Source organism: Conger conger, chromosome 12 (genome assembly GCF_963514075.1).
Source record: "Conger conger chromosome 12, fConCon1.1, whole genome shotgun sequence".
NCBI lineage: Eukaryota > Metazoa > Chordata > Actinopteri > Anguilliformes > Congridae > Conger > Conger conger.
The window spans coordinates 32,724,912-32,797,000 of NC_083771.1; the positions used below are offsets into that span (position 1 = coordinate 32,724,912).

A 72,089-nucleotide genomic window follows, 5' to 3' on the forward strand; every position below is an offset into this window, starting at 1 on the left:
TGGACATACAGTAGATCTACCATTTAATCCTCCACTGTTTTAATCTTCACTTTTAACAGGTGTGGTGAAACAGCCTAGCCTTCACATGACAAAGATGAAAATGAGGACCACTCATGCAAAAGTAATCATTTTCGAAGTAATTACACTCATATTGGGAATTATAACATATTTATGTATAACTTGTTTGTTATACTGACGTGAAATAAACAGAAAATTGCACCTTGCATAGCATCCAGCTAACGTGCTATTTTGAAGGCCAGTGGAGTGCAGTATTACTATTTCAAATAGTATTACTATTTCAAATAATCTGAAAGTATGAATCTGTCCTCCATGTACAATTCATGCTAGTCTGTCCATGTTCTTCACTTTAGCATTTTGTAGGAAGGAAACATCTTGCACTGGGAAAATAAAGGTACATGACACAATAAAAGTTGACTTTTTGATCAGAGAATTTTCATCCGAAGAAATAATAAAAACCTTGCAATGTCACCAAGCTGTGCCATCATGCTTCTAGATGTTTCAATCCCAGAATCGTTTTCTGTTTCTTGAGAGAAGTCACCAGGAAGGGAGACCGTAGCACAGTCACGGTCTCCCTGATAATGTATTGCGTGTCACAGAGGAATCCACAAACAGGCAAAGCATCTCAGTAAACAAGAAAAGATACAGCAGATGAGGGTGGGGGTAAGCCACTGTGGCAGCACTGTGCGATGGTCAAAACAGCAAGGAACATCATTATCTGCAGATTTCGGAGTCTGTGGAAGGGAGCCTTCGCTCCAGCTGCCAGGAAAGGGTCCCTACTTTGAACTAGAGCACAGCAGTGACAGGGTGAGCTTTTCCAAATTGCGGTGACTGAAATTCTCACGGTCATCCACAGCCCAGAGTGGTGCTGCCTTCAAAATACTCAGCCAACAGAGATGCCGGAAATGCACATCGCCAAACTCCGGTCCTGTCACTTTCATACAGGCAGAATATGGTGCTGTGTAACTGAGGAGCTCAATGCAGACACCCAGAATGCTTTGCGCAGCAGATTACCCACTCGGGGATATTTGGCAAGATAATGGACAATCTGGGATCCAAGTTCACAGGTGAAACATGTGAAAGTGTTAATCTCCTCTATACCCATTCTACCATTCCAACAGTAATGAGAAACGGTTTTAACTATAATAAAGACTTTTTCCAGCTCAAGATATTCCACTGATATGAGCTAGTAAAGTTTCCTTTCAACAGATGTAATACAAAAATCGTACATATGTATGTACATACCGTATGTATGGATATATGTATGCAATGTACATCTATATACACATACTGTATACTCTGAGAAATAAAGTGACAGTGGAGGTACATTTTTGTTCTTCAAGGATCAAATTTCCCAAATGTACCCTGAAAGTACAATAATGTTCTCGTTGGGTACAAATGAGTACGTTTTCCAAGCAAAAAAGGTATAAATTAATTGTATATTGCTGGCAATATTATGTAATTTTAGGATACTGCCAATCTTTTTAGGCACCTTTCCTACCTATATTTTTCGGAGCCTGTATGTACTGTATGTATCGATGTAGCTATAGATAACTATAATTAAAAATATATATATGTTTGCTCATATCTTGTCATGCAGGGCATTTCACATCATTACTTCAGAAAGGCCACAGAGTTCTCTGGTTGTCTTCATTATGGAAGGCGAGACTGATGGGCTTCTCAGACAAGCAGCACGGGTTGAGAAGCTGAGTCAGGGCACGCCCGTTTGCCTCTCAGCAGGAGCAGGCAGCGCAACTCTCATGTTCTTGATCTTGGAGCGAGGCCCTGCAACAACATAAAGAGCCTAGTGAAGGCTGAGGGAAGACATGAATGGGTGACTGTGTGGGGGTAGGGGATAGCGAGTAAATAGCGGATGAATCCCAACGCAGAAGGTCTGAGGCCTTGGCAAACGACCTCTCACCAAAGAGGAGCACGTGGGTGCCACCTGCAGCGCTTCTGACTAGAAGACTGTTTGGTTTGGATTCAGTGGTGTTGTGAACAGTGTCACTGCAGCCAGAGCTCAGATAACTAGCACTGTGTACCAGAAAGGACAGAAATGATCTTGAAATTGTGTAATAACCTCTGCAGGTGCGACGGGTTATTTCTTTAGATCGATCTAGCAATATGGCAATGTAAGCACAATATGTAACTATTGCCATTGGATTTCCCTCTTAAAAAGAATACGAAATGATAACATTTCATTTTCACCTAGGCTTTTTATGCTGCAGGGCAAACAAAGACTTACATTAGACTTAGGTGCCAGGCATTTCTATTTGTCTATGGTGAATAAAATATCTACCTTTAATCTTCCCTATAACATGTTATAACTCCAAATATTACTAAAACAAAGTTACAGATGGTCAAACACAGTGGAAGTGGAAGCTTTTTTTCTCAGTGAAAAGATTTTCTGTTTTCTGACTGGATACATATTGTAGCTGTGGCTGGTGCACTTAGAAACACAATGGAGCCAAGTCACAACACTGGACAAATGCCCTTTCAAATTTGAGGACAATATCACCAGAAATTAGAATTCAACATCTATATCTAGTCAGTTTTCCAAAAAGGACATAAGCGGCTTGGAGAAGGTGTGTCGTTTTCAGGATCACCTGATCCGTCCGAGCCACCAAGGGACAGGGTGTAGGCAGTGTATCCCTGGCTAACATATGAGCAATTGGAATAGATACAATTGGCTGCTAAATTGAGAAAAAAACTGGAAAAAATCACAAACAAAAAAAGTTAAGAAAATTGCACCCTGAAAAAAGGAATGAATGCAAAAAGCCCCCACCAGACTAGCGTTTTTTTTTTTTTTGCATACATTTTCTATTCATTCCTTGAGACTTTGACTTTGGGGTTAATTTGTTCATTGTATTTGTCAAGCATTTAGTTTTCTTTTATTTCCAGTTTTGATGTTTTCATCTGCAGCATGGCATTTAATTTCTGCCTGCCGATAAGGAAATGTATCACCCAAAAAACAAATTCAAGTCTCTTGTGCTCCCTCTCCAAAACCACAAAACAGGCCCTGCCTCAAAAGCATTATTCACGGTGTTCAGGGAACCTCACTTTTTCCTCAGCAATTCTACTGAAGGTAGAAGACTGATGAATATGCCTGAAACACACTGTGCCAAGTCATTCTGTTGGAAGCTGTCCCCGCTCAGATGATAAATAACAGCAGAAAGGCTTTGATGGTAAAGGCAGTAAAGCATTTCCTGCTTGCAAAACAGTGGGCCCTGTCCTTGGGTCACATGGGGACGTTACTGAGAGAAGTTCAGCTCTATCCCACTGCATTCAATTAGCATGTCATCGTGTGTTAGTTCATTACTGTACAGCATTGGTACTTTTTATATATTTAAATATTGAATTTTAGACTGAATTGCATTACATTACCTTTTATACCCAGGGGTTGCTATGTAGAATATTTTAACACATCATAAGGTACACATCATGGAGAAGTTTTGTTAAAGAAAAACATAAAATCAGTCATTAAATATGGATTTTGTTGTAATCCATCTGAAGTTGGCATAGCTGTATGATTGGATTTCAGACAATCCGTCTTGAGTCAAGGCTACGATAGAAAATGATGTTAAATTCGTTTTTCTCTAATCTCACTCTGTCTGTACAAAGGTCAATGAACAGTATTTTGAAATTAATTACTAAACCACTGACATTTAAATAATTTCAGATTCTGATGCGTTTTTCATTTGACAACGTCAACAAAAACGTTCTCTTTTGCTTCTATAAAAGCACCAGAAAACCAAATGAAAAAATAATTGTTATTTAAAACACATTTTTCATGTATTTTTGCATGGGTTTATTATAAACACGAGTGCCTATCTATTTCAGTCAAAAAATGTATTTTTTCATTTTCTACTGAAAAACATTTTGATAGACACTATTACTTTGCTAGCAACTTTTCTTTAATTTTTTTAATGAAATGTATCTGTATTTATGTTACTGAACTAGCTAGTTTGCTAAACCCATCGTGATTAGTTTACTGTGGCCTTCCAGACTTCACTGAGGGAGTATGCATTGGGCTGGAGGAAGGCATTGGTAAATGCCTGCAATACCTATAGCTACGTTTTCCCTGTCCTTGCAGAGAGCCAGAAGGAGGTGTCACAAGCTTCAAACATATGTGATTAGCAATTAAGCTTAATGCTGCGTTCATGTCATATTAGAAGGCTCGAATTAGCTCCTGCCGACTGGGAAAAAAGGTTCACATCAACTTTTGACATTAAACGCGAGGCAAAAAGCAAAAAAAATCAGCCACATGTCATGCCACTTCTGTAGCCTACCATGATGTTTGCATGTGAAACTTGAACTTGAACTCACCGTTATAGTTTGTTGTTTCGTAGGCATAGTAGACTACACCATGCCCCATATGTGTCTAATGGAATTTATATTCAACTCCACTTAAGCATTAATTAATCAGGATTACCGGAATGAAACATCACCCATGTTGAATCCTGTTGCGTTTTTATATGATATGAATAATTATAATATCCAATAAGCATATTGAAATAATTTAGCCACTCTAACTAAAATACATATTATATATATATATATATATATATATATATATTCATAAAATATGAATTAATGGAATAATAAAATAACAAAACATGCTTTACAACTGTGCTCTTTTATTTCTGCACACAATACGAACGGCTGAGATCACTCGTGAAGTTTGTTTTGGCTCCTACGAAAGATTTGACCTCCGAAAACTTTGATGAATCCCACATTGGGAATCCATAGGTGGAAATGCATTTCCGATGGATTTCCGGTGAATTTCGTTCGGCTCACGTTTGAGAAATGAGGCCCACTGTGTGGTGACTTTTTTTTATTTTACATTTTAGCATGAAGTGTAAATACACAGTCCTTCAGAGCTCTTTCATTGCAGAACGGAGTCATAAAAAGAGCATTTGAAATATTGATTTCATTCCACCTGAGTGAGAAAAGTGCTTGAGAGTGCTTGGTTGGTCTTCATCATGCAGGTGTTCATAGGCATGCTTAGCAATTCTATCTCTGTATCAGCACTGCCTGCCAATATAAAATATGAATGTACAGCAGAATGGAATGAACTGTAGAGCCTTTCAATGATTTCATGCAGAAGTGTGTCATATTCCACTGTCTTTGTCTACACAACAAAGCACTAAAATACTGTGGCCACTAAAATACTGGATGTCACTCCAGTAATGTAGGGTTAGTCCAATAATGACCCAGATTATGAAATACTCTTTGAACTGTACTGTCTGTTTTAGCTCACCAGAACAAATGACTATTTTAGGTGGAGCAAACAAAACAAAACCAAGAACACAACAGAAACCAAACCAGAATAAAGGCACCTTGAATTGCAGAAAAGTTAACGTCATGCTCTGTGTTTATTTACTATATTTGAGGCAAATAAATACAATTAAAATTTAATTTAAATGAAATGGAAGAATGAGGCCAGTATGTGCTATCATTTCTGGCAGATGGTTCCCACACAGATGCCAAATATTGTCCTGCAGTCAATAGACAGTCAAAATTACACTTTAGCCATTTCACAAATATTTTTTACAATGACCTACAAGAAGTGTGTTTAGCATGGTTGTAAATTGTTATACAATTGTCATGATGGCCTGAATTTTCTTTAACTTTGACTCATATTTTCACATTTATCTAATATCACCACTACATTTATTGGTAATTAATTTTTCCTTTTTTCTAGGCGTGAGGTTTAAACATATCTTGTTGCAGTGTGAGATAATTAACAGCTGAGAATTCATGTGAGGTCATATGGGTGTCCATGGTGTTGGATTCTGGGAAATGAGGTCAGTGAGAACTGCTTCCTCACAGAGCATGGAACACAGAAGCACAATAGGAAATCTTCAGTTCATAAATCATCTCTCCTCACCACACAACTAAGCCCTCCAGCTGAATAGAGCTCCCTTAGTCTCACAAAGCTTTTCAGTTGATCAGGTGTTAAGGAACAGAGTGCAAAACAGAATGACACAGTAATCCACGCATCAGAGTAAGCGGCTGATATATGCAGTCTGAGATCAAGATAAATCCTTGTCACACCTGGCTGCACACAAATTGGCAATCACTTTTTCTCAGCAATTTGCTGTTGGCAAGGGTGACTCTTGAGGTGCCTCTATGGCACGCACATACCAGGAGCACTGCAGCTGAGAGAGCACACTTCTCCAATGTACTTATAATTTTTGAAGAGTATGAGTATGTACAGGTATGTTTGATCATGAAATATACACTCAGTGAGCAATTTATTAGGTCGACCTGTACACCAGCTTGTTAATGCAAATATTGAATCAGCCAATCATGTGGCAGAAATTAAATGCATAAAAGCATGCAGACATGGTCAAGAGGTTCAGCTGTTGTTCTGACCAAACATCAGAATAGGGAAGATATGTGATCCGAGTGACTTTGACAGTGGAATCATTGGTGCCAGACAGGGTGGTTTGAGTATCTCAGAAACTTCTGATCTCCTGTGATTTTCACACACAACAGTCTCTAGAGTTTTCAGAGAATGGCGAATTATCCATGTTGTTTATTATATGCAGGCTTTTTTCTCCATTTTTGTTAAGGGTGCCAACAATTCTGGAGCCCACTGTATGTGCCATGTTAATTGTACAACAAATGCAATTTAACAGACTTGGTTCCCAGACCTGAGCAATCAAATGTACCTCTTTCAGTTTTTTAAGTGGTTGTACATTGCTCTTTGTTTTGTTTGTTCTTTGTGGAGTGTGAAAAAATGAAACCCTGAGCCACCTGGCACGGAACAGGGAGAGTGTTCCCAGTTTGTATTGCATGCACATATTTGTGTACATGCGTAAAATGTAGTCACAGAGATACCTAGAGTATCCATGTAACAGCTGAGCCCAGCTGGTACAGATCCAGCTCAAACATCGAGGCAACATTCTCACACATTTATTTTTACATTTAAATGTATTGAGGTTTATCATGTCACAATCAGATTATTTTCATTTGAAGCGAAATTCTATTAAAAAAAACTCAATAATTTGGAAGTGTTACCTAAACAAATTATTATCTCCAGACCTGCAAATGCAACATTTTGGTCCCCCATGTAAAGCATAAGCACCCAGCCACTTTAAACATCACAAAGCATTTTCTCTAAATGTCTCTGACATTTTCATGGCAGAGTGCGAGGAATACAAGGGTGACACTTACCCACTGCAGGAGTTCCACTGCTGGAAATTTAAAAGCAATGCTTACATCAAGAGGAGTGTACAGGATTTACGGCTATGATGTGACATGTACGTATATGCAATGTGTTACACTGCCATCTGGTGTCACTCAAACACAATCAAATCACATTTTTTCAGGAAATATTTTTGACTTGTAGTTATCATATTTCTTGTAATTGAAATGAAAACATTTGTAACATCATCCTAGTGTGAACAGACAGAGCCATAACTTTATTTTCTACAGAGTAGGTCATTGTAGGCAAGGTAGATAGAAGTCATCACTGCCATTCCTCTGTCTTTAACTCATTATTAACTCATTTCAGAGCAGAAGACATTAATGCTTGTGTAGCTGTGGAAAAAGACTAAAAAAGGCTGGTGGAAGGGCACAGAACTACTCTGCCTTTAAGGGCATTACCTACCCAGTGCAACAACAGCGTCTTGTTCATATGATTGATTGAAGTTCAGCAGGACTGTAACAGCATGCTACTCTTCTGCTGTGTAACCCTAACATTGTTCTGTACCATCTACAGAAGCATGGGTATATAGTAATATAGTAATAGCCAAATATTTCTAAATGGGGTTGGCCACACTTTGTATTTTCAGCCATGTACAGTACTGTATATTTACCAGCATATACATATGTACTGTACATTGCATGTAGTAACAGCCAAATATTTGCCACAATTGATATTTTCAGTAATATACTGTATATTCATATCTACATGCATAGTAATTGTTTGGTATTTTTGTAAGTTTACACAACACAATTCTGAAGAGATGATTGTTTTTTGATGCATTTCCATTGCTAGTCAGGGAGTTGCTGAGGTGGACAGTGGCTAAAAGCCGGCCATTGTCACTGCAGCTTTTGCATTTGTGGAATGAATGTAAGCACATACATGAATACATTAATTTAAATGTACAGGAAATAACCAAAAGGACATCAACTCTCTAATTTGTGACACCTGAATGCAGTGCTCAGTCTTCAAACTGAAAAAGGGGTTGACTATTCCAGGTTAATGAAAGCTGGCTGCATAATAGATCAAAATCAGATTAAATAAATGATAAATAGTTGATTTTAGCTATTTCTCAGTTCAGGTGTTGGGTATATATGATCTGTATTTGCAGTCCCCAGTGAACCTCATGTCTAAGCTGTTCAACTTTAATAGGATGCTCTATCCTGTTGATAAAATGCTGTTCTTTCCTTGCCTAGTAATATTTCTTATGAGTAACAATTTACAGTCTAGAAGCAGCGGTGTCGTATTGTGGTTAGGGAACAGGGCTTGCAACTCAAAAGTTGTAGATTTGTTTTCCAGGTGGGGCGCTGCTGTCGTGCCCTTGAGCAAGGCACTTAACCTGAATTACTTCAGTAAATATATAGCTGAATAAAATGGATGACATTTGTCTTTTTTACATCTGTTTCACTTAGTGCGACAGAAGGTTAGAAGCAGGCTTGGCTTGCAACATGTGCTGATTAATGACCACGATGCCTTGATGTCACACAGTGACCTATGGTTCTGTACAAAGCTCGAGCTCTGGAAAATCTTATACAATTTACCTGCAATCAATTCTGGGTGCATATAATCATTATACACAGCTTCATTACACATATAAAAAATGAGCATTATGATTTGTATAATGTGGCTAATTTGTCTTTTTGAGCTATCCTAATGACACTAATCATACCTCACAAACTGTACAGGAACATCTTTCAGGATTAGTTCAAACCACATAAATCAGTCCGTTAGAAATGTGCTTTTCTGGATATATTTTGGATGCAGCAAGTCAATAGTATAATCAATAGTGTGTGTATAAATGTTGTCAGGCATATTATTTATAACACAATTTCCCAACCATGAGCAGGCTCACCTGCATTGGTAGATATCTGGATAATAATATGCGAGCCATTGCCATCATAAACTTGTTGCAGATGTGTCCATGGTGTTTACAGTGGCAGCCACATCATTGTAAGACTGCAATAAAAGGCCCTCTGTTTAGCCATCACAAAAAGCATCCATTTCAAACATTTGAAGTTAAAGGGAAAATCTAAACTTGCACTAATCCAACAGAAAAAGAAAGTAAAATCCTGAACGTTTTGATTCAGCGAAATTCATCAGCAGACATTTGTATGTGAACAGTGAGGTAAAGTCCTTTAGTGTCCCGGGAAAGGACAGGGTGGAACTGAGGGACACTGGGGGCTTGGGGGACACTCAGACACCACTGTCTCATTCCATGCCATAGTTTTCAGCGCTGTAATTAAACCAATGAATCAAACGTGAAGTGCAACTCAACACAATGCAGCACCATTACAATGTGACCTGCTTTTTTACTGCCAGCTAGTGCTCTATATCTCTTTCCCACTTTATCAGCAGCTTGGCGGGGGGTGCAGTGTCCACAGATTATTACTGTAAGCATAGGCCCTGTTGTCTTTCAGTGTGGCAGCAGGACGTTTCTGGAAATGGCGGAATATCACCTGGAAAGAGGGGAGGAGGGATTGTGATTTGTACATGAACCTTGGAATCAGTGTAATCACATTCTCATAGTCATTGTGATGATTTTAAATAAGGTTTTTGATTATTATGATATAGTGCATAAAAAGCAAACATTGTGATATTTAACTGTATTTTTTTCAATATAATACTTCGCAAGAAAAAGGTAATTTAAAGTGTACTAAACTATATCAACTAAATAGCATTATGACATTTTTAATAAATGATAAAATAAGCTATTATTTCCACCGAACAACCTCTACTCAACCTCAACCTCTAAATAATGAGTTGTGCCAACAAAAGAAGGGATTACACTTATTTTGGGATTACTCTAAGGAATTTTGAACTCTGTTGTGTCAGTTTTGTAGTCCATTTGTAACCCAGAGGTTTTCCTCTGTCTCTGTGCTAATGGCGCCATCTATTGGAGTTGAAGAAAATCATCCAGTTGTCCTCACATTTGGAGTAAGCAATACAGGCCTACTTGCCACTAAATGAATGTGATTTGTTGAAGGCAAATCAATAGATTCATATTTCTTCATGAGCCATGTTTAAAGCATGATATTTTTGTTCCACGGCATAACCAGTCAAACCAATGAAAACGGAATAACATGTTCAAAAAAGGACTGTATACAATTACAAAATGCCTTCTATTTAATGCATTATTCATTATTCTGGTTTCTTAACCCACTAGGCATACATTACTACCATGCTCCAGGATGAAAGACACAACAGTAAATACACTCTTTAATTCTGACAGTGTATTATGTATCAGTTTCTATAGTTGCTGCAATAGGATTTTATTTGTTTCCTCGCAATGAAGAGGGATCAAAATAAACTAATAGCATGTTACTGAGAAAGCTAGAATTTGGTCAGGACCTGAGCATTATATAAACAGATTCAGAGCCAAATGATAGAAATCCTTTCACTGAAATCATAAGAGAATATGAGCTCATTCATACCTCCTTCGAGGTATGGGCAATGCAGGTGTTGATGCTAGAGATGGTCAGGTAAGGCTTGTACTGTACTGTACCTGACAAGAGCGGGCAGAGAGTGAATGTATGAACATTATTGCAACAAAAAGCATTTTGATTGGTTCATACAAACACATGTGAAACTCATTCAGTGCTTGTTGAATCACAATTTTTCATTCCAAAAGTTCTGCAAAAACCTCCTTCTCATAGTCAGAGGCTCCGAATTATGAGGAGAGAAGAAAATAAATAAATTAGATAGTATATACACACAAACACACACACATATTAATCAATTTACAATTACATTAACAAGTGCCTCTTGTTTTGTAGAAATGAGCAGTCTGATGACTTACCCATGTGACAACTCACCCCACTCTCCCCTGCATTACAGACACTTCATAAACAAGGTATGCGTTGAAATGTGGTAAATGCAGTACCATTAATGACCTGACGGGGGCATCATAAACATACTTTTCCACACAAAGAGGCCAACACAAGCCTCGCAACATAAATCCTGACAGAGCTCATTGTGGGAGACAGGGCTATTACATACAGGCCCCGTTCCGTTAATAACATCTCGAATGAAACCCACATTGTCTGTGTTCCCCTGTATTCACCCCTGCATCACAGGTTCTCCTGACTGCCCTGTTCGGCACAACACCTCTGAAATTTTCCACAGATGCTCAAATATCTCAGGCCCTCAGGGGGTGACATTACTGCTACTGACTATAGCCAAGCTGCCCTGCTTACAGTCCCTCTGCTGATGGAAGAAACAGAGACGGGAGGCCCCAGTCAAACACACTTCTGCCAAAGGAGGTTTGGTCCTTTCCAGGACTAGCATTCAGCAGATGTGTGGTTCACGTGATCTCAGCTCCGTAATCAGCCAGTGTGCTATGTTCCGCCCCTGGTCCTGTAGTAGTACAGTATGCTGACTGAACCTCACCAGTCCCAGGACGTCTATTGCTTTATTTCGTTTTTTTGTATTTTTGTATTTTATTATTTTTCTTATATCATATACAATACGCACACACAACACTCCACATACAGAGCAGCACTAAGTTATGATTTGTCTGCTCTATTTGATAAGATAACAAAGAAAAGGAAAGAAAAACAAAAATACTGACCATCAAATAAAACAAACATGGGATTAAAATAAATATTGCTTTATTTCCTGTGGCTAAAGAAATCAGCAGGTCTGTGCACAGATTCTCAGAGAGTAGATGTGAGTACAATAGGGACCATATGTACTCTATAATATTTGATTTAACGTGAAACATTTTTCTGTGTCCTGTGAAAGTTGATTCAAAACCAGATTAGAAAGGCAGCTGCCTGATGGGTTCAGTCACAGGCGATCTCTTCACCGTGCCTGATTCCTCAAACAGCCTTCAAACTGGAGCCTGAGAGAGCCTGTCTGCCATAATTACCCTGAACCCTCTTATACATGCGCTTTCTACTCCTACACCCAGATATACAATACTGAAACCTTTCACAGCATTGGGAATTTCAAGGGTTTCTGCTTACTTTATGGAGATGTAAAATGGATGAAATCTTAATATGTCAATGTCAAAGTATCTGGGACAGCATTAGGGAAGGTATTGGCAAAGGAGAAATTCCATACAGATATTAGGAAGTATTTTTTCACACAGCAAGTGGTCAATGTGTGGAATAGCTTGCCAGTACATAGAGTGGAGGCAGAAACACTGGAGGTTCTCAAGGCCAGGCTTGATACGGTGTTAGATACTATATAGCTTTTAAGCACACCACTCTTGGAATGTGTGGTTATTTGCATTACTATCCCCTTCCTGTCTGCTTTGACCAGGCTGGCCCTTCTCCTCTGACCTTTCTTATTACTGACTTGTTTTTGGCCGCAGAACTGCCGCTCACTGGATGTTTTTAGTTTTTTGCACCATTCTCTGCAAACTCTAGAGACTGTTGTGTGTGAAAATCACTGGAGATCAGCAGTTTCTGAGATACTCAAACCACCCTGTCTGGCACCAACAATCATTCCACGGTCAAAATCACTTAGGTCACATTTCTTCCCCATTCCGACATCTGGTCTGAAAAACAGCAGAACCTCTTGATCATGTCTGTATGCTTTTATGCAATTACTTGCTGCCACATGATTGGCTGATTAAATATTTGCATTCACAAGCTGGTGTACTGGTCTACCTAATAAGGTTCTCACTAAGTGTAAGTCAGTCTGAATGGTTGGAAATTATTTTATTTAATTTGGTGTGGGACAGCTAGAGATCATGGTGAGGAATGGCAACACGTAATACAAAAATATCGGTTAATGATGAAAATATTAAAAAAGCATTTTGGTCATCTTCACAGAATGTGAGGATTTATTGAGCATTTCGTCCACACATGTCATTGTCAGGTAAGGCGATTATCACACTCTGTCAATGAGACAGTGCACCAGGATGGTGTGGCAGTACTGCTATACCCTTGCATTCTGGTGCCGCCATAGGGGTGGTGCTTTAGGTTGAGGTCCTCCCTGTTAGGTGCATGTAGGCACCGTCTGGAATGGGGCGGGGGGTATGCTGCAAGCTGCCCCCGCGTCTGGCGTGGAGAGGGGGTGGGCTGACAGCCTGGGAGAGAGACTGTGTGAGACCACTGCCCAGCTGATTTCACCGTGGAGCAGCACCGCTTCACACTGGTCTGCTAATAATCACTTATACATGGCTGAGAGAATCCATATGATTTTTACACTTACTTTATCTACAACACACACAGGAGCTTTTTTTTTCCTTTCCTACTTTTGTGGCCAGTAGCACTATACAAACAAACTAGGAATTAATCAGAAGGGTCTTTGAGAGCCATACACGCTTACCGTTGTCTTTTTGGTTCTAGAAATGTTCAGTTCTTTCTCAACCCATCCATGGACAGAATGGCACGAAATTCAGTCTTACTTACCCATTGAAATGTGCAGAGAATTACAGGGTGTATGAGTGTGCGTGCATCTGTGCATTTGTGCATTTGAAGCTATTGAAGACAGATTGTTGTTTCTGAATACATTTTAGAGAAACCAGATGCCTGGTAGCACAATAATTTATATGCAACATTTATAAAATGCAGTCAGCCCTTTTCATTTCTTTTTGCAGGAATCAGATCGGGATTATACCACAATTTAACGCATACACGTCATGTTTTTTTGAACTTATTGGTCTACTGCTACATAAATAAACAATGCTAACACCAAGTGCTCATCTGTATCTGTAATTGCAAAGGACCTACCACAAGACTATCACACACATGCACGAACACACACACACATAGACATACACAATTTATTCAGGACAGACATATTGTAACTTTTTACTTTTCCCTGTCTCAGCAAGTCGGTTTAAGACTTTCTTATATCATGCTTACAAATGGATCCCCTGTCTTTGCGATGCACAGATATAGTCCACTGTGTCTGTAGTAGAAGGTTCTGGAAGAACACAAGCAGAAGAAGTGTCATTTGTTGCTTTTTGGTAGATGAACGTCCATCTCCCTAAATACTTTAACTTTGCTTATTTCAGTCAGAGATGTTCTCACACTCTTTCCACACACTCATTTGGATCCATTTGAATGATTTGTATTTGTAGAGAAATGAGACATGGTACTGAAGTCCGAGCAAGCCATTTTCAAGGCCTGCACTGCGCTTAGCCCCCTAGTTCCATTAAGGGAGAAGGCTGGGGCTATTTGGACAACGTATTCCCCTTTAGCCTCTCAGTAGTGTATTGATCCAAAGATCATATTAAGAGGTTTACCTGAGGGATCTCAGAATCATCTCCAAAATGGCTAGAGCATCTATTGAAATATCAGCCCTCTGCCTCAGAGTAAGCATAAGATTGTAATTTATTAATTTATGTAATTTATTGTAATTTATAGATAGGGGAGGCAGTATTTGAGTATGCAAAAATTCTGTTTTATACTGTAGGTTGTAAATACTCCAATATCACATTAACTGAATGTCAGCTGACATTTCTGACTCAAAGATTGAGAAAGATGATGTCTAACAAGGCACAGCTGGAGGGCTGTTTCTTCAGCCCAAGGTCACTGTCTGCATTAGAGCTTTGTGAACACACCCTTAATCAGACCAATCAGGAAGCTGCGGTCTCGGGCAAGTGCGTGAGTGCTTTTCACAGGAGAGCGTGGGGGCAAGGCCTGGACCTCAGCACATCTTGGTTTTAATTAGCATTCTGTTTTCTGGACTGAATCAGCCTACATAGAAGTATGTGGCTTAGAATGAATCAGAAAATGTGCTTAAGAGGGGGGGGGGGAGGGGGGGGGATGCATCATGGGGCAATGTGACATGGGGCTACTGCCATATCCAGGAGATGAACTCATGCAAGCTGTTGGGTGGATTACCTCACCGGTTGGTTGCAGCGCATGATGACTTAATCCACACACCGTGTCTCTGAAGCCTACAGCGCCTACATCTCTGTCCATAAAGTTCAGCCATAATTCAGGGAATTCTTTTTTTTTTAATCTTTGATTTTCAAAACAGAGTAAGTACAGATAAAGATAAATAAGGGCACATATGTTCATATGTAATACAACATTTTGGAACTTTCGACCCTTTCGATCTTTTTTTCCACTTCTAGATAGTGATAATTAATCATGCCTTCCTCAAATATTTGCTTTTGATTTGAGGAAATGACTGATTCCAGATTAGATCAAGACTTTGATGTGAGTGTTGCAATGAAGACTTCCTCTTCCTGGAGCAAACTGCCAATGTGCTATAAAGTGCTATAATGTATGAGAAGTGAATTCACTTCTCATACATTAATCACACCTATGCAGCTTTTATCTTTTTTTATTGCCTTTTACCTGTCTTTGACACACAGAAAAGCCTTAGTGTTAAACCCCTCATTGATGGAATACATGACTAATATTGTCATATTATATAGGGCTCATATAATCTTGCTGATTATGAATGGACATTTAATTGTGCCATAAACAGTTCAGGAGAAAATGTGTGAGAAAATGCTAAGGCCCGTGACTGAGACAACATTTCAATGAGCCTGTTATTGATTATAGTGTTTGACAGGAAATGCTGAGGAGAACGTCTGAAGAGCCCATATCCCCACAGTGACGCGTAAAAACAGAGGAGTCTGGTGATATCATCGGATAATGACATCCACATCCGAGCTCCGAGTCATCACATGCCTTCTCCACTAACAGACCAGATTCCATTTGTGTGTGTGTGTGTGTTTTTTTTCCTGTAAATATCGATCCAGCAGGAGAAATTCAATTGGGATATAACACAATATCAGAGACAGGAAATACTAATCTTGCAGCACAGTTATATGAGGATTGTGGGGATTGAGAATGTTCTCCTATCATTACAACCAGTTCGGTGTGCATGTACGTATCTGTGTGTATAGCTAGTATAGTGGACCGTGGACTCAGTTGTACTCATATCATTGGTTGTAATGTCCTTGGATTTGAAATATAAGTAATTATATTAGAATGGATGCTTCAAGTACATTTGGCTTCAATTTAATTATGGACAGAAAAATTCAAATTTTATGCATGAGCAGATAAAGAGCTCCCCCTGTTGTGTATAACTTGAGCCTCACTACAGGTGGACTGAATAGCTTCAGGCCAAATAGAACATATTAGCTCTCTTAAGCACATTATATTTCAGTTACATTGCATAATTGATCATCATGAATGTTGGATGATATTTGTGTATGGCTCTCAAATCCGACAGAGGAATATGTTCATCAATCTGCACAGTTATCCTTTTTTGATGCAGGGACCATTTGTCATAAACAAATAACTATCCCTCATGTGTAATTGGTTTAAATAAAGCAGCATAATTTGTTGTCAATTTTTGTTAAACAAGTCTTGGGCCATCTGTTTTGGTTCAGTCATGTGAATGCAACAGTCCCTATGGTTTATGCTTTGTTTCACAATAAAAGCATGAAAGAATGCCCACAGCTGTCCCTGCTGTGGCCTAAGCATGATGAACCAACGCAAATGGAATTCACGTATGGACTGAAACAATGATTTAAGCATATACAACAAATATACGATATGTAATAAGTACAATTATCAATCTAAACCTTATTTTTAACCTTGAATTACAAATAGGATACGTGTTGTATTTTGCTTCATAAATACAGTGAAGCAATTGTCAGAAAATTAATTGTGCTGGAATGACCATTTATATTATGAAAATGTTTTACACATACACAATTCTAAAATTGTAAATATTCAGCACAAGTACTGATTTTTTAGGGCATATGCTCCTGACAGTCCTGGTGTTAACACCCCCAGAGAGCTCACGTCAGGTCTGGACCATGTCTAACGTCTTCCACTCATCGATGCGGCGTTTCACTTTAACCTCCCAATTAAGCACAGGCGAGGAGCACACGCACACAGAAATGAGTGTGAAAACCCCAAGCGCACCAAGGTGAGTGAACAGTGGTGAGGATAAATTCCTTGTTTCCCCAGCTCTGTGTAATTGACACCTGACCTTCAAACAGGAAAATGAAGTACCAAAAATAATGAGATTGTACACACCAGCACAAAATAAGTGCTAGATTAATTAGAAAGAGCCTTATGGTATGGCCAAAAAACTACCTTTACTGTGGTGTGCTTCCCCTTATAGCCAACACATTTCTGCTTGTGAAATCTGTTCTCTGTGTTTTTAAGATGCAGTATACTGAGGTTCATACATTGACAGTTTGTAGAGCCTAGACATGGTAAAGCCATTTCCTGTGAGAGATGCTAGTAACAGTGGATTGAGAGGTGAAGAGCAATACAGGATTTGTTTGTTTCAACACAAGAACAGTCAATACTGGTATGACTTTGGATCAATAAGCCAATAACCGTATGACCTGAATTATTGGATTTCCTGACTTCCCTGGCATTATAATTGTTTCTGCCAGTCTTCTGGTTTTAGAGCTCTGTTCTCACACTGAGCGCTGAAACTGTATGAGATGTTATATTTCCCATAACCCGGCCATCACTATAGACTGCAAAATTTTACATTCATCTAGCACATAGTATCAGCAGCATAGGGTATGCTAACAATGGTCCCATACAAACAGCTAGCTAGTAGCCCTAAATAATATGATTGGGACTATTGGGACTATTGGGACTGAGATTAGGTAGGTGAATTAAAGGTACAATAGGTAAGATTTTTGCGTTAAAACATCGTTACAAAACCATTGTAAATCCCTTCCTATCAGGCTCATTGACATGTTGTCTCACCCTCTGCCTGTGTTGATAGTCCTTCGGGTTTCAAAATATGCAGTTGACAGGCTGGCACTCTGTAACATTGTATAGCTGTACAATTCAATCTCATTGGTTGAAAATTGGTTCTAATTGCCACAGCCAATGGTGTTTCAATGTCAGTGCGTTCACAGAGAAGGAGTTGGATAAAAAGTGTTATAGTTTGAGCGTGTTTATTGCTGCAGTTCCTTTCTTGACCATTAGAAGTCAGAAATTACCTATTGTACCTTTAAGGTGAATTACTCATCCTTATGGTAAACATTTGCAGGGTGACATGTGGAGGATACATCATGCTGCACACTGAGGCTTAGTAGGGGATACTGGGATGCACTTCTCAAATCCAAGGGAAAGTCAACACAGGAATTTTCAGTGCCATTGCCATTACATCACATAAATTCACATAAGACACTCTTATCCAGAGGGATGCACAATGTAGGTGAATGTCATAGTTGCATAGTGCAGACCTGACTAACAACATACCCAGGTAGTGATTATGTACATATGTCACATCAGTCAAATACAAATCCTGAATACACACTGATGATATCCATAAAAGATTATTTGACAAAAACCATAAAACCGTTACCATATGTGAACAAAATTGCATAAAGGCTTAACATTTGGATGCCAGTTCATGAGACTTGGCAGGTGGTGTATACTCATGACTAAGAATTGAGGACAACTCTAAAGTACACAAAACACATGACTATGATCACTGTGGGAAAATGAACCCCCCAGTTTTGAACAAACTACCAGTGAACAGCTCAGCAGACATTTCACAGTCCCAGATTAGAACATAATTTCATCTTTTTTTTTTTTTTTTTTTTTCGTGCTACTTCACGTTAGAGTGCTGACAACTGGGAAATGTTTACTTCACTCTCTAGTTTATGTGCACTAATAATAATAAGTCTATTGCGGGGTGCAATAATGCACTTTTACCGTATTTAAAGCAATATCACAATATCATCCTGACAACTGTAAAACCCAATTATATACAAAACTGAACCAGGCAAACTTTACAGAGCTGGACTTGCTGCCTGCAGGCATCTCCTGCGTGACTGTCAATCACGTGTGCCCGGGTGTCATCGCCCATTTGTGCCATGAAGAGGCAGCTGTGTGGCGCTAGGCCAGACCTCATTTTTCTCTGATGGAGTACATATGATCCATATTGGACTCATATGAACTCATATATTCAATTGAATTAAAAAAATTAAAAAAAACATTATCTATCCCCAGGTGGGCAATAAAATTGCACTGTAACACTGTAAGCATAACTTGTGCTGCTAACTCTGTTTGTCTAATTGAGGTTGTGCGAGCTATTAAAAAACATTTTCAAAAAGTTCTGTGAGTGGTTTTATTTTAGTGATTAACCACCAATGTCAGCAGCACAATTTTCAAATAAATGTCTCACAATTTGGAATTTACCAATCATATTCTTCCCATTGGTGCAGTAATACTGTTGAAGTAATGTTTTTGCAGTCACTTTTAATATCAGACTTGATGCACATTGATGTTCATCTGTCTCAGAGCTTTTTTTCTGGAGTATTGAATTAGAGAGCATTATTATGGTACTTGACCAAAACCTGCAGTGGTCTGCTGATTAAACATGGATACCATGTGCCCATCTGCTTTGCACTCGCCCCAGGGAATTGTTGGATGTCGGGTGTTACAACTAACAACTTGCATTCCTAAAGCATCATTATCAAGATGGAACCAGCAAGGCAAGCAAAAACAGTTGTGGAAGTCCATTAGGAACATCTGGAACTAATAATTACGTGAATTACAGTGTTGTGCCATTAACATATCACAATGTACAATGGTGACAGAGGAGCCTTGCAAATCCAAGGCTCTCTGCCAATTACATCATGTTAAAGACTGCAGAAAAACATAAGAATTTCCTTTGCAGCAAATTGTGAACAATTGGTGAATACTAATGAGATACTTGGCAGCATGCTAACTACATGTTTACACATTGTTTAATGTGTTTTTACTGCACTGGGTTGAAGTGAAATTTCTAGAACTTTCTAGGGATCTCTTTCTAAGGATTTCTATGCTAATTACTGTTTATTCACATGCATTGATTTCACATCTATTTCAGCCATATTGGCCCAAGTCAAAATCTTTTCTTGAACCACAATAGATGCCAGGTGGGACCTAGAACTGTTCAGAAGTTCATACTCGGAAACCTACCAATTTGAATTTAAGCAGTTCTGCAGAACAGAGTGGGCTAAAATTGTACCACAGCGATGTGAAAGACTGATATCAAATTATAGGAAGGGGCTAATTATTTTCGCTAAAGGTGGTGCAACCAGTTATAAAGTGTAAGGGGCCAATTACCTTTTCACAGGGGTGATTTTGGTGTTTGATAACTTTTTTCATCAAATAAATTAAATAGTAATTTAAACAAATGTGTTCTGTGTTCACTCTGGATCCGTTAGTCTAATATTACACTTTGTCTAAAGATCTGAACAAAATCAGTGGACAATAAAAGAGGAAATCAGAAAGCAGGCAAAAAGATTTTCACAGCATTTGAACTACAGGGTTGCCACACGTGCTAATTAGAGAGGATACAACACCATAGCCTGATGAAGGCAATTATGCTAACATGCATAAATCTAGTACCTTCATCTTAAAAAAAACATTATATCTGGAATGATCTGAGTTACTGATATGTTAACACCTGTACACCTCCCCTTTAAAACCTAAGACCTGAATTAAGACTATAGTCCATTTCTCTTTAAAATGTATTACTTTTTGGATTTGCTGCCACATGTTAAGTACTTGCTAATTGCCTATTTTTTTATAAAGGGTCCAATTTGTAGTTTCTCTCATTAGCTTGTTCAGCTATGGTACACCTTAGTTTTAAAATCTGTAAGTGCTGAAATGAGTGCAATCCACTTCTATTTAACATGCAATAGCCTGCTGCAAGTTAAGAACTCATTGTGTTTAGAAAAAATAGATTCTGATTAGTGTTTGCTCATAATTACCTTGTATACCTGCGAGGCCACAGAGTTTGGTACATAAGGCTGAGCATACAACACCATTTAACTGATGAAGGCAATATGCTTGAATCTTTTAGCCTCTTTAAAATGTTGTGTTGTGTAGAGATGTTTCCTGGATGTAGGTACTGCATTTTGTTCTACACCCTTAAAGGCTGAAATGAGAGCACAATCCATTCCTATTTTCAATGTATTACTTACTGGATTTGCTGCAGTGGGTTAAATGCATGTTACTATCCTCTATACAAAAAAATAGTGTGTTTGATTGCTTGTCCTTTTCTAATTAGCTTGTACACTGGTGGTGAGGCTGGGTTATTTGGTAAAGAAGACTGCCATTGGCATACAACACCATTTTTCTAATGAAGGTGATAATTAGAAACATATAAATACTTTAACCTCAGCTTAGCCTTTAAAAGTGGAGTGTGGCTCTTTGCTGATTATAGATGGAACCCTTCAGACCTTTGTTTTAAAATGTAAGAGCTGAAATAAGAATGCAATAAATTTAATATAAAACGTATTACTTTTTGGATGTGTTAGCATGTATCTGACAAAAGAGGATCTGATTTGTTCCTTTCTAATTAGCTTGTACACCACTCATGAGGCTGTAGAGTGCGATGTGCATGGCTGCATTTTACTGACTATGGCAATGGCATGAAGTTTTATCAACATATATTTCTGTATTGAATGAAGCACTTTATTGCAGCTGTTTTTATTGTAACATATCACTGTACATAATTTCTGTTTTCAAATTATATCCTCTGTGACATAACATTTTGCTGTGAAGCAATCCATTACATTTTTTAAGAATGGGAGAGCACTTTGAATGAAAGTGTTTAATCTCATGTTTATGTTCTTTTGATGGTTTTACCAGATGCAACACAAAAATCCTCTCTCTGGCATGACAGACTACAGCTGTCCTGGGACCAGTAACACCGTAATGTCTCTTTCAGATTTCTCCTTCTTTTTCTATTTCTGCCCTCACACACATTTTGACTTCTCAGTTTTACAAAGCATACAATTATGGCTTTACAATGTTTTTCACTGAACATAAATTCAGATGTTTTGATGAGAATGCCGTAAAAGGTTAAAGTTGTTCTATGTACAGTTATGGCATTTAAGAATTGTAAAGGACATAAAGAATATGATACTAGGTAAACTGGAAACTGATGTGTTTTGTACTGTATCACATTATGAAATGATATGGTCCAGACAGCAGTATTCTGGTCACTTTGGCAAGCTGCTTTTGTACAAATTCATATCCACAGCTCCAAATCATATTAAGACTGCAAAAATAACCTTCTGTGTTTTGAATCAGTCACTCCACTGGGACAAATTCAGGAATACTGAGAATAGCAAACATAGTAAGAAAATAAATATATTATTTTTTCCAATAAAAGCTTTTCCAATATCAGTGTCTCCCCTCAGCCCTCCATATAGCTGTTGTGAAAGATGTGCAGGTAAAAATCAAGACAATGATGATACTGATTTAAAAAAAAACAGTTTCCCACTGCACTGTGATGGATTAAAATGACATTGAGCATGTTGCTCCAACTCTCTCCATCTGCCTCTCATGGTGTCTCCTGAGAATTTGACTGAGGTAAGAGTCATCATCCTGCGATCGCCTCACTGTCCAGTGTGATTCAGCAGCAGTGTTATTGCACACTCCAGCAGGATTGCAGCATTAGCCATTTCTTTGTGGCTTGTGTTCTTCCCTCCAGCTTAGGAAACGTCTATTGAATCATAGCGCAGTATCAGAAATCAGTGCTCCACCCTTCATTATCATTCAACAGACAACGTCAAATGTGTGGTAGATTGACCAGGCTTAGACCTTATCAGGAAACAGATCAATATTTGTTTGCCCCCCTCCCATTCAATGCATGACTTGCACTATAAGGAGAAGATGTTTAATTTAAAAAACATGAAGATTTAACCAGGATGGCACGGATGGTGCAGGGGGTAGCACTGCTGCCTCACAGCAAGGAGGTCCTGGGTTTGAATCCTGGTCAGCTGGGGCTTCTCTATGTGGAGTTTGCATGTTCTCCCCGTGTGCGTGTGGGTTTCCTCCCACAGTCCAAAGACATGCAGGTTAGGCTGATTGGAGAGTCTAAATTGCCCATGGTTATGAATGTGTGAGTGAATGGCGTGTGTGCCTGGCGATTCTTGCCTTTTGCCCAAAGTATGCTGGGATAGGCTCCAGCCCCCCTGCAACCATATTCAGGATAAGCAGGTTAAGATATTGGATGGATGGATGAAGATTTAATCATGCTTTTGATTGATACACTATGGGTAAGCATAAGAAAGGTGAATCTCAATATAAAGGTATTTGCACTTTTATGCACACAAAAAGGCTGAATTAATGTAAGAAATGTTGGCTTACTTACTAGATGAAATATGAATGACCAAATAAATAGGGCCAGTATAACAAACAGTGGGCTTTTGACATCCACAGCACACATCTTGTTTTAATTTTCCATTTACTGTGATTCCATCTGTGCATGAAACTGGAGTGACTACAGCACTTAAATCTGGCAAATCAAAATGCAAGCTTGTATTTACAGTCCATTTTCCCACAAAGATACAGAGCTAGACTGTGGCTTGAAACTAAATTAGGCCGGCCAGATGGGGAAGATTGACCTTTTCGGCTCCTGGGGTGGTATTGCTTTTCACACTCTTGTCGCGATTCCTGATGATAGGCAGCGAACAGGCCAATTCAGAAATCACAGGAGAAAATAAGACCTGGGAGTCAGTGGGATGGGGGGGGGGTCTGTTAGATAACCAGACAAGCACAGGGCACAGGGTCTGAGACAATATGACAGGGACACATGTAGCGACTGACAGTGAATGTTGAGCAACGCATGCCAGCTCTGTTCGCCCGATGAGTTGTTAATGGTGACGAGTTCCAAAAGAGAAATGTGCAGGTCCGGAGCGAGGGTCCTGCCCGAGATGCTGCTGAGAGGGAGAGAGGAGGCAGAGAAGTGCTGACACAGACAGAATGAGGGCAGCTCTGAGGTGTCTCCGATAGCGGGTCGAGGGAAGTGGTTAGGTGCCTAAGGGCCAGTGGAGGTGATTAAACACAGCCCTGCCCCCTGTGAAATGATTGAGCCGGCAGTGCTGATAATGACACACCTGGCCATGTTGCTGTCAGTGCACATTATCTATTTATTCTGTGTCCAGGGATCCACCTTTTACGATTACAGAAATGTTGTCACAGAAGGCATTCGAGGAGGACATGTCAGAAATTGAAGGAACAAGAGTACAAAAATGAAAGATATGAAAGTGTAAACTAATTATATAAACTATTGCTTTTGGTGTAATGGAAAATGCTGGGGAGTGTTTCCCCCAAAAAAAGAAAATAATGAAAAAAATACAGATAATTGCACACACACACACACACACACACACACACACATACATACACTCAGTGAGCACTTTATGTATTAGACTTCTTTTTTAGACTCATTGGTCTTCTGCTGCTGTAGCCTATCTACTTATACATTTGATGTATTGCATGTTCAGAGATGCTCTTTTGCATACCACTGTTGTAATGCATGGCTATTTGCATTACTGTCACCTTTCTGTCAGCTTCGACCAGTCTGGCCCTTCTCCTCTGACCTCTCTAATTACAGGCACTAACAATCATTCCACGGTTAAAGCACTTCGATCATATTTACTCCCCATTCTGACATTTGGTTTGAACAACACCCGGACCTCTTGACCATGTCTGCATGCTTGTATGCATTTAGCTGCTACCACATGATTGGCTGATCATTTGCATTAACACGCTGGTGTACAGGTCTACCTCATAAAGTGCATGTATATGTACAAGGATATGTATAGCCGTCAAATAGCCTATTACGCATCTACAGTTCAACCACCCATTTTTCAATGTTACATTTATTTTTCAGAATTTAAACATTTTTAAATATATACTTTGAATATAATCATAAAAAGGGTAGTAAATGGATGAACAGATACTCTCTTTTTGTACCATGGTTAGTGGTCAGTTTAGCCCTCCATTAACAGGGTAATTGCATGAACACTAAGCATAAAATGGTCTACAGTGAGTAAATGTTTTGTCGATTTAATTATAGCTTATGTCCCTGTATTCCAGCATGCTTCACAACTCCATAAACCTGATATTTTACGCTGAGCGCACAATCTTTCTCCGGACAATAGATAAGGTGGATTCAAGTCGACCACTGTATACTCGCTCTGCGCTCGTTTAGCCAGGCCTGCGCGTGAGCGAGCACGCGCTCCGACAGGACAGGACAGGACAGGACTGGACTAAAGAGAGTGAGCAGCGGCAGCAGAAAGAAACCAGCCATGTAATCAACAAAGAGAATTTAACTTGCGCAAGAAAGAAATACTGCAGTTTTTATACCCGGCGGGCTAATAAGGACAGATTGGTTGTACCGAAGAATCTCAACGTAACAGCGTGACACTGCCGGAAAGTACATAGCTAACGTTAGCTACGCTTGGAACTCACCAAGGAAAAAAAACAGGAGCGCATACTGACAATAAACACACTCCCCGTCTAGTGGGTTGCTAGAGAGAAACTGACAAAAATAAGGAAATACAACCGTTATCAATCTCCTATTGTGGTATTTCAGATAAACTAGCCACTTTGCATATGTTTTCTTAGAACTCAGGAGGGACAATGAAAACTTGAAACTCTTTCGACGTTGCTTACTGCTAGCTAGCTAAAGAGCTAGCGAGCGTAGCTTTTTCGTAGTTTTGAATACTGCGAGGAGTAGCTAGCTAGCCGTGTTGTTTTCCAAGTTTTTGCTGTTCTTTGTTTTTCTCCAAGAGGGTGTCTAAAACTGGAGGGGAAGGGAGGGTTCCCTTCTTAATTTCCCCCTTTTACGTTTTTAAGCAAAATGATGGCCGCGGACGACGGCAGTGAGGAGACGGGTTCGGTTTCGGCGGGGACAGGACTTGAAGGCGGAGGAGGCCCCGAGACGGCCCATTTTCCGTTCTCTACCAAGCCGAGGTTGCGGGTCATTGATTCCGGCCAGGGGGCAGCTCAAAACCTCCGCCACTCACCGGACACGTCCCCGGACACACTCTCAGATATACTATTGTCTTCGGTGACTGGAGGGGATCTACCGGGATCAGCTCTGTCCGCAGCTGGGAGTGGCAGTAGTGGTGGGCACGCTGCGTTTGGGACAAGCTCTGGAACTGGGAGTGGAGCGTCCCTCTCCCCTTCGGAGGGATTGGCCAGTCGGATGTCGCCCACCTCCGGGAGTCCGGACGGGACTAGTGGCTTCCCCCCATTGCCACTGCCTCCACTGCCCCCTATTTGCGGGACCCTTGGCACGGTGGACGAAAGCGATGCGTTGGATGGACAGGAATACGAAGAAGAGGAGGTGGCTTTTCCACTTACCGCACCGCCCACGAATCAGTAAGAATCGTTTTGGTTTTCTTTTAAAATTGTTTAATCCTGATGTGATATCCAGTTAGCTATTCGGCTTACCAACTATGTTATGTGTCTTTTTTAGAAAGTGTTTTTCTTCCAGCTAGCTATCTTGCCACAACTTGTTGACGAATACTGAGGTCCCAACATTTTCAAGGCGTAAAAAATACAAAATCTGCTGTGGGAATTCGTACTTGCAGATTTAAGATTTAAACTTGCAGTTTAAGGCTCATAAAATGCATAGTTATTTTGTTAGCTACTACGCAGTCCGCACAGAAGTGTAGCGGCATCACTCATGAGTGATATGCCTGTCTGTATGTGGGGCGTGTGCATTTGTATTTGGGCGACATGCATTTCGCTAACAGGCTGGCTGTGACAATGTGCTCAAATTCAACAACCGCAGTATTATCCGTTTCCTTCCCATAGTAGATTGGTATAACAGACTATTTTAAAATAAACACGTTTTCTTTCCTTTAGCATTGATCTAACGCCAGTTGGCCAATGCACAGTGTATTCCCTCTGCAACTATCTCCGTTGGGCAGCCTTGTGCATTGTTTGTTTCTGGCAAGTATGTTTATGTATGGACCGAACGTTAACTAGCTGGCTAGGTTTGTATTGAAAGCGCTGACATGGACATGGAATGTAACGTTACTGCCACTGCGTCGCCTACTCTTTTGAGCAGTTTCACAAGTCTAGCATAACAGCGAACAGTTCCACACTATTGGACTACATTTTGCTTTGAAACCCACCTATGTGGCTGAGTTACCATGATGGGTGGTAGATGGGATGAGGGTGGAGGAGGGCGTCATCTGCCTGACGGTAGACACTTAATCTGCAATCAGATTGTGTTTCTTTTTGTTAGTGCTTCAAGGCCTTTTTGATTGACCAACATGACATTTCTCCCACGTAGGCAGACTTATCAAGTTTCTCTTGTGCTCACTGCAAGCCCACACAAAACATGCCAAATATGTACCTACCCATTTTGGCAGGGAGTACATTTTGGCCTTGTGGTTTCCTTTGTATCACGTGGACCCTGGGAGGCTTCAGTGTGCATCACAGTGTCTGAACTGCATTTAGTTTGGCACTACAATTGGCCCGTTCTAATCCCAGAGGACTAGAGTTTTACAGAACATCTAGATCAGGAGTATCAAACTCCAGTCCTGGAGGGCCACAGTGTCTGCTGGTTTTTGTGGTTTCTTTGGTTTCTTTTCAGTAAGCATACATTTTCTGTGTTGTATGTTAGATGTGCTGAATCTTTTGCCAATCAATGACAAATTAAGTGCTTAAGTGTCAGAGCACACAGGAAAAAACAGCAGATACCGCAGCTAACCAGGATGCTTGATCGAGATTTAATGATGGATTGCACAGTCTCAAAGCACTTTACGATGCAGAGGAAAGAGGTGCCTTAGCCGCCACCTGTCTATTGCAGCCGCATGTTCATTCTGGGTTCTTGGGTATTTTGCTCTAGCAATCTATTTGGCTATTTGGTGTTTGGGTTCTGTACTAATTGAATTAGAAATAAAACAATGACTATGAACGTAAAGTGTGGACATTTAGGTTTAATGTTTTTAACATCCATATTGCCTGAAAAGTGTAGACATTGTACACGTTTTTATCAATATAAAAACCTCAAGATACATTTGCAAAAATGTACATTGAAAAAAATCTTTAGAGTGTTATGGATAGATGAGACAAAAATCACCCTGTACCACAGTGGTGGAAAGAGGAAAGTGCAGAGAAAAAAAGGAACAGCTCATGATCCAAAGCATACCTCCTCATCTATATAACATGGTGTTATGGCTTGGGCATAAATGGCTGCCACTGGAACGGGCTCACTTGTGTTCACTGATGATGCCCCTGCTCACGGCAGTAGCAGGATGAATACCAAAATATACAGAAACACTGCTCAGATCCAAACAAATACCTCAAAACTGATTAGACAACACTTCATCATTCGGCAGGACAATGATCTAAAACATACAGCCAAAGCAAAAAGTGGAGTGTTCTTGACTGGCCATGTCAGTCACCAGACCTCAATCCAACTAAGCACGCATTTCACTTGCTGAAGACCAGACTGAAGGAAAATAGCCCCTGAACCAACAAGCAGGAGCTGAAGAGGGCTGCAGTACAAGCCTGGTAGAGCATCACCATGGGAGATACCCAGCATCTGGTGATGTCTATGGGACTTCAGGCATTCATTTAATGCATGAATATGATGGCTTCATTTTTAGTTTCTATTCATTTTTCCTATTTCTTTTGGTCCCCTAAAATTGGGCGGGGGGCTATGTATAAAAAGGGATGCAATTCCTACATGGTTCACCCAATATGCATGTAAAATACAAATGAAAGCTTAAAATCTGCACTTTACCACCGTGATTTTCTTTCAACTGTATGTTTGCAGGAGTACGGAGTGAAAATGAGAAAAAAATGTGTCACTGTCCAAATACCAATGGACTCCACTGTTTCAGAATTTCAGAAACCTAAAAGTTGTTGTCAGCACACAGTGAACTTCATCTTCTCCTGTGTAGCTGATGCTGTTTGATGCCCATCTCATTTATTTTTATTTTTTACTTATAAATTGCATTTGGAATATGTTAAGGGAACAATAGTTGGTTGAGCATAAAATGGTCTACAGCTTGTTATTTCCTTGACGATTTCAAACTACTGTAAAATTGAGTGATGTTCTGCATTTTAACAATGCTGCTAAAATAAGGGAATCCAGAAGTTCCATCTGGCTAGGTTGCACTTCTATTAAGAGATATTTCTGTCATGTTTTTGGCATTAAAGCCATTCACTGAATTTAATAACTACACACATTTCTATGGAGTCCTTTCAGCTTGCTCTTTGCATTAAGTGGCCCAGAGTTTAATTCCCTAGTGGCTGCATGGCTGAAATTGCTCACGTCGAGCCCAGCGTGTACCCTGGGTGTTACGCGTCTGACTTTGGGCAGTCATCAGACTGCTATAACTAGGGCTCCTGCAATAGTGGTGTAAGACTGGCACTTACATATTACAGGCTGTCACCTGTGAGATGCACCTCTCCTGTTTCACCCTAGCTGTCCTCTAGTTTGCCGTGTGCCCAATAGTGTGGCCCCATTGTCTGACTTAGACCTTGCTGACTACACCTGGCAGACAGTCAGAGACGAGTTCAAATGAACTGTAGCAAACTCTCGAAGGGGCATGTGATTGGCAACATATCTCCTGGTAAGCTACCATAATTGCATAGACCATCTATACACTACAATTCAAAAGTTTGGGGTCACCTTGTCTTTTTATGCTTTAATATTTTATTTTCACTGTTTGAAATCAAACAAATTCATATGTCGTCAAAGCCCAGACTGAGCTTATTCAGCTAGCATAGATTCAACTGTAAATTGTGCTGATGCACTATGGAACACATTTGTTGGCTGAATGGATTTAAGTCATCCAAGGGTCCAAGGTACCAAATGAGCCTCAAACCATCATGTTGCTCCCAGATATGCAGTAAATACTACAATAATTGTTTCTCCTGATGAATTTTCCTATTGAAGCCAATGGAAAAAATATTCAGGAGAAACCATTCTTGTAGTATCTACTGCATATCTGACAGCAGCACAGTGGTTTGAGGCTTAATTGATTCCGAGTGGTTTCTTTTCAAGCTGAATGTTTAATTTCCAGTAAAGCTTAATAACCAACTTATGAACTGAAATAAAATATTGAGAATACAACTATTTGGAATGCATTTTGGATACTTAAACATTCACATTTCACAAACGACTAGATCTGAAAGTGTGCTCTCAGCAGCCACACCTCCTCTGCCACTCGCTGAGGGCTCATGAATTGAGAAGGCACACGCATGCTTATACACACAGTGCTTTGATAAGTTTACTAAAAAGCAATTTCTAAGGCTCTGGGACTCCACTGAACCACAGTCAGAGCTATTCTCTCCAAATGGAGAACACTTGGAACAGTGGTGAATCTGCCTAAATAGTTTCGAGGTTGCAGTGACAACTCATCCAAGTCACAAAAGATCCCAGAAGATCTATGAGATTAATGGGAGAGTAGGAAGGTGGAAGCCGCTGCTCACCAAGGAAAACGTCAATTCTCATCTCACATTTACATAAACGAACAACCAAAAACATCCCCAAGCCTTTTAGCGTAATGTTCTATGGGCTGATGAGTCATAAGTAGACCTTTTTGGATGACGCAGGTCCCATTATGACTGGCAAGAATCAAATACTGCATTTCGCAGTTAGAAAACAATACAAGAATACAGTAGGAACAGTCAAACGTGGTGGCGGTAGTGTGATGGTGTGAGGATGTTGTGCTGCCTCCGGAACTTGCCATTGTTGAAGCCATGAATTCTGCTCTGTATGAGAAAATCCTTCAAGAAAATGTACGGTTATCTGTTCTTGGGGGCTAAAGTGTAATACGGTGAAGGCAGTGATCCAAAACACCAAAGTAAGTCCATATCTGAATGGCTGAAAAGAAACAAAATTTTAGTTTTGGAGTGGCCTGTCAAAGTCCTGATTTAAACCCAAGGGCAAGGGCACTGGCGCATTAGGAAGTTCATCACACCGACATCATGCATGTTTGTTAGCGGGGTTAAGGTGAAGAACTGTGATCCAAGCATGGATTCAAGCAGGCGAATGGCAAAAGAGCAGCAAATGAAAATATGGCAACCCTTCCAGCAGAACAGATGGAAGTTAAATTGAGTAGCACTTGAAAGAACAGAACTAAAATATTTGGAGGAGGTGCTTTCAAGCCAGTCTATCCAAATTATTAAATTGGCACGTGTGCTTTATTTACTTAAATCGGCATTGTTGGTTAATCACAACTTAATGTGAGGTGTGTTAATGCATGATTTCTCTGAATTCTGCCTAGTGCAATACTGCATATCCGCTACAGAAGCTTTGTAAGCACAATGCTAATGCATGGACCTCAGGCTTGCTTGCAGGGAATACCATACACACCCTCATTAAAATGCATTTTCCTTTGTCGGGCAGCCTTCTGAATGCTAGCAGTGGTCCCATTTAAGTCACTTTGACGTACAGTGGGCTCCAGAATTATTGGCACCTTTGATAAATATGCATAAAAAGTGCTGTAAACTGGAAAATAATTGTTATTGACATAAGATTTATTTTCCAACATGCATAAAGCAGTGTGCTTTATTAATGACACAATGGAATCAACTAAAGTCTTACATTTTGCCAGTAGGAAGTGATGGAATGACAGAATATAGCCTAGTTCCTTTAGAGTGAGATTAAGTAAATTAAAGTAAAATTTAAATAAAATTTCACTTTTTAAAATTTTATTTACAATAATTATTCAGGGTGCCAACAATTTTTTATTGGGACCATGCCAAATGATCAGATTTTTAAAGCATTTTCTGGCCCAAGTTGTGTTCTTTCATTATTCATGGCAAATACTTTCATGCTGGGTTCAGAGCACAGAGGGGTTTTCACTGTATACATTTTGTGAGGTTTCACACTGAGGTGATATTTCTCTCCACAACACTTGCTGCCTGTGTATGTAAGCAGAGCCCCTTCATTGCGGTGCATGATGTAATGTCATCTGGTTCCACCACACCTGGGAACTTAATGTGAAACATGCACTAGGCATGTGCATGGCTGCGTAATGTTTGTTTTTCCAGTGTTGGCAATTCCTGTTGAAGAGAGCATATGGGTGTCAACTGGCGTGGTCACCTTGACTTGAACCTGCTTTTAAATGTACAATAAATTGTTTAGCAGTTCTACAAAACAATGGCTCACTCCTTGATGTGTCTGGGCTTCTAAAACTAGGATCATCATTAATCATTAATTCATTAAATTCTGGGTGTGAAAAATAGTTAACCTTATGCAGTGAAATAGTAAAGTATTCTTCTGTTGGGTAAAAATCAACCAGTAATTTTTCTTGTAAGCAAGTCAGAAGTAATTGGCATGTTGGATTTCAGTGGAGATTGTTACAGCTGAGAGTTGAGTACTGGTTAGGGGCCTGTATTTTCAGCAGACTTGACAAGAAAAGCTTCAGGCTGCCCTTTTATCATTCATGCTTGTGTGCAATCGGTGCTCATTTGTAAACAATGGGATTCGACAGCAGGATAAATATTTAGCAAACTCTACAACTCAACAGAGGGGAATGTGAATGTTCTTAATATGCCTCTGAATGTAGCGCTTGGGCCAAAACCAGCGTAAAGCTGGAAATTAGCAGTTGATTTTGAGTTTCCACGAGGATTAGAGAGGATTTAAAGTCATGGACTGTTCCATTGAGAGTTCAGGATCAGTGATTCCACTGTGTTTGAAGCAGTCATTCAGGGTAATTCCACAGTGAAGTGCTATTTCAACCTGTGCTCTTCAGTTTACATACATTGTCCCTCTTATGTAATATCCATCAACCTGTTTGATGTATTTGACCACAGTGAATATCTGAATTGTTTCAGGTTTTTTTTTCCCTACCTTGCTCATTGTATACAGAAATCTGATTAATTATAATTGCATTATTTATCATGTTAAAAATCTTTCCTGTGTGTTGTGCTTACTGAGCTGGCGGTGAGTTCCCCATCTGGTGCAATGAGCGGAGAATTATTAGAAGTGTAATCATTTTTAACTCACCCTTTGGTTTTAGTGGTTGGTTTCAGCTTGAGCTTGTTGGCATGCATGCGTTTGCAGAAGTGTGAATGTTCAGACTGAGGAAGCAGCAAATGTTCTCACTGCTGTGGTCAATTAGGCTTATCATGCCTCTGAACCAGTATGTTGTCATGTCCTGGACTGATTCAGGTAGCCACACTCTCTGTCCGACAATGTTGATTTTGTATTATTTTTCTATTTATGTTTAATTGCGTATTTCTACCAGGCTTACACCTTTGGCAAGCCCATTGGTTTGCAACTGCCTATCGATTGACCAGGATTTCCCCCGCCATTCAGTCGTTTTTCACAACTTTAGGCAGGTCAACACGAGTTCCTCCGGGTGCCCACACACTGCATTCTCATGTCCGGTTTCCCAAAGACTGTTCTTTGATCGATGGGTCCCGTGTTTAAACGTTCTGGAAGGTTCTGCCGCACAGACCCGCTCCCCCCGTTTTAGAGCAGCTCTCAGTTCGGCTCCCTCTGCGTTTCTAACAGGATCATTGACAGAGAATCGTCCGGCCCCCGCGTGACAGCAGGTGTGATGTGGAAACTTTAGGAAATGTGCAATTCCGAGCGTGACCCGTAATGGAAAACAGGCTGCATGATCCAGGCTGTTAATGGCTACATTCTGTTTTTGAGCTCGTTTCAAAATCTCCCAGGGTGTTTATATTTGGGATGAGAGATGTACATTGGATGGAACATGCTTTCAGGGGGCTGGTTGTAATGAGTGTGAGAATAGGGTGATGTTAGCTCATTTGTGAGTGCAAGGTAAGAGCACGGGGTAGATGTTGTGAGTTCGGCACTGACGATATGAGCATTACGTGCTCCAAGGGTCCGTGAAGTTCTGCGAGCCCCTCCTCTCCTCTCTCAAACTTTATTTGTCCTCTCGCAATGGTTTTACTCTCTCTGATTGAGAGAAGATGGGTGAAACGGTTCAGTGGTTCTCCTGTGCAGAAACGGGGGAATTTATTATATTTTTTACTTTCGTTTTCTCTATCTCCCTCACCTCCAAAAAAGAAAGACATTTCAAAAAAACTCTCAGCTGTTATCCAGCTGAATTATTTTGTCTCTCTTTTTGTTCGTTTTTCAATCAAATGAAAAGAACTGAAAAGGGCGCTCTGTGCGAGCATATGGGAGGTCCCGGGGTGCAGTGTGAGGCCGGCGCTGCTCGCTGACCGAGAGAGAGCGGGGCCGGGCTCAGTGGAGCGGCGGCTTTTACGCAGAGCCAAGCTGCGTCCCAGAGACACCAGAACCGCCCCAGTTCTGCCCTTGCGAGGCCAAGAAGACTTTCACCACCTCCAGAGGACGTGCTGCCCAGGGCCCATTCGCTGTGAGGAGACCAGAGTCCCTGCTCCTTCAGTCAGCCGGGAATCATTACATGCTTTTCTTCAGTCTGGGACATTATGCTTCTGGACTCTTTTTTTAGACTTTGTTATACAGTTATGGTTCTGGATTATTTTCTTTTCTTTACAACATGACCTTCTTGTCTGGTTGGCTCTTCATTTAAAAGATGTAAGCAAATGTGTTTTCTTCTTTTCTTTATTGCAACGCTTCAGTATCTGGTCAAAATGTTTTATCCGCTAAGTTATTCAGCGACGATGTCTGCGTTTTACCACGTCAGTTTCAGCATAGTTATTGCCCAGGTCTACTGCTGGGACCATGACCAGGGGGAGGACACAGGAGTGCTGTTGCCCTTTTCACTCTCCACAGGAGCAATTTTGCTGGTTTGAGTGGGCTGCTGTTGTCATTGAAGCTGTGTGCATGTAGAATTTGTGTCTTTGCTTTCCACAGGCAGTGAATAACGCTAGTGCAGTTTCTTTGTTACCACATGCATAGAAAGGCCTAAACTCAGAGTTCGGCATGTACATGCCCAAAACACCTGGTGTCAACCTGGTGCTCTTGATTAACGGCACCAAACAATGTGGATTTTTAGAGCCGAGTACTAGCTAGATATCGTTCTGCATATTCTGAATTTGTAGGTCAGATTGTTAGCACTAAGCTGAAGTCGGAAGTTGAAAACACAGCTCCGCATTCAGCCTCTCTGCAGAGGTGTGGCAGCAGAGTTCGGTGAGCAGCGTGTGCGGTGATGTGGTTTTGTCATCGCTCTCCGCGGACCTGTCCGTGCTGGATGTGACGACCAAAGTTCTTATGCTTTCCTTCGGATGATGGGGACAGTTTCTCACCGCCCCTTGAGCCTCCCTGCGGCCCGGTGAATGCAGAACGTTTCTGTCCGTTTCTTAAATCGCTGTCTGTATGGGCCTAGCCTGGAAGGTCACAGTGGCGTCTGCCTGCGGTAAACAAACACACTCGCTGAGAGGCGTGCTCTTAGTGCAGTTTTGTAAGAGTTTTTAGTGAAGACGCGAGTCAGTTCTGATGAAGATGAACTGCACAGTGCGTGTTGTTCATAGAGCGTGCACACGCATGTTTTTAGGAAGTGCGGGAGGGGGGGGCATGAGGGGTATTTCCTCTAAATATCTAGCGTGTGCAGGTACGGGCACCTTACTGTTATGTTTCCTGTGACTGCAGATTCAACAGATACAGGATGTCTCTCTCACCACTGAGGGCAGAGGGCTTAGCAGAGTGAACTTTCTAGACTTTCCAAATTCAGCTTGTTATGAAGGTTAAACTTAAGTGCATAATAAAAATTAAAAAATGTATTGTTAACCTCAGACAAAATAAGGTTTTTTTTCTTTTTTTATCTTGTCCCAGGGAGACTTGTTTCAAGGGTAAAATGGCTCTAGAGCAGCAGTAAAGTGCATTTAAGATTCTGGATGGGTAAAGCAAAATAACAAATGGTGTTTCATAAAAAGCTGTTTTTATACTCAGGCAACAGCACCAGGACTCGAGTCAAAACTACCCTAGATTTAACACTAAACAACATTGTGCCAGACACAATAAAACACTATCTTTAAAGAGCATTGTATATAGCCGCTCATGTTGTTTTCAGAGCTGGCTGTAAGGGCCTGACCCTTGCATTGGATACTGTGGTGAAGCATTAACCCAGGCTCCCGGTTAGGTAAGAGCTTCCTCAGGATCTCAGCTCCGCAGTGCTTCATGCACAGACACGAGCAGGCATTCCTCACCGCTGATAACACACAGCTCCCTCTCTCACTCCCACTCTCTCTCTCTCTCTCTCCGCTTATCGCTCCACTAAGAACACCTTTATGTAAGAGGACCTGCTCTGTACCTGCGGCCTATCAAGGTGGATCCATAGGGAGTGAAAAGCGGCTCTATGGCGTGTTTAATTAGCTAAATTAGTTTTAGTATCTTAATTCAGGCTCACATTTTCCTTCCCAAATATGTGTGACAGAGAATATGACATGGCCTTAAAGTAGCCTATAAATAACTTCAGATTGAGCTCCGAGTTGATTGCAAAGGCTCGCAAAACATTCAACCCAGTCGATAGTTCAGGCCAGTCAAATGATAGAAATATGAGCCTCATTACCTGACATTAGTTGCTTTGCCTATATCCAGATGCCCGTATTCTGAGTAGTATACATAACACACGACAACCACATTTCGCATATTAGGGCTGCTACTGTAAACATCTCTTCCTTGCAAAAAACAAGATGGCATTGCAGTGCTAAATTCTGCAATTAGGGTGAAATGCACATTCAGACATAATTACACTTTACTTGGTTCGGTCTCTTACATCCACTGTTGCTACCGTGTGGGTTTTTCGCTGTAACAGATGGCCTCAGCCTGATTGTTTGCCTGCCGGCTGATGGATGGTCATGCAAGCCAGAGGCTGAAGGGTCACATATTATATCAGTTTCATTCCCCATTAAAGGTGGTAGCGCTTTTCAGTGTCCAAGAAGGAAACTGCAAGCTTGCAATCCCAACTATGACTTATGAGCAGATTTTTTTCAGCTGATCGCTGTGTTCATAGCGGCAGTGCCAACATTTTATAACCCTCAGCTCCTCGGGAGTGCCAGCCAGACTCTCATTGAAGAGAAAATGGCGACGGTTTTGGCATGAATCACACTAATCGAACCTTCTCCTGTGTCCTTCAGTGTCTTCCTTTAAGTCTTTCTTCTGCTGACTCACCTGGTGAACTAAGATGTTTGGGTCTGATTAACAGTGTCCAGCTGCTTGTTTTCTGTCTATTAGTAGTTACAGGATGAGGCATATTTGATCGCATTAAGTTATGGTTGGTACATTCCTTTATTCCAGTAGAGTGGGCTCTGATGAAATGTTTGCCTCATCCCCCTTGTTTTTTGTTAAGTCTCTTTTTCTAATTGAATTGGTTCAGTAGCGTGCCAAGTGCACACACATCTCAAGTGTAGACATCCTTGGAAGTGTTTTTAGGTGTTCTTTTGCCAAGGGACAAGGTGACCCAGGAAATCTCCGTGGTGTCCTCTGGCTGCTGAAACAGCCCCAGGGGGACATGCAGAGCACGGTTAGTCTGGAAACCCTTCAGAGACATAACGGCGAAGCATCTGCTTCCGCCTCGTTCACAAGCGGCCTCTTTCTGTCTGACTGCACCAGCAGGGTTGTCTAATTGTTGCCGCCAGAGCGGTCCGCGACAGCTGCTCCAGCCCCTGGAATGCGTGCCTAAAGACGGTGCGTGGCCCCCGGAACAGCCAGACCAGGAGCAGAGCCGCGAGCCCCATTGGCAGAAGGCCGGGGGTTCATTAGATGTTTCGACGTTGTTCAATTAGATTAACAGCGGTGATTATGCAGAGCAAACGACGACGCAATCGCAGGTCAAGATTGGCCTCATTGCCTCGCACAGTCCAACAGGCACGATTCTCAAACAAGTGAGCTTGTTGTGCAGGTTTACCAGCCTGCAAGGACAGAACCGTTTACGTGTTGCTTTAAACATCAGAGTGGAGTTCACTCATCACCTGCAGTCTCTCTCAGGCTGGAGTTGGGAGAGCTTCGCCTCACGGAGCCCGATTCCGCTTATCACTAGTCCTGGAACCCAATCTCAAATCTCGCAACATCTCAGGACAAATTCCTCTAGCAGCAATAAGCACGCCAGGGACATGCCGGCATTGCTTTGTTCAGATTCCCCGAAGGTGTTTTACTGAAGCTGGGCAGAGCCTATACAATCACTTCCCTGCTTGTCTTATAGTTTGATTGAATGCCCGTAGACCCGCATTCACTGGGCTGATGTGATTGGTTTGAAGATATCTGTACCAGAAAGTGGGTGGGTTAATTTATCATTCTACTGCAGGATTGGCAGGATTATAGTCGAGAGCTTTAAGCCTGGTGTACAGGTCTGGCTCGTCCCTGGTGTAGTCACCTGACGAACCCTCCGGTACAGTGAATCAGTTTCCAACACTGCAGTGAAATCGTTGCATGGACAGTACATCCGTAGCGTCCTCGCTGTGTCATTGTCAAATTCTGAGCGCAGAGCGGAAGCTCTTGTCAGCTAAACTAAGTGGGTCACACTCAATTTGAATATTAGAAGGAACAAGCTCCCAGTGCAGCTGGAAAGGCTGACCGAATTACCCACCGCATGTGACCTTCACCCACGTATGGTGCCTGGGCGGGTGTTCGCTTTGAGCCCGTGTCTTCCATCTCCTCACAGCCAGACCTCCTCCACCTCACGCAGAGCTCAACACTGCTGTGCGGGAGGCCCATTTCCCCAGAGCAGCTCTGCTTTAACACACCATTCATCTTCTGTCTGTAGTTAGAAGCACCTCCTGGGACTGGAGTCATGTTCTACTTCAGGGGGGACCTGAACCGTCTTAAACATCTCTTAATGATTGTGTGATGTGTGAAAAGCTGCTGTTGAATGTATGGGCGGTCAGGGTTTTTAATTGCCCAGTAGTTACGCTGACGCTTTGGGATACTGTCACCCCTGCCGTGTTGTGTATGCCTCATGTTGTGGTCTGATGCAGGCTCCTGGCTTCCTAGCCTCTTCAGTTCCTAGGCGCTACAGTTCCCAGTTCCTCGCTTCCTAGCCCCTACAGTTCTCAGTTCCTAGCTTCCTAGCCCCGACAGTTCTCAGCTCCTAGCTTCCTAGCCCCGACAGTTCCCAGTTCCTCGCTTCCTAGCCCCGACAGTTCTTAACTTCCTCTTAGCCTCTACAGTTCAGTTAAGACATTTGGTTTCTTAGAATTTTGCAATGCATAAGCTTTTTCAGATTGGTATCACATTGACCTTCTTTTTTTTTTTGTCCTGCTATGTTTGGCTTGTTCAGTAAATCTTAAAGTGGGTTTTAATTGCTGCCAGCTACAAATATTCCTTTTTTAAAAATGTTTTGGTAAATCTTTGAGCGGCATTGGGTGTGCGCTATTGTTGTTTTTAGTAAGTGTGATCGTATCGTTATCGGTTGTTATGTAGGCGTGTGATTATGTTCAAAGGTGTCGTCGGGTCAGCCGCGTGTATAAACGCGCGTGTTATCGGTTGTTTTTCCCTGAGCGGGCGGTTGTGTTATCAGCGGCTGTGTGATAGCTGGCGGCGGGCTGTGTTTACGAGCGTGTGTTCGTGCTGCCGGATGCGAGCTGCGTGTGGGAGTACTCAGGTGCGCGCCCTCCCCCCCCCCTGCAGGTGGTATCACGGCAAGCTGGACCGCACCATCGCCGAGGAGCGTCTGCGGCAGGCCAGGACGCCGGGCAGCTACCTCATCAGGGAGAGCGACCGGAGGCCCGGCTCCTTCGTGCTGTCCTTCCTCAGCATGACCAGCATGGTCAACCACTTCAGGTGAGGCCTGCAACCACGCCCGTGGCAGGAGATGGCCTGGCTGTTATTCGATGCGGGCTGCCATACAGGGGCCGCCGGGTGTGCTAGTTAAAAACAGCTGCTTAAATTCTGCATTTCTTCTTTCCACGTTCCGCAATCGAGTGTATTTTTAAGTTCCGCAGCATCACGCTGCCAGGTGGTGAAGTTTGTGTGAAAGTCTGTAACTGTTGAATAGGAGCGTGACATCTTGCCGTGCGGTTATGCAGATTTGTGTGCCGGCAGGCTGCATCAAATTAAAGCTGGGGAGGCGCGCGTTTCCAGTTAAGCGGTCGAAATGGACAGCTAAGCACGTTCGGGATACGAACGGCTCGCGATTCCTTTTGTTTCATATCAATTCATGAATTTTAAAGCGTCCGTATGGATCCCGCATTAAGGGGAAAACCGCTCCATACATTAAGCTGTAACTGCGAGCGCCTGATCTGGGCGCGTCAGAGTGGCTTTATAGCGCGGTTAATTATTACAGCGCTTCGCCCGTTAAAGTCAAAATGAGCCGGCGTCCACCATCGCCCCCCGGGGCTGTCAAAAGACCCGATGAGATGAGCTGCGCTTCTCGTTACGGCGAAGCACGTGGAGCCGGCGCAGCGCGAAAAACGTTATCCGCTCAATTGTTAATATCGAGCAGCGCGGGCCTTTGAAGGCGGTTTCAGACGGACTTCCTGCGCGCCTCCCGCCCCGGCGGAGCACCCAATTAAAGCGCGCTAACGCGGCGGGGAGCGCAGTTCTTGCGTGCTCCGGCCTGACTCTGTTTGTGCGCAGGATAATTGCGATGTGCGGGGACTATTACATCGGCGGACGGCGCTTCTCGTCCCTGTCGGACCTGATCGGTTACTACAGCTACGTGTCCTGTCTGCTGAAGGGGGAGAAGCTGCTGTCGCCCGTGGCTCCTCCAGAGGTAAGGCCCAGAGGACTTACCCGCCGAACGTAGGGCTGTTCTCTGTAAAATCATATAAATCGTAAGTGGGCCCCAATTAATTAATTGTCAGTTGGGGCCAAGCAAAGTTTAAGATCACTGAAAAGACAATGAGAATTGACTATGTGTTTAGTTGCACATAGAGCATCCATCACATGCCAAGAACTGGTCCCTGGGAGCGTGATTGGTAAATATTAAAGTGCAGGGGCTTTTGCTTATCAGAAAACCTCTAAGCCACCTTCCCCATTCAAATCCAACTCCTTTATAGATTTTGAGGGTTTTTTTTGCTCCCAGGCGACATATATTAGAAGATTTGAGTCTTTCATTATTTGCTGATTTCATTCTGCACCCCAGAGGTGAGAGTGAGAGTGAGAGTGAGAAGTGAGGTTAAATCCCCTGCAGACAGAGGTGTGTGTGATTGTGTGTATGCATGCCTGCTTGGGTATGTAAATGGTAAATGGTTGGCATTTATATAGCGCCTTTATCCAAAGCGCTGTATAATTGATGCTTCTCATTCACCCATTCATACACACACTCACACACCGACGGCGATTGGCTGCCATGCAAGGCACCGACCAGCTTGTCACCAGCATTTGGGGGGTTAGGTGTCTTGCTCAGGGACACTTCGACACAGCCTGGGCGGGGGATCGAACCGGCAGCCCTCCGACTGCCAGACTACTGCTCTTACTGCCTGAGCCATGTCGTGTGTGTGCGTGTGCGTGTGCGAGAGTGCGAGAGTGAGTGTGTGGATGTGCGTTTGTATGTGTATGCATGGGGAAGTGAGGTTAAGCCCCTCCAGGCAGAACTCAGCAGAGCCCTGAGTGTGAGTGTCAGTGGATATGTGTGTGTGTGTGCGCTTCTGTATGTGAGTGTGAGTGTGTGTGCATGGGGAAGTGAGGTTAAGCCCCCCAGGCAGAACTCAGCAGAGCCCTGAGTGTGAGTGTGAGTGTGAGTGTGAGTGTGAGTGTGAGTGTGAGTGTGAGTGTGAGTGTGAGTGTGAGTGTGAGTGTGAGTCTGTATGTGTGTGTGTGTGTGCATGGGGAAGTGAGGTTAAAGCCCCCCAGGCAGAACTCAGCAGAGCCGTGAGTGTGAGTGTGAGTGTGAGTGTGAGTGTGAGTGTGAGTGTGAGTGTGCGTGTGCGTGTGCGTGTGCGTGTGAGTGTGAGTGTGAGTGTGAGTGTGAGTGTGAGTGTGAGTGTGAGTGTGCGTGTGCGTGTGCGTGTGAGTGTGCGTGTGCGTGTGCGCGTGTGCGTGTGAGTGGATGTGTGTGTGTGTGCGTGTGCGTGTGTCTGTGTCTGTGTGTGTGTCTGTATGTGAAGTGAGGTTAAAGCCCCTCCAGGCAGAACTCAGCAGAGCCCTGTGTGTGTTTCAGCCCGTAGAGGACCGGAGGAGGGTCCGGGCCATTCTCCCGTACACCAAAGTGCCCGACACGGACGAGATCAGGTGAGCTGAAGCACACCCAACAGGCCTGCTCATTCTGGAGTGCTCCTCTAAGCCTGGAAATCACATTCTCAAAAGCTGTTATCATAACACTGTTCTGAAGAGGCCATTGATAAATATTTACAATGTATGGAAAGATGATGGTTATATGAAGCAGTTCCTGAAGCAGTTCCTAAGCCTTATTAAAATAACGTTACCTGGGCTGGAAATGAATTTCAATGGATTGAATTGAATTTGGATTTGAATTTGATTCGGATTAGATTTGGATTTGGTTTTCCCCCCCTCATCTTTAAACCCCACTGATGCTCAAGCTTTAGCTCATTGGCGACACCTGCAGCTCACAGCTTGTTATTACAGCAGGACTTCGGAAAGGCAGCAACAAGCAGGTTTTAGGCTTCTGAATGAAATGGATTTATTCTAGTCTCAGAGAATGTGAAAAATACTTGACCAAAGTTAATACCGATCTTTCTGCGACGAGGCCTGTGCTGGTTTTTAAGCTGTGGTTAACGCTTTGGTCCTGTCAGTTTTCTGAAAGGGGACATGTTCATTGTTCACAACGAGCTGGAAGATGGCTGGATGTGGGTGACCAACGTTCGGACGGAGGAGCAGGGTCTGATTGTGGAGGACCTGGTGGAGGAGGTGGTAAGTCAGCCGTTTATTTCAATATAATTTCTCTTTTATTGATGTTTATTAGGGGAAACCATTAGTATGCATTTGATTGTGTGTGTTCTTTATATCGTTTTATTTTTCATTTGTGCTATGGAGGTTAGTTTATTTCAGGCCGGTTGTGGTTGCGCTCCATGGTGTGCATTAAATCCTGTGCTTGATTTCAGGGAAGAGAAGAGGATCCACACGAGGGGAAAGTGTAAGTTCTCTCAGTGTTCGTGACTGATACTGTTCTGTGTTGAAGGCAGCAGGACTGTGACACCGAACTTCATTTTACAGCTTCTGATCCCTGTGCCCACACAACTTACAGGACATAGTCAGTAACATCCAGTTATGTTTGCATATTAACTTGCCACATTCAGGCTTGTTTTTCTTTTATAGTCTGAAATGAAGACTTCATTTCTATTATTTGCCCGTTCAGTCATCTCTGTCCTCTACCAAATATCACCTCAAATTTTGCAGGTTGTAGCTAGGAATTATGCATAAAACTTCTCCGTTCTTTAAGTCACTTGTAAGTTTTCATCTGGTTCCATACTGTCAGGTTGGTCTCTCGAGAACTAGTTCCAAGACCGATAAAACCGTGAAGCTCTTTTTTTTGCTATTCCTGAGAACGTCTGTCCTCTCTCCAGGTGGTATCATGGGAAGATCAACAAGCAGGAAGCGTACAACCTGCTGATGACAGGTACTGGCTGTCCAAGAGCTGGGGACTGTGAAGGTGCCAGCACTGTTGAAATGATACTGTCTGCTCATTGGTCTTCAGGAGAGCTGGAGTTGCATTTTAGACACTGCATTTTGACCAATGGCTTCATGTTGTAGTCTGATAGATGAACTGTGGCATAAGACAGTATGCGGTAGTGTTTACACTAGTCGCTAATGATACAAATTGTTGATTTAATGAATGGTGATTAAACTGTAACTAAATTAATTGGCCAGCGCAATAGAGACTTTTGCCTTTTTTCAGTAAGGGGGGGAACATGAATGAAAATATATTTTGTCCTGTGTTATTCACACCTCCCAAAGTGAGTTGTCATTTTCAACTCCTACAAAATATGACAACTCCAACATCGGCTGCCTTTAAGGGAGAGTGTGACTGTTCATTCAGAAGTCTGACGGTTTGGTTGTGTTTCTCTTAGTTGGGCAGGTCAGCAGTTTTCTGGTCAGGCCGTCAGACAGCACGCCCGGAGACTACTCCCTCTTCTTCCGCACCAGCGAGAACATCCAGCGCTTTAAGATATGCCCCACTCCCAACAACCAGTTCATGATGGGAGGGAGGTACTATAACAGGTAACGGAGACCCTCAGGGATTCAGTGCAGTTACACTAGCTTCAGCCATTTTAGAGGCTTTTAGGTCATTGTGTTTGATTGGCCAACTTCCAGTTCTGTCCTATTGCTTGTTAAAGTCATAATCAGTTAAACTGAAGAGTGATTTGAATGAACTGATGAAACTGTTGTGACAGTCAGCCTGCCATTTATTGCTTCGTATTTTGTCGACCGCGTATAAAATATGGAGATTTGCAATTTGGGTGAAGTGTGTGTGACAGTGGGCAGAGTTTGAGTTAAATTGAGCCTAAGTGTCTGAACTAATGGTCTCATCCCTGTTCTTCTGCTGACAGTATTGATGATATCATCGACCATTACAAAAAGGAACAAATTGTAGAGGGGTATAACTTGAAAGATGCAGTATCAATCCAGGTAAGGTCAACCAAATTGGACTAAATTGATTAGTTTCAATGGGGAATGCTGTGAGTGTGAGTATTGAGGCTGTTGCGTTTACCAGCACCAGGAACAAGTACTGTCCGACGTGGTGGATGGGAGAGAAATCTATAACACTATCCGACGGAAAACGAAAGACGCGTTCTACAAAAACATCGTCAAAAAAGGCTACCTCCTATTTAACAAAGGTACGTGTTGTGTTAAAAACAAAGCTGGCAGCTATGACTGGAGTTCATAGATTTTGGGCCCAATTCACTATAATACTGACAGACATAGGTCTCCGTGTCTGTAATTTTCTCAGTACTGAAAGTCGGTTTTCTGATTTTGGCCCCCTGTATATAGCCTTAATGCTGCTATTCTGCTGACTCTGTTCTCCTGTTTTGTTCTCTGCTGTATGGACTGTAACACCACTATACTATCAGCGTAGTGCTTTGGCCCTTGCTAGCTGTAACCCTGGTGTTTTGTCTGTGGTTTGACCCCCCTGTGTCTCAGGTAAAGGAAAGCGGTGGAAAAGCCTGTACTTCATCCTGGAGGGGAACGACGCCCAGCTCATCTACTTCGAGAGCGAGAAGCGCGCCACCAAGCCCAAGGGTCTGATCGACCTGAGCGTGTGCTCCGTGTACGGCGTCCATGACAGCATGTTTGGCAGGTCAGGAGCTCCCTGGGACCAGAGCCGACCTCTCTCTCTCGGTCTGCATCCCTGTCTTTCTTCTCTGGGGGGCGGCGTGGCTCAGGCGGTAAGAGCGGTCGTCTGGCAGTCGGAGGGTTTGCCGGTTCGCTCCCCCGCCCGGGCTGTGTCGAAGTGTCCCTGTGCAAGACGCCTAACCCCCCAAATGCTCCTGACGAGCTGGTCGGCGCCTTGCATGGCGGCCAGTCGCCGTCGGTGTGTGAGTGTGTGTATGAATGGTTGAATGAGATCAGTTGTACAGCGCTTTGGATAAAGGCGCTATATAAATGCCAACCATTTACCATTTACCATTCCAAAAACACAAGAGAGGAGTGCTGCTCTGCCTGCAGAGAGTTTTAAATTCAGCAACCGAGTTTAGTTTAAGCTGTTCGCTTGGAACTATGTAACTACAGTCCTGAAGCGGAGGTACATATTGGGAATTTGCACAAATATTTAGGCAGCAATTAATGGGTAATTTTTTGAAAATGCCAGTTTGGGAACACCTGAATTAGGCGATGGGGAAAAGACTTCTAAAAGACTGATATTGGCTGCTTCTTTGGTGTTTGTTGTTGTTGTGTTTTTTGGGCCTCTTATGATTTGTGATTTTGTTTGTCTTTGCAGGCCAAACTGTTTCCAGATTGTAGTTCAGCACTTTAGCGAGGAGCAGTACATCTTCTACTTCGCTGGAGAGACTCCAGAGCAGGCTCAGGTGCACTTCACGCTTCTTTATTCTAATCGTCCTGTGCATTGAATATTAAAGCAGCAAATCACACCCACGGCTGGTCTTCTGGGTCATGCTTATTATGTTAAGCTCATCTGTTCCTCCGTCTCAGGACAGCGTCGGTGCGAATGTGTTGTGCTTTTCTGTGGTCGTTTGTTCTGATCCCATCTCACCGGGCGCTTGCAGGACTGGATGAAGTGCCTGCAGACCTTCTGCAGTAACCTGAGGAAGCCCACTCAGCCGTCCTCAAACAAACGCCTTCGTCAGGTACGGGGTCCGGTCACCGCGCATGCCCTGCCTGCTCTGTCCTTTGGACAGGGGCCCTGCCCTGCCTGCTCTGTCCTTTGGACAGTGGCCCTGCCCTGCCTCTTGCCAGGCCCGCTTTACAATAAACAACAATGCAGAAGAATAAGTAGCAGGGTCATTTTTCTCCAAGGTCTAAAAATGCAGTTGTGTCAACATTCTGACGGCTAACTGTCCAATAAAGGTGGTCACGTGACAAATTGTGTAAAAATGATAAGACATCCCCCATGCTGTCTTCATTTGAAGGCGAGTCTTTCTGCACAGCCAACATTCAGTGTCAACAGAGGCAGAAGAGTGGTTCATCACTGTTAATGTCAAGAAAATGGTGTAGGTAGTAGTGGCAAATTGTCCTGGGCAGACTGCAGCCTACAGTGTCCTGTGGTACTTTGCTGTGAAAAAGCAGTGATTCTGTTGTGGGTCAGTCAGCTTTGGCTCTGTCTCCGGTGCAGTAGTGCACAGGGCTTCACTGGTGCAGTCCTCCCACTGAGGAACTCCTCCATTTCCCCCTGCAGGTCAGCAGCTTAGTCCTGAATGTGGAGGAGGCCCACAAGCTCCCAGGAAAACATTTCACCCACCCCTACTGCAACATCTACCTGAACAGCGTGCAGGTGGCCAAGACCCACCCCAGAGAAGGCCAGAACCCCGTGTGGACTGAGGAGTTTATCTTTGAGTGAGTCTCCCACTGCCCTGTAATGTTCCTCTATCCTCCAATGGTAAACCTGGCTTCTAATATGAGTAGTGGACATGAAAATCAGCAGCTTCCCTTTAATAATTCCTAAATAGAGTGCGCTTGCATCTCATAAGCTTGTGAAACAAACTGCGCAGGTGACACTCACTTGCCTGAACTTTATACTTGTATGGCTTTTGAGAGCATTATGGGAAATGCAGTTCTAATATCTGAGATGTGTGAAATGGTCATTTTCTTTTAAGAATTATGAATAATTCCATATTGCAGATAAAACATGTTTCCTTTTTAGCAGCCTAAATAATCGAAACCTGATTAACTGATAATTAAGCCTCCCTATCCTCCGCAATGTGCACTGTTATGGTTTCCTCCCCTACCTTTTATAGCTTTTGTACCTCCTAATCTCCTAAAGTGTTGTACTGCTGTGTGTTGTGTGTTTTTAGGCAGAATTCCAACCTGTTAAATGTCATTATTTCTTCTTTCATCCCCCCAGCGACCTGTCCAGTGAAATAAACCGGTTTGAAATCAGCCTGAGCAACAAGACCAAGAAGAGCAAAGAGAGCGATATCTGTGAGCGATGTCTTATTTAACAGTATTATGAGCTGCTGTTGTTACCTGAGCTTTTGACCGCTGCTTCACGGCAGTGCTCTGGTGCCAGTGAACACCCTGTAGAGCTGTGGTCTCTCCCGCAGTGCTCTGGTGCCAGTGAACACCCTGTAGAGCTGTGGTCTCTCCCGCAGTGCTCTGGTGCCAGTGAACACCCTGTAGAGCTGTGGTCTCTCCTGCAGTGTTCATGAGGTGCCAGTGAACACCCTGTAGAGCTGTGGTCTCTCCCGCAGTGTTCATGAGGTGCCAGTGAACACCCTGTAGAGCTGTGGTCTCTCCCGCAGTGTTCATGAGGTGCCAGTGAACACCCTGTAGAGCTGTGGTCTCTCCCGCAGTGTTCATGAGGTGCCAGTGAACACCCTGTAGAGCTGTGGTCTCTCCCGCAGTGTTCATGAGGTGCCAGTGAACACTCTGTAGAGCTGTGGTCTCTCCCGCAGTGTTCATGAGGTGCCAGTGAACACCCTGTAGAGCTGTGGTCTCTCCCGCAGTGTTCATGAGGTGCCAGTGAACACCCTGTAGAGCTGTGGTCTCTCCCGCAGTGTTCATGAGGTGCCAGTGAACACCCTGTAGAGCTGTGGTCTCTCCCGCAGTGTTCATGAGGTGCCAGTGAACACCCTGTAGAGCTGTGGTCTCTCCCGCAGTGTTCATGAGGTGCCAGTGAACACCCTGTAGAGCTGTGGTCTCTCCCGCAGTGTTCATGAGGTGCCAGTGAACACCCTGTAGAGCTGTGGTCTCTCCCGCAGTGTTCATGAGGTGCCAGTGAACACCCTGTAGAGCTGTGGTCTCTCCCGCAGTGTTCATGAGGTGCCAGTGAACACCCTGTAGAGCTGTGGTCTCTCCCGCAGTGTTCATGAGGTGCCAGCTGAACCGGCTGCAGAGGGGACAGATGATAGACGAGTGGTTCCCCCTCAGCTCCCACGTCCCCCTGAAGGGCATCGAGCCCGGCTCGCTGCGGGTACGGGCGCGCTACTCCATGGAGAAGATCATGCCCGAGGAGGAGTACAGCGAGTTCAAGGAGGTGGGGGAGCCATTAACCCGTCAATCCAGCCCTGAGCCCGCAGACACGCCGGGAGCCATCTTCTTAAATATAACTGCGCTCACCCCATTAAGCTGTGCTGAAACACTTACCCAGATATTCAACAACACGCTGGCAGCACTTCACTTTATTACTATATTGCATTCCCAGCGTTCGTAACGGCATAGTAAATGTCAGTTCCATTCATAGTCTAAACCTTTTAAAATAATGCCTAAATACTCTCGTAATTTAGTGGAAAGCTGACATTCAGTGCAAATGGAATAACTGTGTCAGCATTCTGTGTACTGGGTGAGATTATGTAAATAAGCGGGGTGTTCTTTGCTGTAGATTTTTTTTTTCCTTTGTGTTGTGGGGAGTGCCATGTCAGTGATGAGCTGTGCATTGCAATGTGTCGGACCTGTGTGCTGTCACCCAACGCCCAGCTTGTCCTGCTGAGGGAGTTCCACGTGATCTACGCTCTGGCCCACGTGTGCGGACAGGACCGCACCCTGCTGGCCAGCATCCTGCTCCGAATCTTCCGGCACGAGACGGTGGAAGCGCCCCTGCTGAGGACTCTGAACGACCGGGAGATCAGCATGGAGGGTGAGGTTCCAGCAGCCAGTCTCAACCGGCCGGGCAGCGCAGAATGCCCTGCGCCAAGGAGACATGCTCGGAAAGGGAGGAATTAGAGCAGGAAAAATGGGGAATGTTAAAACGTTAAATGGCAGTTGAACATTTAAGTCAGAACTCTAAAGGTCAGGAATATAAACCTTGCAGATAAACTTGGAAGATGAGAATGTTAAGCAAAAGGAGACTTAAATAACACGCATGCAGATGAGGGGAATGTTAAATGACAGAAACATGGGACCGTCGGAGCCCTAAGAGACGGGTAAATAAACGCGCCGGTTTGTGCGTTTCCCCCAGACGAGGCCACCACGCTGTTCCGCGCCACCACCCTGGCCAGCACGCTGATGGAGCAGTACATGAAGGCCACGGCCACGCCCTTCGTCCACCACGCCCTCAAAGACTCCATCCTCAAGATCATGGAGTGCAAGCAGTCGTGCGAGGTGCTTGTGGAACCTTCCTTCACACCGTCTGACCCGGCTTTAGCGTTTAGTCATTGCCCCCCGCGCGCCCTTCCTTTTGAAACACTCGCTCATCGCCGATCAGGTTTCCATTACTGGAGTGAATGAGCTTGGATCATAATGGTGCCTTTCATCCCGTTTGATTGATTTGCTGTGGAATGGGGCGGGGTGGCGGCTGGCCTCAGTCGTGAGTCGTGACTAATGTGCGGCAGCCATTTTCCCCCCTATTACTCACTGCACAACAGCTGAAGCTGAGACGGTGGGATTTATGTAGCCGTTTACATTTGAGGATCTGACACCAAGCCGTTGTAGCATATTTTCACAGTCGCCATTTTAGTACATTTTGTGTAAATGTTGAGATCCCTGTTATTTTCTTAAATGTTTCGGTTTGCTTTTTATCTGGCGTCACCATTAGAAGTGGTAGGCTTTCATCACTTTTAGGGCAATGTCTCGATATCAAATCTGAATACAGCAAGGCCAAATTCAAAAGACAAAGGAACGTGTAACTGCAGAAGTGTTCATACCAAAACCAACTAAAACTGAAAAAAAAAAAAATGGCATCTACTGGTAAATTCCCGTTTTTATAGTTCAGACTGTTGGAGAGCGCCGATCACGCTACCGAGAGAGCAAGGCTGGTGTGCAGGTGAAACCGCGTGGGAATACACTGTCGTGAATAGTGACTGACTTGCAGTGAGAGAGAATTCTCTAGAGACTTGTATCCACAAGAGGGGATGGGTAACCTTCCCCCCCCCCCCCCCCCAGACAGATCATGGTGCATAGATTATAAGGGCTAATGGCAAAAGGGTATTAAGGAAAAAATACAGGACATCCACATGCATTTTGAAGCCTGAAGAGTTCCATAACGTCCCCTTTCCCTCCTCAGCTGAATCCTTCCAAACTGGAGAAGAATGAAGACGTGAGCTTGAATCTGGCACATCTCCTCAACATCCTGTCAGAGCTGGTGGAAAAGATATTCATGGCTGCAGAGATTCTTCCGCCGTGAGTAGATAAAGAGATGTAACGTTCGCATGCCGAGTCAAATCTCGGCATTAGAAATGGGCAACATGCCGTAATTATTCTGGAATGTTCTCTAATGGAAGAATTGGTAAATGATTGTAAAATTACGTTTTTGATATCAAATGCCCCGAATAGCGATAGCACTTACCTCTCAATCAATAAGTGCTTTAATCGATTCACTGTCGATCTTTGTAAACATTGCAACTGTAAAAGTTATATACTTTTTAACATTATCTCTCTTTATGAGTGTTATATTCAATTTTAGCGTTTTTCAGGTTCTTGAGGGAAAACCAAATTCTGTTCATTAATGTTTTTCTGTCTTGGCATTGCAGGACATTGAGGTTCATTTATGGATGTTTACAGAAGTCCGTGCAGCAGAAGTGGCCCAGAAACACCACTATGAGGACTAGAGTTGTGAGGTAAAACATTACAATCGCAATTAAAATGATGCTTCGGAGCTATCCAAAGTTATGCAATATTTTACTGGACATTGACATTGGTTGGGAAAATAGTCAAAGCTGCCTTGTTTTCTACACTTTCAGTGGCTTTGTCTTCCTGCGTCTGATCTGCCCTGCGATCCTCAACCCACGAATGTTCAACATAATCGCTGGTGAGATGCACATCATAACAGCCACGGCATTTCAGTGACTTTGAGGAGTTGTTGATTGGGGAGCTCTGTTTGACTTAAGTGCGCGTTTTGCCTTTGCTGAACACCCTCTGGTGTCATTTTTAGCAGTAGGCATTTTTAATGTGACTTAAAGTGAAATATAATGTACTTATCTACTATTTCTGTATGTGGACAGTTACTGTGTGAGTGTGAGTATGCAGTGTATGTGTGTTTATTTCTGTGTGCACAGTTGATGTTAGTGTGTGAGTGTGTGGGTATTTCTCTCAATGAGAAGTTGATGTCAGTGTGTGTGTATTTCTCTGTATGGGCAGTTGATGTCAGTGTGTGTGTGTTTCTCTGTATGGGCAGTTGATGTCAGTGTGTGTGTATTTCTCTGTATGGGCAGTTGATGTCAGTGTGTGTGTGTTTCTCTGTATGGGCAGTTGATGTCAGTGTGTGTGTATTTCTCTGTATGGGCAGTTGATGTCAGTGTGTGTGTATTTCTCTGTATGGGCAGTTTATGTCAGTGTGTGTGTATTTCTCTGTATGGGCAGTTGATGTCAGTGTGTGTGTATTTCTCTATGGGCAGTTGATGTCAGTGTGTGTCTCTGTATGGGCAGTTGATGTCAGTGTGTGTGTTTCTCTGTATGGGCAGTTGATGTCAGTGTGTGTGTATTTCTCTATGGGCAGTTGATGTCAGTGTGTGTGTTTCTCTGCACAGATCCCCCATCCTCTACAGCTGCACGGACGCTCACACTCGTTGCCAAGTCTGTCCAGAACCTGGCAAACCTGGTGGAGTTCGGTGCCAAGGTACAGCTGACCTTCATTTCACAGCTGCTATTCTCCTCCTTTTGCTCATCAGCATTGAGTGATGATTTATACCCATTTACCTCATTATGTGCCAGTGCTCATTTCCTCATTGTACCAGTGGTACAAAGTGTATGTTTGTCAGAACAGAGTAATGTATTCAGTAAGCCCAGGACAGATCTCAGTTTGTCATATTATAATAATCATGGTAAACATGGTGGAATATCATTGAGGAATCTCATTTACTGTGGGGCAGTTTTGCTTGTGGTAATTCTGTGTGCTTGGTTTGGTTTTCACCAGTAGAATGTCAGTTGAACTTCAGTCTCTTTTTTTCCAGGAGCCCTACATGGAAGGGGTTAATCCTTTCATCAAGAACAACAAGCACCGAATGATCATGTTTTTAGATGAACTGGGGGTGAGTCAGCCTTCCTCCTCCACCATTGCTTTCTCTGCAAAAAGATAGAACAGTATTATATATATGTGGGTTTGTGAGTGAAATTGTAATGCGTATGTGCATTATGGGGACCTGTCATATAGCACAGAAGTGGGTGGTTTGGAGGGACTCAGCTGTGTGCCCTTCCCCTGCAGAACGTCCCGGATCTTCCAGACACTACAGAGCACTTTAGAACTGATCTGTCCCGTGACCTCGCCGCCCTGCACGAGATCTGTGTCAGCCACTCAGACGAGCTCCGCACCCTGAGCAACGACCGGGGAGCGCAGCAGGTGTGTGTGTGTGTGTGTGTCTGTCTGTGTGTGTGTGCGTGTGCGTGTGCGTGTGCGTGTGCATGTGTGAGACTTCCATCTCTCAACGTATCTGAGTGTCTTACTCTCTCTGCGATACCAAAGAGCTCAACTTTGGCCAGTTTTTTTCAGTTCCACTTTCAACAGAGGAGTTCACCAGATGAGTGCTTTAATAGTAACAGAATATAGATTACCTATGAGTCTTTAAATTCTCTAAAAAGACGTAGAATTAGATAGAAAACCTTGTGTTTATTTGAAGGGGAAAATTTAAGGTTGAACAACTCTGGGTTGAATCTAAACTAATAATAAATGACATAAGAAATGCAAATCATAGTATTATCCATTATTAACAACTGAATGGCCATGACTTTCCATTAAACTGTCATGAAGTTGAGTTGAGTTGAGTGAAATGAATGTGTCTGATGCTCCTGAATTATGCCCCACGTTGATGGTCTATGGTTCAGTGTTAACCTGACTACGGGCACTGATTAATCAGTTATACCGCCAGTATGCATTCACTGTGCTCTTGTGTGTTTCAGCACGTCCTGAAAAAGCTCTTGGCCATCACAGAACTCCTCCAGCAGAAACAGGTTCACTATGCCATGTCCAACAGCAACAGGTAGTTAGCCTTTCCACGGAGTCTCTCACGGGATCCAGCATGTTCCGCCATCCATCACCACGGCAACCCGAGTCAGCCCCCTCCCTCCATCCATCCCCCTCCATCCCCCTCCATCTCCCAGCGCCTGTCTGTCATGTCCTCTGTGCCGTGCGTGCCACCAATCCTTCTGCGGCGCCCGCGCAGAAGCCCCGCCTCCCAGGGGGGGTGAGATCGGGCTGCTGATGGGGGCTCAGTCCCGGGTGAGCGGCCCTTCCGTTCCTCATCTCCCCCGCTCCCGAGAAGACCGGGTGCCAAAGTATCCGTCTGTCTGCGCCACACATGGATAGTCCCCCAATAAGAAGAGGCGACACTGACCACTCTTATAACTGGATAACGGGGTGCCATGCTTTTTTTTACTGTAATCTGTGACTGATTTGTTTTATGGTTATGACAATATACACAAAAGTGCTGAAAAACCCATCTTTCCTGTCTAATTGTATGTAGTATTTTGTTCCGACTTTGCAGTATGTAGGAAAGATTTGTTGCAGAAAGGAGGAAAAGAAAGGTTATTTTATACCAGAATATCAATTCTCCTGGCTGGAATCATGAGCATAAAATTGAGACATTAAGGTTTGTTTTTTTTTTTCCCTTTTTTTAATTCTACCATTAATTCTGTTTTTGATTGTTTGCCGTTTGGTTCAGTCTTCCTTGAAACTTCTCAGTACCAGACAAGACACATAATCAATGGAGAAAAAAAAAAAAAAAAGAAACGAAATAAAGAAGCTAAGTCCAGTGTTTTCAGCCATAAAAGTTTTTGAATAAAACAAATTGTATCAGGAATGCATGCACTTATTAAATCCTTTTTGTAAAGTACACATTGAGTCTTTTTGTTCCCTCATGTTTACAGGAGAAGTAAGAACAGGGAAAAGTTTACCTGAATACAGTTCCCGTATTGGTATTTTGGTCATCCAGCTGAGTGAAATGTCCTGTGCTAATTGAGTACTCAGTGTCAGCCATAGACTTGGCTGCAGCGGGACAGGGATTTCACAGCGCACCCGGGGCGACAGCGCCTCCTCTGTTCAGTGTGAGACCGCAGCCTGCCTGGCCCAGCGTGCGTCCCACAGAGTCCTCCACCACAGTGCCCGCATGTTCTGAGCTACCGTGCGATGGCGCATCAAACCAAGATCACAGCGGACATGAGATGAGAGCCTAGGCTAATATAATGTGAAATAATGGGTTGGCACATCGTGGATACCCCATGTTCCCCCTTCTTCATCGTCTCCCAGCTTGTGGCTGCGAAGCCGCTTTGTAGACTTCATCTGCGTAGTGAACTGTGGACTCATCCCGTTTTTGTCTCCCCATTGTAGCCTAGTGTTTGTTCATTACCATTAAATTATTACCATTGTGTTTAGTTTCCAAGCCATCCTCCGCATAATCAACATGGTCATTTACAATCAGGGACTGGTTTGAACCGGATACACCAGGTGAGTGTAATCGCTGGCCGATCACCCGTGACATTATTGGGCTATGGAGTATGTGGAGAAAGGGAAGCCAGCTGCTGACATTGAGAGCCTGGTTTGAGTATCTGCAGCAGGTGGGCCACACGTCAACTGTGGGTCGCCGTAGATGCACCCGCGTTTTCACTTCGGTAAGAAAATTAAAGCGGATTTTTCAGATGCATCAAACCTGAGGATGGTTTCACACCGCATACCTCTCAGAAGTTGCACAATAAGTAATAAGTAGCTAGTTGGGTAAGGCATCTATACCTATACAAAATATATATATATAGCTGCCTTTTGCAGTTTTAATTATTTATGTTTAAAAAAACTAGTCTGGCATGAGTCTTCCAGTAATTTAACTCCCCGACTAAAGATCAATCATTAACTACAATATTATTTATTCAATACATTTGTTAACTGTTAAAAGGTGAAATTAAAATTGGTGTTTTAAGCCAAATTTTCCATAAAGGACCGTGAGGGATACTTTGTGCACTGCAAAAGTTTGGACAGAGAAGAGAAAGTGGTTCTCTTGTATTCATCGTTTGGAAAGCTCGATCAAGCTTTCTGTTCCAAGAGATGCTCGCAACAGGATCCTGCCTTCCTCTGCCCAATCCTGAGTGCTGGGTCCATGTCCATAAAGGGTCTCAGGGCAGGAGTGCTGCTTCATGGTAAAGTTTCCCCTGCCCATACCATGACCTCATCCATCATAAGTCCAAAGGAAACACTGATTCCAGATCAGCCCTTCTACTCTTTGAGGTCCTTTATGAACGGAGGCCCAGGGCAGGTATGTGTACAGAGTGTTTGCATTGGAATCTGCAGATCAACTGACCTTTCAGTCATTAGTATAGCTTATTATGATCAATGAACCCCACAATATTAGCTCATACACACACTGTTAAGTGCAGCAAATCTTTTCATCCCAGATAGAGGTCGCAGCTACTCAAATGCCACCTTTGGAACTGTTCTGGGAGCTGTGACGGACGTTTAAAATCGGCTGCGCACCGGTGTCTTAGCGGTAACGGTGTTTTATGCATGCCTGTGTTCTGATGTGCCTGGTCAAGCTGTTAACAGGGCTGGCTGCAGAATGTGCCGGAACGGACAGCGAGGGGCTATTGCAGCCCAGGAGCCTCACTGGCCCTGTTCTTCTCATTTCAGAGTGGAGTGTACAATTTTGTCAGTTGCGACTACTATCCAGGTCATGTGAGAGACTGCATCGCAGCCGGGCGCGAGCAGAGACCTGCCGAGCCGACAGAGCAGCACAGGGGCTGCTGTCTGTTACCTCCTGCTCCTGATGCCACTGAACGCAGTGGAGGAACGCTTGTTGACCAAAAATCAGCCACGTTTTCTGGCACAGACTTGTGCTCTTTTACCAGGCAATATGCAAACCAGCTAACAATGCCCGTGGAAACCTAAGAACTCTTTCACCCTCTCTCTCTCTCCCCCTCTCTTCATCCCCCCCTCTCTCTCCCCTTTCTTTCTCTCCCTCTATCTCTTTCTTTGTCTATACACATATCAACTCTTGCTATTACCGATCTCCTTGGTGCTGAAGAAATGTTTAGAGGCACCTATCAGGACAAAGAGCATGATCCTTGCTGGTCACAAAAAAAATATTTCCCTGACATCACTACAACATCACTGATTGGAATCAAATTCATGGAATGAAATGTGCACAAACACACACAAAATAATATGGCTTCTCTGGTCTGAAATAGTCAACTTACAAATAATAGGGGAAATGTAGCAGTAAGCCAAGCCTTAAGTTTTTTTATGCATAACCACAACAGAACTATCTTCCTCTAGTACAATCCAGTCAAATTGCCTTTTTACTTGATAAATGAACAATTTGTAACATTTGTAATGATCGGATATCAAACACACCTCTCTCAGTTAAGCAGAATGGTTATTTTATTATTTAACACGCTATTATAATACGCATACATGCATCTATACTGTGATTTTTGAACAATTACTCAAGCAAAAGTCTTCTTGTTTTTTGTTGTTGCTTTTTTTTTTTTGCATTATTCCAAATTGGGGAATACAAATTGATGTTAAACTCACTATCAAAATATTTGTGGAATCAGTGTTGGGCAGGTTGCTGTATGTAATCCAGTACTGATTGCAAATTGTGATTTAAAATGCAATTAGTAATCTGGTTACATTTGGATTACTTCCAGTTTCATTCACCAAATATACTTGAAAATAAATGTGTTAGCAAAATATATTATTAAACATATATACTGCTTTATTTTTTCATTGAATGTGTAGCTAGAGTGAATATATTCACTTCACTGCTCATCCTTTGTATGTGTACATGTCTTGGGTGTGATTGCATGTGTGTGATATTTGTGTGTACATTCTACTTTAAAGTAATCCAAATGTAATCATGTAATCAGATTATTCATATAAAAAAAAAACATCCTGATGCATTTGTGTAATCCAGATTACATGTAATCTCTTTCTACTCAACACTGGGTGTAATGCAACTCCTGTTAAGCATGCCCAAGACAATTAGTTACACTTCCTAATGGCTGCACTGAATATACCACAGATATATTGTAATGACGACGTAATTCTTTTTTTATATACTACATTTAAGTATACTAAAACACATTAATAAACTGGGGGGGGCATTAATAGATATAAAATTAAAAACATACTGGAACATTTTTATTGTTAATTTATCTGTTCCAATAGATGCCCAAGGAAATACAAATTGAAGACAAATGGAGGCAATTATGTAAACTAACTAAAACTATTTTGTTTTTTCTTTCTTTTTCACATTTTTGAAGACAATTTTGCAGTTATCTCTACAGTCTACAAAAAGTACATTCTTTCAAAATGAAGCATGTTTAATCTTTATGATAATGACATTTATATTATGTCACTTGTATCCAGTAGAGGAATTATGTAGTATGTCGGTGCCTGGCATGTTTGACTTTTTATATCACCCTTAAGAATCTGATAATACTTTTTGATGTCAGGCTGACTTACTCTTTTCTGAGGCTGGCCGTGTGACCTTTACCTCAGCCCTGTCTCTGTGTTTTTAATGGAGCACATGAGAACCCAGCTGTCATAAGATGGAGTTTGTCTAAAGAATGTAACGTATTGCTGAAGCACATCCACGTTCACTATGGTAGGATCAAAACATTCTGCTCAGAATGACAAAAACACTACCCTACAGAAACCAATGATCCCTCTGACTGTTTACTATATGCTTACCATATGTTTGCACTGTATAGGTAACGAGAGGTATTTCATTAAAACATTTTTTACAATATTTGTATTAACTGTGTGATGTTACAATTTGTAATACTTGATTTGTATATTTTAAATTGATGTTTACCCCCATTTGTATAGAGTTCTTGGAAAAGTCACTTGTTCTGTCTATGTCAGGGTAGGATGACCATTATGATATAACAGAAGCTGATATTAGAATAATTATCATCAGAATACCAACAGCATACCAGCTTTGCAGGTGCCTTCAGAAATGGCACTCTTGATGAAAGCAAGTTTCCCATGTATAGATAACTGCAGCAGTCCTATTGCATCACCAGACAATACCGCTAGAAGAAAGGCCATAACAATGAGTTGAACATGGAATCTTATGGATTGTTTTTACTTTGTACTCTGATAATTGCGTTGCATCATTACTGTAAATAAATCACATGAACAAACGAACATGTCTGATACCATACTTGCTGCAACAGCACTATCCAGTGTCCAGTAAGAAGAAGACTGCGACCAAGCCTCTTAAATGCGGCTCAAAATAAGCCAATGGGGATAAATACCCAAATTATACTTCAAAGTGAAGTGCCGGTTTTATAGCCCAGATTAGCCCATGCAACAGACACAGGAATTCATGTCATGAATGACAGTTGTGAAAAATGGCCTATTGCATGGTAATATAACATTGCTATTGTGATTTTTAGATGGGGAAAATGTGCTCGTTCACAGCGCTTAAAAGTGCCTGTTTTGACAAAATCTAGATGGATTGAACGACAGAGTTTGGTCTTCATTTTCCCAGATACATCCCCCTTTTTTTCTACATATATATCAAAAAATATAGAAAAAAGTTTGATATATTGTGTGTCACTTCAGGCACTCTTGTCTGATCTGAATTGCATTTTAAAGGGTATTATTGCTATAATGGTGTGAAAATTCCTACATGCCACATTTTCATCTTGACAGGTAAAGTGCAGTAATAAGCTATGCGTCGTGCGCTCTGGTAGGTCCCATCCCTGTAAATGTGTTTATAAGCGGCGGGGCTCGGAGGTAATAGTGCTTGTTTGGTGTGTGTGATGTGTGTGTGAGATGTGCGTGTCAGCTCTCCCAGCAGGACGAGCGCAGCGGCAGGGCTTTAATGGCGGTTCTCCGCAGTAATCAACGCTAACGTTCGTGCCCGATCCCCCCCTCCCGTGTCCGATACGCCCCGTCTTTCAGATAAAAGAAGGGGCGTATCGAGCGCGCTGGGCGCTGCGTCTGACTGCCTCACGGCGCTGGGGCGGTGAGGACACGGGCGAACCCGACCGCGTCTTCCCTGCCGGCTCACGCCGCTGGGGCGTTGAGGACACGGGCGAATCCGACAGCGTCTTCCCTGCCGGCTGTCCGCCGACGTGACGGCCAATAGCGGGAAGGAGTTTGGCTGGGTGAATTTATCCATCTTGCAAGTGATGCTCGAGCTCTTCATTTAGGCACCTTACGTCACATTCAGGCCTGTATGAGTGGTTTTTGCAAACATCATCACTGTGTTGCAAATAAAGATAGTAAATAAATAAAATAAAGGCCTGGTTATGGGTATGCACTTTGCACTTCGTTGCACATCGCTCTGGATATGAGCGTCTGCCAAATGCCATTAATGTAATGTAATATAAGACAAGATGATACAAGGTTAGTTTAAGGGTTAGGGGTAAAGTTATGGTTATTCTCTGTCCTTAAAATAAGTATTGTATGATATTAATATAAGCTGCACATGCACTAACCAGTGTGCAAAAGGATGGATATGCATAATACATATGGATATCTGACACTGATTTGTGTGTGCTCTGACTTGAAAGATATGCAATTCAAGAACCGCGGTTAATATGTGTGTCCATAATATGGTGTGCTGGCGTGATTACCTAATGGTGGCAGCTTCGTTGGGAGGTTGTGAGTTGAAATCTAGACTGGGACATTGCTCTGACTGGGACTTTTTGAGTGTAGCATGGTTTGAACATTTATTGAATCGCTTCAATAATATTGTGCATTCAAAAATCTATCTATCAATTTACACAAACAATAGAAAGAAAATACAGATGCTTATCACAAGGGTACAGCTCCAGAACATTCCGTTGGAACCTTGAATTAATCCTTGTGTCATATTTTTATTACTGCGTCAAGTCTGACATAATGCGTGGGAGCAAAATTGAGCTTTAGCGTAAATTGATATTAAGGTTCTTTATTTGAAAATTGTAAACTATAAAAAAGTGGAGTGATTTACATTGAAAATAATGCAGCTGTGGAAATGTTCACTGCCCCCCCCCCCATCACACATACACTTACACGCACACACACACACACACACACACACACCCAACCCCTTAAACCCCTACCCACCCCCCATTTCTTTATGCCCTCATCTGCATAAACATGAGTAATTTATGAATAATAAATGGTCTTTGCATTCAGGGGGAATTATTCATTTGCATATCACCATCGCATTACAGTTTTTTCCAGTGAGCTATGCTATCGCCAAGCTCTTAAAACCTGTAGAAATCAAGGACGACATTTAAATAGGTAAGCATTTATTTTTCTCTCTGTCTCTCTGCTGCTGTCTGTCTTCTCTCACACATGCACACACACACACACACACACACACACACACACAAAAATACACAGACGCACGCACACACTTGCTCTCGCTGCACAGCGAGAATTTCAGTTGCCACAATTGTCATTTTTATTGAGCCTTACAGATGTGGTTTGAGATATGGCTGTATTTTTACCGGGACGGGGCTTGCAGTATTTTGATATGGTATTACATATGCCAGTATTTAAAATACCTATTGCGTTTGTGACCCCATTTTATGCAATTTGCATAAACATGAAGCACTGCTGAATTATTGATGAGTGCTCCACATGTGTGCGCAAGTGTGTGTGCCCAGCTATGTCTGCATGTGTGCGCGAGTGTGTGTGTTTAATGTAGATTACTGGCTTAGTAGCCCGAACGTTTTACATTTGAAGTTGGTGTGGAATAATGAACCACTACACCTTTAAACTAAAGCCATTTCTGCAATGGAAGCAGGAGACATGAATTGCGTTAACCTGGAAAGGGGCAGCGTGTTCATTCAGTTCTTTTTCCTTAGAGTCCTTTAATTCCGTACGGTATGCGTCCCTTAATCATTCTGTGTGTGGGTGGGTGTGGGTGGGGGGATCAGGGTCAAATTGTGTTTTATTTGAAAGTTACTGTTTGTGAATGCTGGCAGACTGTCTTTGATGAAAAAAAGATTTCCTTATATGCAGCGTTTTTCACCTCGCACTCCCCTAGTGATTTGCATTATATATCTATCTGGCTGTTGCAGTATTCCTGTCTCAGCACTGTCTCTGGTCCAGCTCAGCTGCCTTTCGCATTCGAGAGACCCCGGGGTTCGCCATTTCAAAGGTGCTCACACGTAGGGGTGGATTGGGAATATGCATGTTTGCCACTGAACATTTTAAGCATGAAAATAGTACTTACTGCTTAAAGTGGCACTACGACTATTACTATTACGAATAATGCTCATAATCACCATGAGAGAGAGGACAGGGTGATTGGGGGCTAGCCTCTTGTTTAGGTATATCGTATGTATGACAGAGGCTTGCTCTCGAATGTGGAATTTATAAGGCTCATTAAATCATTCTCCATACTTATGGTCCCCTCTTTTCTCCTTTATAGAATGGAGCATTTAAACTTCCCTTTGATTCAATATTTCTCAGCATTTGTCAACATTCACATTCCTGTGTAGTTATGTTATTGTACTCATCCATTATTCCTGTTATTATTCTTAGTTTGCATATTGCCTGAAAACAACAGAAAAGTATTATTTTTGAGGCAGAGGCATGTTGTGCTGAAAGAATGCTGTTGGCTTGGTGGTTTGGAGTTCAGCAGGTGTTAAAATGCAACCTGGCACATTTGAGCTGCTGTTGAGCTGTACTGCAGCATTTGATCTGCCAGTACATGCAGACTGCATCAAATGCATCATGATGTCATATCACAGGCGTGGCGAGATAAACTGGAATCGAATCGGAATAGGATGGTCTCTTGACCATAATATGACAATTCCTCTTCATTTAGGTGGGCATTGCAGTTCTTCAGTTATCTTCCCACAGATGGGCTGGAATTTGTGTTACATGTATATTAAGAGTCACAGGTACTGGAGATTCACAAAGACGCATTTGAAAAATGAGACACACGAAGGCATATCTTTGTCTCTTCAGTCAAATGAAATACAACAATATTTTAGTCTTTGTGTTTTACACAAATATATTAAAAATTCAAACATATTCAAATGTAAATATCGATGGAAATAATCTTTGTGGAAATAAATCTACAGTATTTTTCCCTCTTGCATGTTTACAGCTCTTTTGTTCCACCCCTAGTGCTCGCTCTTTTCTAATTCATCCATGCAGTTAACGTGTGTCAACGCCGTCCATTTCCCTTTCACAGCGTGATTCTGTTGCCCAATTAGAGTGCCCGTTGCTGGTCGTCATGGAAACCGATGCAGTCTGTGATAATGTTGATTGGACTTCCAAGGACAAGCAATGCTTATGAGTCAGCTCAGGTGGCCCTCTGTAATTTAACCAGTGTACCAGTGTGGGCAGTCCGACAATTCTACAACTCTATTCCTATGCTTTGTGAAAGTAGCTAAACCCAGTTAGCTAACTGAGTGAATAAGACAGCAATTCATCTTCAAGTTCTGTGGTGTCCTTGTTGACAAATTAACAATTTACAGTACAGAGTACTTCTATAGCTTTGCTAATCAGGTCATGCGTCTAGTGAGAAGCCATTGGACAACCCTCAGCACCCCGTCCCCCCCCCCCTCTGCCCATCCACCACCCCGCTCACCCCATTACCATCCTCCAAACAGCCATCAGCCCCTTTTAATTGATCTTTGTGTCTGTCCCCAACCTTCTCAGAGCTACTCATTTGCATGTGGAGAACCCAGCTGTAGGGACCCGTTCAGTGTGCAGGGGGGAGCCACAGACCTACTTTGTGTGATGTGCATACTAAGTGTGAGAGAAAAGCCCTCTTCCAAAAGCATAGAGTCGGGATACAGGGAGGGGTGAAGGGGCAGAAATGTGCCAGTACAATCTGAAAACATGTGGCTTGATTACTAGCCTTTCGATCAGAAATGATATACTATCTTTGTTCTGCTTTTTTCATTTCTTCTGAGAAGAGCATCAAGAAGAATATATATATATATTTTTTATAACATGACTGAGAGAAACTGTTTGTAATTTTGATTGATTTTGGGCTGTATGTATTTTGTAAGACTACTATAGAGAGCCATGTTTTCTGCTGTGTATAGACAATTTTGGGAATACATTCTATTAATGAACTCATGTAGCTCAATTTGATAATGACATTCAAAATGCACATGTGGATATCTCAACGTAACCAGTGCTATCGCGACAAAAGGTGGGTGAAATAATTAATCATCATCCCTGATACTAATATATTAAACCCAATACGAGAGAGAGAGAGAGAGAGAGAGAGAGAGAGAGAGATATGAAACCATTCAAACGAGACTTCAGTTCTTCACAGTAGACAGCCTCCAAAAAGTTCTCCAAATTACCATTTGCATTGTGGTGCCCTGTCAACACCTTCCAGAACAGTCCTGCCACATGAAGGCGGGAGCTGTGTATGAACACTTCGGGAAGCGAAGAATAACACATCTGTGAGTGCTGAGGGATCGCTCTAGCCTCGTGTGAGAATGTGACAGGTAGCGTAGTTGAGCAGTGCGACTCCGTACTTGGCTTTTGCAGGTGAGCGTTCAAACAGGAATTCAACACTACAGGCTGCGCGGCTGCTGGACCCATTGCCGATCGCTGTCAGGTCTTCAGGGAAAACAGCTCCTGATCAGATAACCAGATCACAGCTGACGGGCAGTCATTGCCCACATCCGGGTTTCAGGAATTAAGCTGTGGCCTTCCTAGAGCCCTTTCTTCTTCATTCATTATGTGTTAATCAGCCTTATAGTTTGATAATAAATAATGTGCTTTAAAATGAGGCCTGTGTGCCATGTCCGCTTGTTCTGTCAACAGCTGACCTGACACTGATCATAAACAAGTCAACTTTCAAGGTGGTGAAAGATTGAGGGTTGAGTGTTGCTTGTTACTTGAATAAATTGACTCATATTAATATGGGTGACGTTGCCAGTGGAGGTGTTTTAAAAGAGTTGGATACTGATTACTGGTGGTGGTCAAAATAATCGTTTGACATAATTCAAGCAGAAATTTATATCGCAAAAGTGACAGCCATGCTCCTGTATGAAAATGAAATAGTTTTAACTTGTACAGTATGTTAAGTTTTTTTAGTTTTTTTATGTAATGATGTAATGCAGAGCAAATACTTTCGCCCATACGGATTTCCGGATCAAAGGAAACTTGTAGCGATAGGTTTAAGGTTACTCTCTTTGGCACATTCTCATTTTACAGTCAAACACAAAAATAGTGAAAATATCGAATATCGAATATCGATAGTGTTGATTAAACTTTCAGAAATTAGACTCCGACTTCGTTGTTATGGCTTACACCTGTGTTAACAGACAGTGCCACTGTTTTATTAAACCAGTAAAGCCAGCTGATGGGCTGTCAGTTTTCATTTCAAAAGCCTGAGCGGTATGCTTTTGTATATGAGGTTACCGATTTCAGGTTTCTATGTCTGCACATACGTCATTGCAATAATTGTTTTTGAACTTCACAGAAGTCTAATCTAATCAAACATAGGCCTCGTGCATCTCTACAATAAAATGACACAAAATTATTTAAATTGTCATATTAGAGAAATATAGATAATACTGTTATTCTTAATGATTAATGCCATTTTAAATGCGTACCACAGATTGCATATCGCAACCAAATGCACCAGCTATTTTAATGAATCATTCTCTCAATATATGGAAATTATCAATTTCTACATTCCACAAATCTACACCTCCGCTAACTTCAGTTCCAATACTTCGAAGGAGTAGCCTAAGCCAACAGCAGTCGCCAGTTCAAACGGATAATTTAACAAGGAAGAAAAATCTATGCGTTAATTTATATAGCGTCTGCTGCGCATATCAATTTTAAGAAAGGAAGCAAAACGAAAAACAAAGAGGGACACCAGCCTCCACCGCGAAAAAAAGAGACCCGTGTTCTGCTGCTTAGCTAATGATGTGTGTGATCTGAAGACGCGGCTCAAACGCACGCGGTCTGCGCAGAACAAAGACTCACCAGAAAAATATCACCGTTTGTTGGAAAAGATTAGAAGAAGCAAATGGGGAACACTCTGCGGATGGGAAAGGCTGACGAGGATAACTATGGAGGATCACAGAAGAGACGAGCAGTTGTGGGAGAGGAGGCCTTGGATTCATCTTTGACATCCCCATCGTTAGGACATGTGTTCATCGCGCGAATCACACTGGCACAGGCCTGCATTTGACTGTGAGCGCTGTCAGGCTGTCATTATTTATGAACTTTATGCATATTTGCATATGTGAAGCCCATGGGTGGAAACCTCTGCACACTGTTTTTTTATAGCTATATCTACGTAAATCTACACATTACTATACCCAATTTGATTGCATACCGCTTCGCAAAGCCAATATTGATTAAAGAGGGTAGACGTGTAGCATTTCAAAAGCACAGCCTGCTTTAAGGGTCTTTGTCAGACGATACAATCGTGCTTTCTTTCAGACAGATAAAATAAAAGTAATAGATGTTAAAATAATTGAAGTCAGCATTCTTTGGCATTGCAATGAAAGTGGTTACTAACCGAAAAATACTTTATCATGAATGGAAATTAGTTCTGAATATTGGTATTATCATCATCATCATCATCATCATCATCATCATCATCATCATCATCATCCTCATCATAATAATAATAATAAGAATATTAATAATAATAATAATAATAATAATAATACTTTAAAATTTGTGTCATCCATTTTTTCCATAAATGTAGATAATTCCAGAACACACACACACACACACACACACACACACACACACACACACACACACACTGATAATTACATGCCTTAGATGAGCACTTCCTCTGCTGGGTAATTGGAATTTTGCAAACGCATGTTACTAAGGAGACCATGTGAGCCAATGAGGCTGAAGTACGTACCTGCTCATATATTTAAACAAATTACATTTTAAAAGCGTTTAAAGGAATTTTTAAAGCCATGTTTATTCAAGGAAAGATATTGGCAATGCTGTTTCATATTGAACTTGGCTGCATACTTGTTAATGTAAGTAGAAAATAAACCAAGGCTTAATTGCATCCAGACAGCAAAACACAACATTTTAAAAATAATACTTTCATCTGTGTAATGATGCCTTTAACAATTAGGCTTTTATGCTACTGCTGACTGGGGGTTTTGTTCCAAACCTGTGTCATCCTGTTTTGCTATTAGTGGCATTTTCTGGTGAAGACAGTAATGAGTGCACATGGGTTTATGATGTATTTTAACACACTATGATATAAAAAAAGAAATGAAGTAAAAAAGTCAGCTTTCCATTTATAGGAAAAGGAAATTGAATTTGGGCTTCACTCAAGGGCGATGTTCCAAACTTCTGCAAAGAGGACACTACAGTTCACAGATGGCATTTACAGAGTACATGGGTACAGTTCCAGAAGTGATTACTGTTAATTCAGCCTGATATCACAAACACCATAATGCTTGTATATTGTGCATTATGGCATGCATAATTCTGGCAGGCAAAACTAATTTTGGAAGAAAAGAGTGACACACAGAAATAACCTTACATCAATGAAGGTCCCTGTTTGTCAGCTAACTTGCAGACCTTTTTCAGTAATTCAATGAAACATTGTTTATTTTTAAAAAGTTTTGGCCATCTTTCCTGGGGTATTTCTCAGCGAACAAAAAACAACGTAGTATTAACTAAAAGGTACCTCATAACAGAACATGCACCTCACCGCCACTAGATGTCACCACAGTACTTTTGTACAGAACGATTTTTCTTTTTGTTTTTGAAATGTGCGTTTGAGACCAGCCTCATTAACATGAAAGTGAAGGTTCACCGTTTGTTCCTGTATTTGAAAACAACACAAATGTGTATTTTTTTCTGTAGCTAGTGATTTATTCTTCATGGAAGGTGAGAGAGTATCATTCACTGATGAACCAGTGTTTCCTTTTAACAGGCTATATTTTAAAACATGTGGGAACATAACAGCAAAAGTAAAGAGCAAATAACTTAATGTTGTATGAGGAAGAGGTAGCAGGGAGAGTTCATGCGTATACCACCATATATACAAATCCAAAAAGCTCTAATAACAGAGGACCAATTTGTATTAATGCAACGAATACACAATCACGTAGCATCATGTAAAAACAATTATGCTTATTTAAACAATAGCCATTTTGTTTTGAACTGTCGCTAATTTAATGGTTACAGCTGCAATGTCTGGGAAAATGCATTGACTCAGGGAATAATAAAATAATACAGACTGGATAAATGTCACCTTTACAAATCTTTTAATGCTTTTATAGAGCTTTCAAAGGGTAATACAGTTTCTGCATGTCTTGCATGGCAAAGTCGTCCTCACACAGCACTTAATATGTAGACTCCAGACCAGAAGGCTCTCTCACGCACACAAAGTGCTTTGCAGCAAAGTTGCATCTCCTTCCCTTATTGCTCTCATGGGATTTCCCACGGACGTTTTTTTTTTTTTAAAGTTAGCCGCGGAACTGTAATGCTTGGGAAGGTAGATTTAATTGTCTTACAACCACCTCTGTGAAGAACAATGGAGATTACAAGCACCCATTGATTATACCATAGGCCTGCATAAATGACCCTTATCCCTATATTGCGTATTCATTTTTCCTTTTCTTTCTGCTTGAAAGAGACCAAATGGGGCCCAGCAGGTTAGAGTAAAGAGACCTGAAAGACTTCGCTCCTGGCTGGCCTTTCACATGCTGACAAAGCCCCCACTCTCCCCTCTGTTCCCTTTTTCCTCCTCACGTTAAAAACCTGATTAAATCTTTTCCTCCCAGGTTTTGCAAGAGGGTGCAAAACTAAAACTAACAAAAGCGCCAGATCTAAAGGACGGGCGCTTTCAAGAGCGGACTTCCAAACGCTGAGTGGGGCTCTGTTCTGCATGCCTACTAGCGTGTGTGTGTGTGTTTTCGTGTGTGTGTGTGTTCGCATGTGTAATTTAAGGGGCATAATTGCAGTTATAATCACCAATATGTGTGTGTGTGTGTGTGTGTGTGCATGCATGTGCGTGTCTGTATATGTGTGTGTGTGTGTGTGTGTGTGTGTGTGTGTGTGTGTGTGTGCGTGTGTGTGTGTGTATTTGTAATGTGTAATTTAAGGGGCATCATTTTATAATCACCAATATTTGTGTGTGTGTGCATGCATGTGCGTGTCTGTATATGTGTGTGTGTGTGCATGTGTGTGTGTGTGTGTGTGTGTGTGTGTGTGTGTGTGTGTGCGCGTGTGCATGCGTGTGGGTGTGTACGTGTGTGAAAGAGAGAGAGTGTATGTATTGTGCTTGGGACAGTAAATAATTGAAAAATAGTTTGAACTTGGCTTATTTTCAGGCTTCATTGATGTCCTGATGCTGATTTTTCCCTTGGTCGATTAATTGGCCACTTTGATTTAAAAGTTGAGTAATTTAAATCAAAATACATTCAGGCAGTGGACAGTCATGTTTGCCCATTTCAAATAAATATGCTTACATAAAACTTGTCAATGTAGCAGAGTTTTAAGTATTAAGAAAGATATCATATATATGCTGACACTTGATATGAAAAAAGGCAATATACTATCAGTTTCATTAACACCATATCCAGAGGTTATGGGGAAAAATACACATATAAATTGATGTAAAAGTACAACAAAAACTATTGTAGATTTTTGGAAAGGTAAAACAGGAAATAGCAATGGTTTTAACAGTGAATTGGTTTTAAAAGTGATGCAGTTGAATCTGTGTATTAACATTAAAGCTACATGCAACCATTTAAACATATAACACTGAAACCATTATGACACAAAAGACAAGGAGTTTTCATGCCACCAGAATGAGCCAAATAACATAAGGAATGGGCGACTTTAAAATGTGAAAATCACAAAATGTCAGTAATATCAATATTTTCTAAATACACCGTATATATTAGAATTAAAATTAATATAATTTTGTATTGGCTAATGCAAACTTTTTAATGCATACTGTTTATGCATATAAATGTATATAAGCAGGTGACATGAAATACACTTGCACTTAAATACCAGCCATTTATACTCATATTTCATCTCATAGTTATGATCATCACATAATAACTGTGACACTTTAGGCATGGGGGGAAACAATTATAATTGTAGACACAAATGGCGCAGACAATTGTTTGAATATACCATATAATGTATCATTTATATTTTAAATTAATTACTTTTTATGCTTATTGCTTTACAATTTGTCAAAATAGGAGATACATTTCTGACACAATTGATCTGTGTTTATGAAAACTCAGTTTATGAAAACAAACCATGCACATCATGATTGGTATTAGCTGGACATTTGCTGCACTGTCTGTATTAATGTAAATGTTAATATTCTGTTGGTAAAATATTGATTGAGCATGGGTATTCCTTATTATATTCCATTCATATTTTTATATGGGTGTTACCTCCAACAAGCTGTTAGCTTTGTTATTAAGATACAATTTTTAATATAGCCCCAATTTATGACTTACAATTTACCAGTATACAATTAACTTCTTAAAATCTTCAAAATACACTTTATTAATTGAGATGTCCTTCTCCTGTAATTATAAAATGCTGCCATTTTGCACAACAATAATTTTTAAACACAATGATGCAGCATTCAGGACATACACAATATGATGGACAATAATTCGCATTTAAAGACAAGGGAAATGAGTTGATACACATTTAGAACACATTGAGCTTTGTTTAAAGGACTGCCTAAACATTTTGTCTGGTGTTTAATATATTCTCTCTGGTGAAGGGAACACCCATCTGACTGTGAAACCAACAGAGGGCAGTATCGAGCAGCAAGCTCTCAGCCATGTCAGAAGACTACTGCATGCCATTAAGAAAGCATTAACTAAAGTCTACAATATCCTATGTTGTGCAGTCCTTATTTCAACTAAAAAGCATGCAGGTCTACTATAAGTCTTTCCTTACACACATGTATTTACGTACCTTATTTATATTTCTGCATCAAATTAAATGGGGTTAATAAATATGGTTCATTCTCTTTTTTATATTGTAATCATTTTAATGTTTTGAAATATATTTTTACTTTTTTTTTCAAATGTATTATTTTTGATCATTTATGTGTCATGGTCCCAGAAGAACAGCAGTATCAGGGTTCTGGTGAAGGTTGATTTTAACTGTCACAGTTAAAGTTGTCTAAACCCCTATTCTCTATGCCATTGTGTTTCACAAATAATATATTACTTGCAGTAAAAAAATATGTTTAGTGTGTATCTGAAATTGTATTGCAATTATCAGTAAGCCAATAGTTTTATAGGCTATAGCATGTATTTTGATTGGTGAATGTTTCAGTGATAACAGTGTACACTGCCACTCCCAAATGTAAACCCCTTCAGTAGTGAATATAATACGTTTGGAGTATTGAGATAAGCGTTTAGGATGCACTCATTCTTGTAATTTGTATTTGTAAGAAATATAAACAAGTAAGCTATTTCAGATACTCACTCATGAGGGCATGTTTGGCAGTTACTAAAATACATAGTCAAAGAAATAAAAACAAAGAATAAAAACACTTGCTTATATTCCAAGAACAAAGCACAGCATAGCATTTCAATGTTCTCAGCTAAAATAACTCCTTTATCTTCATTTGTATGAATCAGCGAAGGCGTACACCAAAGAATCCCCAATAATTATTACCTCAGTTATTACTAGAAAACTGTATTTACATCATAATCATACACAACTAAATCCATAACACACGGGGCTGTGAGGACAATGTTTTCATACAGATTTCATGCTCTTTCCCATCTCCGAGAAAATGAACCGCAGTGGGAAAGAAAGGCACAAAATGGCAAAGTGCTGAACAAACAGGGGAAAGAAAGGGAGAGTGAGCTGACGTGAAAGGCGGAGGAGAGACGCCGTCTCCAGCTGACAGCTGCGCGTGGTTGGGGGGTGCCTGCGGGCATCGCAGAGGCGCGTTTAAGTACATGATATCATCATTACAGGATGGCACGGCGGGTATGCGGCGCGCGCTGCCACCCTGGGTACGACTCCCACTGCCCCACTCCAGCAGGGCCCTTTTCTGTGAGGAATAACTGCGTATCTTTCCCCATTACCGAACGTCCTTTTAATTGAATATGCAACAATGGCCTTGGTGTGGTTAAGAGGCGGAATGGTCTTGTACGTGAGGCTCTGGTTTAATGTTGCCAGATTCATCCGTTGACGACAAAATGAGTGCTTTTTGTGAAAGTCTCATTTAAAAAAAATTGCTTTAAGCATTTTACATGTCGCTGTTTGTAATTCATTTTATTTTCCCATGAAAATGATTAGTTAGAAATGAATTGCGCAATTCATAATCCAACAATAAATTTCCCACAGTTAAGCAAACATGGATTCAATTAAACACACATTTTACCTTGCTATAGTGGGATAGCATTGTATTTTCAGCTTTATATTGCTCTGTACTCCTGTAATATCATGATTTGCAAGAAATATGTCTTTTTAAATTGATTCATTTAATGTAACATACATAACAATCCATCACTACTATCACTACCTACTTAGGAAAAACAATTAAATTAAGAAACCTATTTTACAAAATGCAGTAAAATTATGCCCCAGTGAATGAATGTACTTATGGGAAACAAAGTATAATACATGATAAAGATAATACATGATAATACTTGTGCCTTCATTCACACTTTTTATTTAGGTTTACCTGAGGTATTTTACAAGTGTGAATCCAGTATCATTGGGTTTTAAAAATAAACCATCATGTGATGCTTTAAGATGGTGGTTTTTTATACATAACATATACATAATTGAATAGCTCTTTTCTGCATGCTGCAGTGGCTTTACTGCTGCTTGGTTTTGCTCAGTTAGGGCAGTTTGACGGAAAACAAAGTTGGATTTGGCAGCAGCATATCTGGTCCGGTGTGGATGGGAGCACTGGATGTGGCTGTG

The 72,089-nt window shown here is 41.9% G+C and overlaps 1 protein-coding gene across 2 annotated transcripts; it reads left to right on the forward strand.

Annotated features, from left to right (window-relative positions):
* Nucleotides 1–25,132: 25,132 nt before the first annotated feature.
* Nucleotides 25,133–54,071, forward strand: LOC133142132 (ras GTPase-activating protein 1-like). Of its 2 annotated transcripts, XM_061263140.1 has the most exons (26): nt 25,156–25,231; nt 25,780–26,307; nt 39,425–39,577; nt 40,373–40,508; nt 41,898–41,968; nt 42,490–42,607; nt 42,799–42,830; nt 43,261–43,346; nt 43,765–43,915; nt 44,245–44,323; nt 44,409–44,532; nt 44,837–44,993; nt 45,633–45,720; nt 45,919–45,999; nt 46,548–46,705; nt 47,214–47,290; nt 48,172–48,344; nt 48,785–48,944; nt 49,266–49,408; nt 50,310–50,425; nt 50,776–50,862; nt 50,986–51,053; nt 51,772–51,860; nt 52,195–52,272; nt 52,446–52,580; nt 53,138–54,071. In XM_061263140.1, the coding sequence occupies exons 2-26, from the start codon at nt 25,784–25,786 to the stop codon at nt 53,219–53,221; spliced, it is 3,168 nt and encodes a 1,055-aa protein (XP_061119124.1). In that variant the 5' UTR covers nt 25,156–25,231; nt 25,780–25,783; the 3' UTR covers nt 53,222–54,071. The 2 variants fall into 2 exon arrangements, with proteins under 2 accessions (XP_061119125.1, XP_061119124.1); XM_061263141.1 differs by having other exon boundaries at nt 25,133–26,307; nt 43,261–43,313.
* Nucleotides 54,072–72,089: the final 18,018 nt, after the last annotated feature.

Coding starts and splice junctions, on each gene's coding strand:
- LOC133142132 (XM_061263140.1), top strand. CDS start 25,784: ATGATGGCCGCGGACGACGGCAGTGAGGAGACGGGTTCGGTTTCGGCG. Junction 42,608..42,798: donor AGGACCTGGTGGAGGAGGTG/GTAAGTCAGCCG, acceptor GCTTGATTTCAG/GGAAGAGAAGAGGATCCACA. Junction 45,721..45,918: donor AGACTCCAGAGCAGGCTCAG/GTGCACTTCACG, acceptor GGGCGCTTGCAG/GACTGGATGAAGTGCCTGCA.